At 39.9% G+C, this 72089-nt stretch overlaps 1 protein-coding gene across 3 annotated transcripts; it reads left to right on the forward strand.

Moving 5' to 3' along the window:
- Positions 1-997: 997 nt before the first annotated feature.
- Positions 998-25600, forward strand: LOC103882906 (neuropeptide S receptor-like). Of its 3 annotated transcripts, XR_644879.4 has the most exons (3): positions 18265-18331; positions 20755-20873; positions 25294-25600. XR_644879.4 is itself a non-coding variant. In XM_021935902.2 (2 exons), the coding sequence occupies exons 1-2, from the start codon at positions 1500-1502 to the stop codon at positions 25444-25446; spliced, it is 300 nt and encodes a 99-aa protein (XP_021791594.1). In that variant the 5' UTR covers positions 998-1499; the 3' UTR covers positions 25447-25600. The 3 variants fall into 3 exon arrangements, 1 of the variants encoding a protein (XP_021791594.1); XM_021935902.2 differs by lacking the exons at positions 18265-18331; positions 20755-20873 and adding an exon at positions 998-1646; XR_002520975.2 differs by lacking the exons at positions 18265-18331; positions 20755-20873; positions 25294-25600 and adding exons at positions 1557-1646; positions 3214-4116.
- Positions 25601-72089: the final 46489 nt, after the last annotated feature.

Consider the following 72089-nt stretch of genomic DNA (forward strand, 5'->3'; position numbering starts at 1 on the left):
TTAATATGGTCGAGCCTATTTTCATGCTTATTTGTTGGTTGGAATATGCTGCGCCTGTTTTGCTATTGAGTTGTTGTCCTGTTTTGATGCTTTCCTTAAGAGCTCACAGCTTATCCAGTTTTCTGCACAACTCACTTCTGTTTGCTGCCCTTCATTATAGACTTAATGTCTTCTCATCGTTAGAGCACTGTGCCCTCCTTGGGGCTGGATGGTTTATAATAAAGCTTTCCCAGGAGATCTCAGGGGGGCCATGTTCTTTAGTGGTGGCCACTAAAGCCCCTACCTCTTATTCCCAGTGTCATAAACCAGTGGCTGGACCTGTTTGGTTCACAGAGTGTTTTCAGCGTGAGGAATCAGGTATCATGCTTGGTTGCCATATAAGCAGCTTAGTTCCTATTGTTTTACACCCAGCCTGCTACCCTCATTCATGTTACCTTCATGCCCCATAGATATTTGAGATTTGATGCAAACCAATCTCAGTAAAAGCACCACTGTCTAGGAAGTGGTGGAGACGGGTTATCAGCTCATTTACATCAGCAGCTGTGGGATCTTGAGCAAGTCATTTCACCTATTGGAGCCACTCTCTGCTAGCATAAAGGAGAACATAAAGCTACCGTCCTTGCCTATCTCACAAGGTTGTTTGGGAAACTGAGTGAAAGAACATGTAAAGTACTTTGTGGGTTTTCCGTGAAACAGGAGCAGCTCTTAATATTCTTGCCTAGCCCTGTCTGTGGAGCCCGGGATGCTGCATTACCTCCTTTCTACCCTCGCCCTGAGTATTGGTCCTAGGTAGAAACTGAGGTGAATATACTGAAGGCACTAAGAATCTTCACCAGGCTGCTCCCAGTCATATCACAAGGTGTTGTGGCTTATTGACAAACACAGACCTCGTGTTTTTCAGAGAGCTGCCTTGTGAACACCTAGATAGAACTACGGGTGTGAAACACAAATGTACTTACTATTTGCCTACGCTTACAGAAATAAGAGCACACGACAGAGTAGATGGCAAGGTGAGGCTTTAAGTCAGAAAGCAACCTCAGCTGAAACAAATGTATAATTATAATTTGATTTCAGAAGTGGAAACATGACCTGAATCCATGTACCTACTGATTAGTCCAAATTCCTGTATTGTTGAAGCTGGAGCAGAAGTGGGGGTCCACTGTGGAAGTAACAAAAAGCACAACAGAACAGGGGTCCCATCCAGGGAGCTATGTTGATGGCTATGGGGAGCTCCCCCTTGCTCTTGGGGTGGGGCCTTGGCCCTGGGTGGGACTGTGGGGTGATGAGGGTTGTGCTGTGCTGGTGGTAATTGCCAAGGAGAGAGCAGCACGTAGATCCTCCCTGTCATCAGGCAGAGCTCTTCAGTGAGGTGGGCTCAGGGAGGGCTCTGTGCCTCTGTTCAGCAGAGCTGCAGCTGCTGCCCAGCTCTCAGGAGGCGAGCTGGACTCCCTCACTCAGCTGCAGGAGCAGGGACCGCGAGGCTCAACCCCGCCTGAGCCATGCCAGCCAACTTCACAGAGGGCAGCTTCGATTCCAATGGGACCGGGCAGATGCTGGATTCTTCCCCAGTGGCTTGCACTGAAACAGTGACTTTTACTGAAGTGGTGGAAGGAAAGGAATGGGGCTCCTTCTACTACTCCTTTAAGGTAAGTTTCCTGCCTGCGACTCTGCACACTGACATAATAATGAGACTGGTGGAACTTAAGAGTGTCAATTAAAGGATCATAGCCAGTATTGTGAATGAGTGTTGTTTATTTTCTTTACTAAAAAGGATTTTTAAAAGTCTGAAGTGCTAAAGCAACAAGCTTTAGTATGCAGAGACCTAGATTGTAGTTTCTTAGGAATACAGGTGGCGTTTTTCTTTCTGATGCTGCTGGAAATGAGTGAATCATGAGTAACATTTATGAGTGGATGATTTTTACTTTCCCCTTTTCCTAAGGTGAAAGCACTTTTAATTAATCCTATAGCAGTACTTGAAATGTCTGTTTCTAGTAGGGGTTACAGCTATGAGTTTTTTGCTAGCAACACCAGAGGTGTGGAAAGCTCACAATCCCCTGGACAGTGACTGATGTGATGAGAAACAGCATTGAATAAGGCAGGAAGGACGACACTTTCTTTGATGATCCTTTTCATTAAACATACTGAGAAATAGATTTCTTTGAGGGTAGTTGATGATGCCACCATTTGCAATAAATTCCCTCCTAGAACAAACGAAAGACAGAGAGTTTGGTGAGTTTCACCTTCAAAGTATCCAAGGGCCACACTGAGGAAGGATCTTCATTAAGCTAATCCTGTATTGTTTCTTATTCCGCAACAAGATCTTGTGGACAGAAATGAACCACACATTTGGGAAAACAACAGTTTCCTGTTTCTTGCCTCAGAATGCTGGCTTGTCAGATTATTTCACACCCTGCCTAACAATATGTTTAGTCATTGCAATCATTGCAATCATTCACAGGTCTCAAACTGGTCCTTTCCACCAAAGGAAAAAATACTTCAAAAAGATTCTAGTTGTTGCTTTGTTGGGTTTTGCTGTTGTTGTTACTCCTCTGTATGTTCTTGAAATGATTTGGTTCTTACACAATGAGGTAACATTACTGTAATATCCACCTCCCTACTGGAAGTTCATTTCTTTTGCAAGTATTCAGAATAAAACTTTCAGCAGGGTGCTGTCCCAGGAGTCAGACTTAAACTTCCAGGGCCCTAATGACTATGCAGCAAAGCAGAGCCTGATCAAACCACTCCTCCACTGGCTTCAGCGAAACCCTGGTCTCCAAATCACCTCCTAATGCAAGCACATACACAGCTCAGCTGCACAGCTCCACGATGTAGCAGGGAAAGTAAAATTAGAGTTTGTTGCTACTTAATGTTGACTGAATAATCCCCTTTACGAAATCAGCCTGCAGACCCAGAGAGTCTATCTTGGCAGGCTTTGTGCACCCAGGAAGCACAGGACTCCACTTAGTATTGCTGCCTGTGCAGCCTCTTTGATATTCTCAGAATATGACAGCAAGCAGAATGAAGAGAGGTCCTCCATGGCAAAGGGAATAATAATCAGCAATAAGGTGGTTATTCTGAGACTCAGGCAAGAATCAATCTCAGCTGAAATCTCATTTGCCATTTTTTGAATACAGCACCTACAGGGATATTTGGAATATGCGAAGAAACAAATCCCACCCTGCTCTCTCTGAGTGTTTGTCCTCTCTATCCTAGCAACATCATCGCCAGACGCTAAAGAGAATCACAGCATCTCTAGTTGATTCCTATTGATAAGTTTGCAGCAAAACGGCTGGACCACTGGACAAGGAGAAAAGCAGAAAGAGAGGAATTATGTCTGGCCAGGAGCTTAGAGTGCTCAGATTCATTATTACAGAGATACGTGTATTGACTAAAACCCTGTGATTTTTAGTTACACAGTGATCAGTGGTGTTATTTGTGAGAACTTAGCTTACATTTCTTAGTGTAACTTTTTTTCTATGATCCCGTTTGACCACAAGCAATTTTAATGCATTGTTGACACAGAAATAGTTCTGATGCAAGCCTTTGTTCACTGCGATTCATTTTATCTGACATACTAGAGAAGAAATTCAAAACCGTGCCCCCTTTACTGTCTCCCAAATGTATCCCTTTAATCCCCATTGCCTTTATCAAAAGCAGTAAAAAATAGCATAAAAATAAAAACAGCAACAGCAGTAAATGTCACAGAAATAACAGCAACAACCATACATCTCATTTACTTTGGGTATTCTTGGTGCCAAGAGTCATAGCAAGACTCACTTAGCAAGTGACCTCTGTGAAGTATCTCATTTAATTCTCACAATCCATGGTGTATCTTTCCATCCAGACCTGCCTTCCATCTTCATCTGTTTATCACAATTTTACCCACTCTATAAAGCTCAGCTTGGGTTGCTTCCTCCATGAAGCCCTCCGTGACTCATCCCTCCCCGAGCTTCATTAGTGTCACGGACTGTACCTCTCTTCTTGCCACTTAGTGCAGCTCTGTCTTAAACTGCTGTTTCCATATATGTTGGGTGAATGTGTTACAGTCCTCAAGCTCCTTGAGTAAAAGGAATGCCTTATATTTGTTTCATATTTTCTCCCAGGACCTACCATTATGCTGGTCATACTCAATAAACATTGACTGTATAAACAAATTGTGATACGTTTTTTTCTTCCAATTATAACATTTTGTCAAATAAGCAACAGAAAGCATGTATTCCCTATGACAGAGGTGGGTGGGGGCTCTCATTAACCAAGTTTCCACCCATCAGCCCCTACCCTGCCTGGTCTCTATACTCACCCAGGTCCCTTTCTGCAAGCATGTTCAGCTTGTCTCTAATCCATTTCTAAGCCAATGAGACCAAGATCAGTTCTAGATTCCAGTGGGTGGGGTATGGAATTAGCTGAGGCACCATAAGCTGGTACCAAGTATCTGGTCCAGCCCTGGGGAATCCATCTCTACCGCATGGCAGCCTTACCTAGTCTCAGCTGTCTTGCTCAGTCCACTTACCTGGGCTTCTGACTTAGTTTCTGGGAAACTAAGAACATTCTAGTTCTTATCCTCTGAACCCCAAAGCTCTTTCGGGAGTAGACAAAACACCCCGTCTAGATCTTACTGGCACTTCCTTCACAGGTTTAGTGTCTGTTCCTTCCCCTGACCTCCACCCTTGAATTCTAGCTTCTGCTCCCACCACTCTAACCTGCTCCACCTTCCTAAGCATGTGAGGCTCTTGGAAATGAGCAGGGAGGTCTGGGGTGGGTTCACCCATCCCATCTTCTACCATGGGCCTTGTGTAACTAACCCTACATGGTCTTGGGTTCAGGATTCTCAGCTCAGATGCTGGGTCCCTTCACAGTTTCCAGTTTTGTGTACTTTTAAGATCACATCCAGCTCACCTCTTCAAGACCTAGTTCTTGGCATTAAGGAATTATATGCGCTTCAAGAATCTACCAGAAGTTTTCAAGGGGAAATGGGAACTAGCTCATCAGAAAATAAATGAGGTATCTGCATATAAGGCTGTCCAAATGCAAAACAAATACAAAACTCTTCACACAGAAAGCCCTTAATTTTGCTGGTGAATTCACCAGCAATGTTTCCTGAATCTCTGATACTTAATGAGAAACCTAATTAGAAGTAACTGGGAGGGAGACCTGTCTCAATTAATGAATTTACCTAAATTATAAAATAATGTAAATGAAACTTAGTTTTATTACTCATAGGTGAGTGGAGAAATATGAACTAAGACTGCTAAATATCACTTAACAACAATCTTTTATTGCGCCTCCTTCAGTGGATAGTTACAAGTGATACGCGATTAGTCTAACTATCGTTTATATGTAAATGGTTGCTTCTAAGTGCTTGAGGGTGATTGGACACAGTTTATTCCCTTTGTTTGTACACCCTCCCTGCCACACTGCCTTACTGTTAATTTTCTTAACACACTCTTCCTCCATTAATGTAACAAAAGCAAATTTCACCTCAACGCATTATCTCACACTATGCTTTTGCAAGGGAGCTCAAATTAAGAAGCTTAAGTAGACCATGCTTGTTTTCACTACATTTCGGTTCATAACTCATTTCTAAGACCTTCTTCTACCTATCAAGTACTGGCATTTTCACCTGTGACTGTCACCTCAACGGCTCACAACTTTCCAGGGCTTGCTGTTCTCCCTTCCTGCCCTGGTCCCAGGACAGTGTCAGTGATGTCCTTCCTGGAATCCAGAATTCCTCATGTTCCAACCCCCAAATGTATCTCCTGCAATTTGTAACCAGGGATCTTGCATTTACATCATGCATTTTTTATTATTTTCTAATTAGTCTCGCTCAGTATGTTCAATTTGAGTTTCTACAGTTGAATACTGTGGCTGCTCCTAAGGGAACTACTACTAGTTTTGCTCAGTTAAATCATTATTAAATACATTATTCCTTCCAGCCAGTTCTGCTACCCAGATCTAGCGCTCTGCTTTCTAATCCCTGACCCGGGGTAAACTCTACCATGCAGTGTGTCCAATTTCACTTCACGCAAATGAGAAAGGCTAAGGATGGCATGCAATTTCCAAACTATAGAGGCTAGTATTTGAAAAGGAAATCTTCCTCGGCTAAATTTCTCTTTGTGTTACTAATACATCTGATGGCAGGAAGCATAATCTTAGCTAATTCAGAATAAACCCAGTCATTGCAGAGCTTTTCAGCCCAGGAAGAGTTTTCACATTTTCTGGCTTTGGGAAGGCATCTAACTCCAGGGGCAGTGCTTCTGTAGTGCATTTCTCTCTCTCTCTCTCTCTCTCTCTCTCTCTCTCTCTGTGTGTGGGGGGGGGGGGCAGGGGGGGGGGGGGTGGTAAGGGATGGAAGGTGAAGAGAGTCTGATCTAGTGAGGGATCTGAGCAAGTTGGCATCAGTTGAAGCAAGACCTGTCTGTCCCTCAGATGTGGTCATCCTCATTCTGGACTTTCATCTGGGTTCCCATCCGACCTGTGTCAGGCCCACACTGCTTTCTGGGGTAATGTCCCTTGGCCACATTATCTCCTGGTACAGGGTGCTTGAATCCCTGTCTCTCAATCTCGGCTATAATTTCTGCCTCCTTCCTAGAAATAGAAAGTTTGACTGCTCCCAACTTTGGGCTGCAGAAAACACAATGGAGTGTCTCTGGCCCTCTCTCATCTCACATAGCCACCTACACTGTACAACTTCCACCTCTTGATAGATAGGAAGGTCTGGGAGACTGTCCTTCCCTGGTCCCTACACAGTAAGTGGACCTTAGCACCCTTCCAATCCTGTGCTCCCCAAATGTAGCAAATGTTCTCTCTTCCTCCCCTTTTTCCTGCTAACCCTTGGAGGGGGACAATCCAATACCCTTTTGTCATTGTCTCAGTTGCCTCACATCTCCCCTGGCATCTGACACCACTACTGCGCCATCAAATCCTTCCATCGCCCTGAGCGACCCCCCTATCATGGGGAAATTGACGACACAGTGTTCCTCCAAAATTATTATTCCAGGCTCTCTGTTCTAAATGCTCAGAAGTCACACCCTCTTGCAACAGAAAAACCCCTTTCTCTTCCAGCTGTTTAACATATCCTCGATGAGGTATTTTGAAAGCCCAGTGCTGACTTGTTTCTGTCTGCACTGATGGAGTCAAGAGTGCACTCTGAGGGCAGTGGGGCTGCCTGAGCTGGGGGACAGTGTATCAAAGAAGTGGAAAGAAGCACATCCATTCATGCTTCACAATGCCATTCTGCCATCCTTGAAATAATTTCCTGTTGATGAAGTAAGAATGTTTCAAGCCATGCACTCAGGTAGATAAGAAATCTAAACCTATTTTTCTTAAGTAAACTGAGCTTCTCTCTGGACCTCTAAACCTCCCAAGTAAACTCAGGCTTTTGAGCTTTCTCCAGCGTTTCAGTGAGGCAGTGTGGTTCAGAGAGCAGGCTTTAGAGCCAGACTTCTGGGGTCAAATCCCAGTGCCACACCATCTAGCCGAGTGACTTTGGACACTTTTCTTCCACCGGTGTCTCAGTTTCCTCACCCAACAAATAAAGCTAATAATTGCATGTCCTGTAGAGAGTTGTTGTGAATGGGAGAGAATGCTTGTATAGCCTTAAAGAACAGCAAGTGGCCCCCAGTAGTGTTCATTATTCATAATTAGAGTTCCAGGAGTTCGTCATTCCACTCTTTTCTCAAGACAACTACTGAGAGGTGAGGAGGCAGCATTATCTGTAAGGAAGAAGTTTTAACTGACAGAGACCACTGCAGGTGGAAGCACTTCAGGACAGTTTTGATATGCAGGTGGTCCTCAAACAATGGTGGTGAATTAAGCTGTTTCTTTTCTTTAAAAAAAAAAAAAAGAAAGAAAAGAAAAGAGAGACCATGAAAATGTAGAATAAGATACAGAGGGAAAAATTCTATTTCTTACTTTGTCATCCTGATATTATGTCTAGCTATTATCTAAGCAAACTTAATGGCCCACTACATGAAAGGCTATTTGCAGAAACAGCAAATTATGCCCTATCTGGAGAAAGAAAGAAATGGCTTCTTCTCTGGTATAAAGATTTTCCAGGCCACAGATGGCAAAATCACCCAAGGTCATGAGGAAGTTGTAAGGAATAATCAAGATTCTTGTTTTCTCACTTAGGCAATATTGATGGCTGCCTAAAAATGATAGATCTATTGCTAATGTCAGCACTTTACAGTTTGCAATATGATTTCACAGTATCACCTTTGAACCACCCATCAGTTCTAGGGGGATTTAAAATAGCATTCTTTTTATTTGAGCAGATATGAAACTGAAGTCTGAGAGAAGTTAAAGGTGTAAACTTCCTAAAAGTTAAGATAAGGTAAAAATAAAACAAGAAAGAAAAGAAAGAGGATTCTGAGCTGATTTTGGTCTGGATAGGTTAAGCTCTGAAATAGTAGAAACCGAACCCTGAATCTCCGTGGTTTAACGCACCAGAGGTTTATTGTTCCCTCACATCACAGTAGCAAACAGGTCAACTTGTAGCTACACCTTCTAGAACAAGTGGCTTCCAGGGCAGATGGCAAACTTTGTCTTGTTGGCTTTGGTCTGAAATGACACATGACTTTGACTGAGTTTCATTGGCAAGAATTAGTTACCTTGATGGGCAAGAGAAATGCCCCCAGGGTCGGGGGTATAATGCATGGCTTTAAAGATTTGATCCTTACCTCTGGTAGATAAAACCCAAATCCTTGGGCCTGGCCTACTGGCCTTTCACTGACCCAATCACCTTCTCTACTCCTTTCTTCACATCCTGGACTGCGTTGTATTGAATGTCTTACCATAGTCTGAGGATCCAAGGTCCTGTTTCCCTTTTCTGGAAATGCCTTTCTCATACCTTTTTCTTCTGATATCACTCTAAGCTCAGTTGCCTCCTCTTCCGGGAAGGCTTCAGAATCATTCAGTAGACCAGCATCATCACATCACTACCCTTGTGCTCCCAAAGCACTTAGAATCTCTGTGCAACACGGTTCCTCTCTTGACATGTATGTTCACCTACATACACACATATGCACACACGCATACACACACAGCCATGAGCACATACACATGGACACATACAAATACACAACGACAGACACACATGCCCACACACACGCAGACGAGATGTCAGTTATTTAGGGACACCTTTAGATCCTACTATCCCTAGTACCGTGACTGACACATAGCAGATACAAGGTCAATAAATATTTTGTTGAATGAAAGAGTATATCAAGAAATAATCTGTAAAACAAGTTTACTGCTAATATCTCAGTAAGTTCATGTGAATGAATTTGGGTAGATACAGTCTTAATCCTTTTTCACCAACCATTTGGGTTGAATTTATAGGCGTCATAATTTGGGAGGGATTCGTGACATCATAGTAAGCCATGTTATGTATTATTTAGTAGTGACGAGGAATAATGATGATACTATCGGGTTTTGGGAAACATCAATAGGATTGGTGAGTAGAGGCACTACACGAGCCTGGAGGAGGGACAGGGAAAGAGAACAGGTTTCTGTAACCCAGGATGCCATTTGGTTGAAACAATACTTAGTTTCAACCTCCTTCTCACCGTCCCAGCTAAGTACTCACTCTCCTAGTCTCCCTTGCAGTTAAAGGTAGCACAGTTTGGGAAGCTTAATTGGAAGTCTCTGAGATTTCTAATAAAGGTTTTTCCTTTTCTGATCAAAGTAGAAAGATATGGCTGGCATTCTGACGTCCCCCCGACTTGAATTCAGACCCAGGGCATAGAGCCGCAGCAGCCATTTTGTGACCACAGGAAAAAGAAGCCAAGGGAATCTTAGTGAATTGAGTTCAGCAGTAACATATCTTCAGATTTCTTATTATATGAAAAAAAAAATTAAATCTTTGTTTAAGCCACTGCTAAGCTGAATACTTTCCTAATAGATATAAATACTAAGTATAATATGACATTGACAGTCTTGAAGCCAAGGTCTCAAAACGTGGTCCACAGAGAGTCAAGCAGACATTGCATTATTACACATTTGGAGGGTACAGAGGCTGGCTCTGCCCATGGATTTTGTCCTGTTATTATCTAGATTACAAAGAGGTTGAATAGATTCTTATAAAAACTGATTCACATTAGATTGTACAGTTTTGAGTAACCAAGAAAGTAAAAGTTTCTACCCCTCCTCATAGAAAAGGGTCTTACATTTTTCAAATGATTCTCTGCATTCCAGATAATAACAATGCCATTCACTTGTGCAATTTTATGAAAAAATACTAAAACCATTCTAAAAACATCAGCTCAAAAAACTACCCAAGACATCTGCTCATTTTTTCATGATGGCTCAATAAGAAGATTTTTTTATTCTCCTCCAAAAAGCATAAGGAATGACATCCTTTCCTGACAGCTTAAAACATCCAAGCAAAATGTAAGCTGGAGCCACGGGCTCTGCACCTGGCAGCCAGTTTTATGTTGTGGGATCCTGCACACATCACAGGGCTACTCTAGCCCCAGGTATCTCTGCCCTGGGTGCGGAACAATAACCACCATCCCTGCCTGGATGGTGAAGTAGGAATGGAGCTAGTTCTCATGTGGGAGGAACAGTTTTGAGAGACAGGAGAAGGGAGGTAGTCGTGGAGGACTTCTGCTTACTAACCTGTGACAATCCTCTCCAAGCCCAGAGAAGGTGGGAAGTGGGGGAGGACTGATGCTTTTCCCCCTCAAAGACCAGCCTCCTGGACCCTCCATTCATCCAGCTTCTTCACCCTCCTGGCCTCTCCACATTCCCTGCCTCTCCATTTTCTCAGGTTCTCCACCTTTCCAGGCACTCCACCCTCAAAGACTCTCCACCCACCCAGCCTAGTCATGCATTGCTAAAGATAAATAAAAAAGAAACTTCCTGGGACTCTTTCCTCCTTCTAAAGGCAGGAGTAGGTGGTTGAAAAGGAATCAGATGCAATCATAACTTTGACAAGACTCACAAGAACCCTCATGAAGATTCCCTGCCCTCTGAAAAGCCTCTCTTTTCCCAGCCTTATCTGTCTGCCCTCATCCTTACCAGGGCATTCAGCTTGGACTTTGCATGCTCAGTTTTTAAAAAGCATTTATTTCTTCCCCTTTTCCACCATCCCTCTTTTATCTCATCAAAACTTCTTTCTTCAATAAACTGACTCCAAGTATTAGCAGAAAAACCATTCTGAGTAAAAGAGTGCTGAGTTCCATCCCTCAAATGTCTCTTCTCATAACCCCCCTAACCTGCCATGGCTGTTTGCATTTTAGAGAAGCCTTTGCTTAATGTAAAATAAACTCCTACTCCCCATCCCCTCTGGACAGAGTCTAAAGGATTCTTGGAGTTCCTTACAGAAGCCAAAACTCCTCTGCTGGGCTACAGCCATGACTCACCCAGGCCTCTGAATCAGACCCAAGGTATCCCCACAGCACTCAGAATTCCATTCATATACAGATATTGAACCCAAGTGTGCACACAAGGAGCATTATTCACAAGTCATAATTTAATAAAAAATGAAAGGGAATATTGCAAGTGCTCAAATGCAGGTTTCTCTTCTTTCACCTATTATTGTAGACTCTAACCCTTGGCAACCCAGAACAATCCATGAAGATAGAAGATATTCTTTTGGCTAAGAATAAATTTATTCCCTTTCCAATGTATTTAGTCCCTTTTCAGGATTTTTGGTCTAGGTTGAGATAAAAATGCAGAGTATTCAAGAACACAGAAACTATCAGCCTAAAATAAAACTTAGAATAATGTAATGAATGCAACTCTATTAGGCATTCAGTCTTTTCTATCGATTATTTCATTCATTAATCAGGTTAAGCTAGCTTATGCTGAGGAAACAAATAACTGGATATTCTCATTGGGTTAAAACCATAATATATTAATATTTGTTTTCTACTCATGTCCCATGTCCATCACAGGTTAACAAGGGGCTCCATGTATTGTAATCTCTCAGGGAACCAGCTGATGGAAGCCCCATGTCAACACAGGCTTCCATAATACTGAAGTCAGGAGAGCAAGAGCTAGAGAGATACAGAGTAATGATCCTTGCCCTGCTCTCATAAGCTGCTGCCCAGAAATAACACATATGACTTCCACTCACTATTCATTGGCCAATGTAAGTTCACGGTCACATCTGATATCAGAGGAGCAGAGAAACATAATCCTCCTACTGGGAAAGGCAGGAAATCTTGGTGCTCAGTAATGTCTAAGGCAACTCCTAAAGCTCTGAGACAGGCATTGTCCTCTTTGATTTAGAGAAAATAAAAGTGAGGCTCGGAGAAGATAAGTTCACACAGTAGTTAATAATCCAAAAATTTTAACCCAGATATGGGTTAAAATTATGACCCAGATAAGGTGCATGCTCTTTCCACCATATCAGGAATTCCCAAAGGTTGTTCCACAGAATTCTTATGATGAGAGTTCTTAAGCAGTTGTCAGGGGAATGTGGAATAAAGAACTTGGGAAGCACCACATACTATACACCATTATATACTTAGAGGATGCATTCACCTATTCAACTCTCTGGGAAGTCTTACAGTAAAGAAACTTGTTTACGGTGGCTCAAGCCTGTAATCCCAGCACTTTGGGAGGTCGAGGCAGGTGGATCATTTGAGGTCAGGAGTTGGAGACCAGTCTGGCCAACATGGTGAAACCCCATCTCTACTAAAAATACAAAAATTAGCTGGGCATGGTGGCGGGTGCCTGTAGTCCCAGCTACTCAGGAGGCTGAAGCAGGAGAATTGCTTGAACCCTGGAGGCGGAGGTTGCAGTGAGCCAAGATCGCACCACTGCGCTCCAGCCTGGGCGACAGAGCAAGACTCCGTTTCAAAAAAATAAAAAGAAAAAGAAAGAAAGAAAAGAAACTTGTTTAATTCTTTAACATGCATTTCCCAAATCTATTTGACCACAGAGCATTATGATATTACCTCTAATAATGACCACTGGTACACACTTCAGAAAACACTCTGTTACAGTATGTGCTTTCCCGAAAGAACTTAGCAGATAACCGAACAGAACTAGCTCTGAGTAAATGAGGCCCAGAGAGGTAAAGTGACCTTTCCAAGGTTACATAACTGGTAGACGTTAGAGTCAGGACAAGAACTGCAGTCTCTAAATATCCAAGTTGGAGCTTCTGCTCAGCTGCTGAGAGGATTGTGAAAAAATGAGAATGTTTTATAAACTGGAAAACACTATTCGAATTTAAGATAGCATGAATTCTCTAGGCAAAGCATTACTGAAATATATAGAATACATGGAAAGACATGTGGTGCTTCAAGATAGGAAGATTAAATTTCGTGAAGATGTCAATTCTCCCCAAATTAGCATATAATGTTTGAAATAATTTTAATCAAAACCTCAATGTGATTGTTTTAAATTGATTAGATAATTGAAAGTTTTATTTAAAAAATAGGTGAGAAAAGTTCAGAAATTTGAACACAACTATGGGGAAGAAATATGTTTCCCTATTAGTTATTAATAAATGTGTAACCACAGTAAGCAAAACATTACAGAACTAGCAAAATAACTGATAGATGGATCAATAATAACAAATAGTTTGCCCTGAAAATAAAGTCCTAGTACATATATGAACTTAATGTTACAAAGAAACAACCAAAATTAGTACAAAAGGAACTAATATTTTGGCAATAAAAGTAGTGGGTGAGTAATAGCCCTTATATAAAGTTATAAGGTAAATCTCAGCTGGATTGTGGAACTAAATTTTTACAAAATAGCTAGAAAAATTATATAATGATGACACTAATTTTAGGATTAGCAAGCACTATTCAAGCCTAAAAACAAAAATTTATAGGGAAACAACAAATTAAGAAATTTATTTACAATAAAAATAAACATATAATATTATAGCTAATAGTATATACATTAATTATATTAAAAAACATGGTTAAAGTCCTTAATATATAAAGAGCCCTAGAGGGAAAATAAATAATATTTCTAATGGAAAAAGGGCATGGGAAATAAGAACAATTTTAGATTAAATACAGAGTTAAAAGAATATGTGAAAAATATTGTTTATAGTGGTTTGAACAATACAGACTCAATAATTCATCATAATATGAGACAAATCAAATAAAGATGAAAGGAAAATAATATATAAAGCCAGAACAGTTCTGTAAAACCGTTTGTGAGAGAGTAAATCAGAACAACTTAACCCAATTTTTCTGGAAAGCAATTTGGTAATATACAGCAAACTTACACGATGTATTCAGACTTTGCCTAGTAATTCTATTTGTAGGATTATAGCATAAGTATACTAAAGAAACATTCGAAGACAGAAACAAAGACTGCATTGTTTTTATTAAAAAGCAAGTTTCTAACAATGGAACAATAAAATTGTGATACAACCATAGAATGGAATAGTAAGGAATATTATGCACCTATAATAACCATTTCTGTTTGTGCAATGTCAAAGGTTTTTAAAAGCACAATACATATAATATATTTCAAGTTTTATATATACTCATAAAATATAAAAGAAACAAATACCAAGATGGAAAAGTAAGAAATTCTCTCTGAAAATCACTTTGCAGATGATTTTTATTTTATCTTTATGTAAAACCTTACTGTATTTTCTAGAGTGAGCACATATTACATTTATTATTCTAAACAACAAATAACCACGTAAGATACACCATGCAACCTCTCAAATAAATTTTGTGCATTGTATTTCCATGAGAGTAAATGGGAAGAATCTATTTATTCTGCAGAAGCCCAGAAATGAACCCAAGCAAGTGAGGCTTGCATGACACAGAGAGCACATTAAGGGATCCAGAAATGCAGGCAAGGGAAGAAGACAGCAAATGAAAACCAAGGCAGATGACTGGCTGTATGAATTGAGTGCACACCAACTCATTAGCCTTTTACATTTTGCTACCCAAACACCCAACTTAGCTGCACAGAAAACAAAGCTTGCAAGAGTAGCAATTCCAGACTCTGTAGCAGGAATCCTCCTGCTGAGCCTCTCTCATGCCCGCTCTCCTACTGTTCTCATCTCCCAGGATGTTCAACTCCATTCCCTGGTCCTTACGTCTGCTTCTGCCCATCCATGTGTTCGCTCCTCCTGGTTTCTTTTAGCTACTTGATTTTGAGCCTCCCAGATGGATTTTAAATATCAGGTCCAAGCCAAGGTGCGCTCCCAGGGGAAAGTTTCTCAGACACTTTCCCTTTTTATTAGCACCTCCAGAACAGAAAATAAATTCCTGAAGGTTTATTATTTTAATTATGTGGATCATCAGGAATAATACATTCTGGGTATTTCTATCATGTAGTAATTACTTTGGTTTCTACCACATTGTAGAGATTTTACTTAATTTACTTAAATGTTAGTTTTCCATATTTCAAGAGTCTAGAGCTTAAATAGCAATTTAAATGTTAATCTCAGTTCTTGTTATATAGCCGACATTTCATTCGTTTATTCAGCAAATATTAATTACTATATAGACTTGAAGCCCAGTGGGTTTCCAAATGATTTCTAACATTTGTGGTTTGCTACATTATGGGAATTCAGATGGAATCCCAGAATTTAATTGTTTCAAAGCTTTCAATACATGCTATTAGTGGTTAATTTGCAAGTCCTCTTGTGATCCAAGAACAAATTGCAAGAAGAGATTCACATTAAAATGATTGCAGAACATTGGCATTTCTGTTTCTGGTGAAATTCAAGAATTCACCAGTAACCAGAAAACTGAATTTGAAAGTAACGCAAATGTGGTCCCACATGCCAAGCCCTGATCGAAATGAGAATGTTTAGGATGTGGGAGATTAACATTGTTAACAAAACATGATCTACGATCCACGGTACTGATGATAAAAACTCCAAACCAGTAACTATGTCTTTCTGGTCAGAGGAGAAATGACTAATGCAGTTATTCAACATGTCCTGAAGACTAAACTAAGAAATCAATGTCAGGCAGTAATCCAGAGTCTGCTGAATCGCTTTCCGGTACAGTCCCAGTCTGAAGGCGTTAGTATTACATTCTGTCACTTGTAATGATGGTGTTGAGAGGTAAGGCAAAGGCAATTCAGACGAAGACAACTGAGGAAGATCGCAGATGGACAAGCATCTCTCCTCTTGAGGGCACGTTCTTCTAACTCAGGACAATGACACAGGCCCTGGACCTTGTTCCATTATTAAAATAATTGGCTTTCGGACAGAGCTCCAGCTTCTCATCGTAAACCTTTCTCTGCTGTTACTACCTCAAAAGTGCCTGAATGGCCACTGTCTGTCCTCACTAACCTGCAGTTCTCACTCTCTGCCTTCACTTACGCTGTTGCCAGGCACTCTACTTCTTAGCTTGGCTACTTCTACTCATTGTTTCAGACTCAGCTCGCATAACAATCTCTGTAGGCTATACCTGTTGACCAGCCATGACCAGCCCCTCCCTAGGTTCTATTACATGTTCCTTATTTGGGTTTCTACAACATCTTTATCATAGAAGTTCACACTGAAAATTCTGGTTGACACACCTGCCTCCACCATCAGACTAGAAGCTCCTTGTCTTAGCCTCCCTTATATCCCCAAAGTACGTTGAACTTTGGTATTAGATTCTCAGAAATGTTTATGGAATTTGACTGTACAGTTTACAAACCAGTATAATCACGTCTCCAGCTCCGTGATTTTCAGGAGAGATTCCCACTTCTGGCCTGAGTGTCATTTCTACACCAACATGTAAGCAAGGCTCTCTCCTTGGGGTAAATGCCTTTCCCTCTGCTATACTACACGGGAGTTCACAGAATGACTCTCAGTTCACAACTACTTGGAATAATCGTGGTCCACAGTCCCACTCTCCAATTCAACGGGCCTAGGCTTCAACTGCACCTCCCATCCCATCCACTTTCTCTATTCTTCATGAAGAAGGTCTCTGTCAGCTTGTCTTACCAGTCTCCAGACAGGTCTGGAGGCATTGCAGAGGGTGCAATCTCTCCCTGTTCTAGACCCCTGTTAAAGTGATATGAAAAGCCTTACAAAAGTATTAAAACTTGAGCTAACAACCAAATTCATATGTAGCTTTTTACAGGTTTCTTACTTTTTTGTGAATGTTTAAAAAATCTTGTTATACATATTTTCATAATTGAGTGTTATAACTGATGACAATCCTGGGTAATCCGGGACAGAATCCCCATAGTTCATGGTAAAACAGTTAGAAAATGTGAATGCCAACAGGAGGTCGTGATGACCATAATTCAACTGTATTTGCAAGCATGCCTCCCAGCTGGGTTGCTCAGGGGTTGGTGGCAGGGGAGGGGAGGAGAGACAGATTTTAAAAAGAGGCATCATCAGAAGGAGATGGCTGTCAGGGAGAAAAATGGCAGGCCCTCCTGAACTAGCCCAGTCCTACCTTCAGGCCTCCTTGTTGACCTTGACTGGTTATTGACCACCTGTCATTGCTTCTGTAGCAGCAGGTGGGGTGAGATGTGGGAAGAAGTTGGGATGACCTCCCAAATAACAGATTACCAACTGTCCAGTTACTGCCCGGGGTCACCACATCCTCACATTGTGTCTTATTCTCCAAGTCTAATTAAGCAGCTTCAGGAACACAGAACTTTGCTATCTGCTCCTGCCTGTTTCACTTAAAATCAGGTGCCCATGTATGTCTCTGTGTTACACTGTGACTGATCCCTAATAAAATTAGAGATTTTCTATCTTTGCACTTGATATTGCCAACTCACCTAAGCAAATTAATGAGGCTTTGAGTAGGCCTCAGAGCCTGCTGCTGTGAATGACGGAAGCCACACAAGTCTCAGTGACAGAGAAGTAGAATTTCATTGTCTTCTCACTGAGAAGTGACACCAAATCATTGAAACCTTTTTTCTGATACTTTCTTTCCTATCTTGGAAAATAGCAAATATTTGCTCCTTCCTGTGTTGGAGATACTCATCTTCAACATCACGTACATAACAACCTTCCTAAAACAAACCCTGAAAACACGAGGGGCACGGAAAGCTTTGTGACTCCCAGGACAGCTGATGTAGCTACATCTTCTGTGACATTTATCACTACTGTTGTGTGGGCGCCACATGTTGCCATAGAGTCCCTCCATTCCTCCAAGGAATGGACCTTACGCTCAGTCCTGGGGGAGACAGTCATGAATCCAACCCAGCCCCGGAAACTCAGCTTCAGGCAAGTTTTGGCTCAGAAAGAAAATGAAGAATTGTCTCTCCCTTGAAAATTGAAAGTAAATGAGGCAACTTCACTATCCTCAAGCCAAATCCTCAAGCCAAACTTCACTATCCTCAAGCCAAAAACTACTAGAGTAAGCAGGGCATGGTCTTTCCAATTAAGCAAAGCTACATTCAAATCCCAGCTGCATCACCCAATGAGCCAGTAACCCAGGTAAGTAACTTCTCTGAACCTCATTCCCTTACCAAAAGATTGAGGACAGTGATAACTCGTTGGTCAAGTTGTGATGGTTAAGTGAGCAATATGTAAGGCTTATCAAATGATCCTTGGCACATGACAATCAATCAAAAACATGTACTGTGCACCTACTACATACATTACAAACTCAGTAAGCCATGTACTGGATTAATGTGATTCACTCAAATTATTTCATTCCCTTTCACCCTACTATTGTTAAAGATACTTAGGCTTTTTGTCTTCCAGTTTTCAGCACCTAACTGAAAAAGGAGATCATTATTCCTTGGATCTGGATAAATCCAGACTAGCCTGACAGATCCAGAATCGACTAGAGTAACTAATGTCCTATATTTCCTGAGATAATTCCCATTTCAAATGACCTTTTCTGTGATTCTTGTAAGTAGCCTTGCACTTGTCATCAACCATGTTTCCATCCAACAGATATTTATTAAGCACCTTCTATGGGCCAGACAGATGCCAGGGGTGGAGTTGTGAACCAGGCTTAGTGCCTGCCAGCATGGACATCCTTTTGGCTCTGGAAGCATGGCTCATGGAGCCACATCCCAGCTATCAGCCCTGTGGAAGCATCACCATCATCAAAGGAACCCTGCAATTCATCTTTCTAAATCCCAATTTGCAATTATCCAGGTCTGCAGAGAACTGATGTCACTGTGTAGCCTGATTAACTTGAGGTTAAAAGCCAATCAGTCATGTACCAGCAACCATGTAATTGAGCTGAGAACAGGCCAATCTTTAGTTACTGAAACATTTTAAATACATTTCTTATTTCCACTCAGTATTTGACCATCTGGCTGGAATTTTGCCTCACATCACCACTAGGGGGCATTTTATGCCCAACTATATTCTGCAATAGTTTGGGGATGGTGTTGGGACACCATCAGTACACTGTGGTGGGGGGTGGGTAGGGAGAATGCTTCTTAGGCTTAGTGAAATTCCAATAGACTAGTACCAAAAATAGGATGAACACGGTGAATTCAAGCATCACTCTGAAAAGGTAGTGAGTTATCACCCCTCAAATGTACGTATGTAGTCCACAAACCTCAGGGAGGAGATAAACCAATTTTTATTGCATATCTACTATGTAGCAGGCACTGAGCTAAAAACCTCCATCTTCATCATCTTATCCACCCATCACAACTATTCTGAGATAGGTTTCGTCTTCATCCTCATTTTACAAATAAGAAGGTCAGAGAGGTTATCACTTACAACCTATCACACATCCAACAAGTAGCAGAGACCGAGTCCAGGTCAGGTTGGTTTCAAAGCCTATCAACTTTTCTTCCACGAGGTTCACCTGGTTGTGATATTCTCACTCCTCTGAAATTGTTTCCTCAATCCCCATTACCGTGACTCTCCAGATTATCCTGGGATTTGTGTGTGTCTCTGTGTGCCTGTGGGTGGGGAGGGGGACATGCACGCGTAATATGGCTGTGAATAAAGGAGCAAGCAGTTGAGTATTTTCATACTTAATGACCCTTGTACTAGTCAGTGAAACAGGATTTAAACTTGACTGAGTATAACTTATACACTCAACCTATTTTATTGTCTTGTAGCACCAACACCTTACACTATGTCTGGCATAGAGTAGGCAATTAATAGATGTTAGATGAATTAATAAACAGATAAATCAACATGGCTCTTAGGAAGACCCCAGAAGCATTTGGCCAGGGAGGCTTCCTACATCTAGAAGTGTCTTGAAGCCTATGAAGTAAGGGGAGATTATCTGCCAATAGAAAATTCTAAAAGATGTGGAGGTGGGGAGGGTTTCACTTATAGGATTTGTTCAGCCTGCCCTAGAGACATCAGCCAATCAAAGGAAAATAGACCCCAACCTGTTTACAGAGCTCCTTGGACTTACCGTCCCAAAGCACAGCCCAAGAACAAAAACCCAGTCCAAGCAATCACTGACTCACCAGTCCCAGGGAATGATTTCCAATTCACTGATACATCAAACCAGGGTGATTTGATATGTAGTGCTTGTCACTCTGAACTTTCAACAATGCAGATCTGAGCCCCGGGACTACTTTGAAAAGACTGGATCCCTTGGCTTGGATTGCACTCTACAAAGATGAAGAAAGCAGTCATTTACTGCCCACTGGGGACCAGAAGTTTCTTCCATTAGACAGAAACTTCATTTCTGGAAATGTGAACTTTGCTGCCAGGGTCATAAATGCCAACTCTGTATGTGAAAAGCAGACCATTTACTCACTTCAGCATTTATTTTTCTGGAAACTCATGTAAGTAAGGCCTGCCTGTACTTACATGAGGAAAGGAAAATATGAAAGAGAGATATAGTCTGAAAATGTAATGTTGACTTCCGATGCAAAACTCCCCTGAATTCACTTATTCTCTTCCTCTTTCCAATTCTCATCCAATAGGCTATCAGAAAGTAATTTCAGTTGAAAAGGCTTCCATATCAGAAGTAGAAAAGAGGGAAGGTCCCTATTCCCTTCCACCTGCTGGAAAACTGGAGGAATGTCCACAACGTGTAGAGTAGGTAAGACGTTCTGAGGGAGGGGTCGACAGACTCCTCTGCTCTCTGACAGGAAGTAAAGGCCTTCCTGGGGGGTCAGCAGAGAAGAGATCAGCCCCAGGGCATTCCACTACTCAGAGTCCATCCACTGAGGCTGGGGCCACCTCCAGTGAGCAAATTTCTGTGGGAGGTTCACTGAATGCTGCAGACCTCACAGAAGAGGATTGTGGTCAGTGCCTTCTCCCAGCTAAAGGAGTGTGGACGGCTGGCTGAGTAAAACTTGGGCGAGGCTATGGATGGTGGCAGTGAAGACAGAGCCTCAGTAAGGAAAACATTCCTGTATCTACTATCTTCCTCACATCCCACCCTTGCCTCCTTCTTTGGCTGCTTCCAGACATTGTTCTCACCTCTCCCACCATGGAGACCTGGCTTTCTGATCTGGCAAAGAAACATCCTAAGTGCTTTAGCTTTTCTCTTCCTTCTTCTTTCTCCATTCAAGAATGAAAGAGTTCAACAGAGACCAATACAGTACTGGACAAGTGCAGAAATAAACCATCCCCTTGCACCGTCTAGGCTTTTCAATTCTTTTCAATTCTTTTTTGTTGTTGTTGTTGTTGACAGAGTCTCACTCTGTCTCCAGACTAGAGTGCAGTGGCGCCATCTCAGCTCACTGCAACCTCCGCCTCCTAGGTTCAAGTGATTCTCCTGCCTCAGCCTCCCGAGTAGCTAGGACTACAGGCACGTGCCACCACGACCAGCTAATTGCAATTTTTAAAGAAGAAATTGCTTTAAGGCATCAACATGCTTCTCTTTACGAAACGGATTCCCTACAAGAAACGGGAGTAAATCTTGGAAAATCTCTTATTTGTATTCTCAGCAGAGCTTGAAAGGACATTGCATTAAGAAAAGGGACACAGTGGCTGGGCGAGGTGGCTCACACCTGTAATCCCAGCACTTTGGGAGGCCGAGGCGGGCGGATCATGAGGTCAGGAGATGAAGACCATCCTGGCTAACACAGTGAAACCCTGTCTCTACTAAAAATACAAAAAATTAGCTGGGCGTGGTGGTGGGCGCCTGTAATCCCAGTTACTCGGGAGGCTGCGGTAGGAGAATGGCGTGAACCCAGGAGGCGGAGCTTGCAGTGAGCCAAGATGGCACCACTGTACTCCAGCCTGGGGGACAGCACTAGGCTCCGTCTCTAAAAAAACAACAGAAAAAAAATTCTTACAAACTTCACTGTAAACAATGGAAAGCAGAATATGATGGGGAAGAGAGAGAGAGAGAAGAGAAATGCAGGGAAGTCTCATACAGTAAAAATCAAGCAACTACAAACTAAGTAGAGGTATGCAGTGCCTTGTGGATTCAGTTTCTTCTCCCACATGGAGAACAGCAGCAGCGGAAGAGATAGCACCTCTTTTCCAGCCAGCCAGTGTGCTGTAACACTTCCTCGGTCTCCTGGCAGTGCCAAAGACATGTATGGCGGCCTTAGCCAGAGAGAGGAGGCCATCCCAGCCTCCAGCATGGGGCTGTGAAAGTAGACGTAGGTGACCCACTAGAGCTGTGAACTCCTTCAACTCTAGGGCCGAAGTGCCATATTCAATGAGCACAGTTCTTGAAAGGTCTCCAGGGAACCCATATCATATCTTGAACTAACCCAAACCTCTAAATCCCCTAAATCTTTCAAAGCTGAGAGAGAGAGAGTAATTCATCTTTAGGGATTGATACAGACTAGGCTATGATATTTGGAGCCCACCCACTGGGAACCATGGATAGGATGATTATATAATTGACTATCCAACCAAAGACACTTTTTGAGAGAGAAAGGGAAATTTAAATAATTATCTTGGGACAGCAGTTGACAACTAGGACTGTCCTAGGCAAACCAGGTTTCATAATTACCCTAGCCATGGACCACACTTTGAGAAGCACTTTCCAAAGGCCTCCGCCACGTGCAGCTGCTCATAGCCAAGCTCATGCTACACAGGTGGAAAAGCTTCTGGAAAACTGGGGCGCTTCCCTAGAAGACTCAGAATGTTAACAAGGAATAGGGAAGAAAGAGAACTAAGAGCTTGGCACAGGAGGGCTGGCCCAAAACCTGTGTCACAGCGCTGCCCTGGGCATTCACACCAAAGCTCATTCTAGAGACCAAAAGTATTTGATGGCCTTCTGTCATACTTTACCTGCCAGGCCACCTGCTTGATGGGCTCTTTCCTGAACCTAGACACCCCCAGGGCACCATCATCCTCCCTGATAGAATATTATATTAGAACAATTTGAGGAACATAGACACATTATCCCCAACCCTGTCCCTCAACTGTTCCATCTGTCAGCACCATGGTGTCGGTGAGACCTTATGATGGAGACTTCCAAGCCACCTGGCTGCTTATGTTAGTCTGCAAGTTGTTCCATTGTTTTTCAAAAGAGAGGTCCTCCAAATTCAAATCACTTGTTTATGTCCCACTGCTGACACATCACCTGAATGGGAAGTGTCAGTCTACGACATCAAAGGCCTCTCCTGTTGTATCTGCTACTGACAGCACTGTTGTCTATCTATCTCAATGGGGAGAATTCTCTTACAAAAATTCACTCCCTCAACTCAGTACAGTACTTTGCATAATAATTAGTTTTCATTCCTGATGCTTTATCACCCATTTAAAGACTGCTAGAGAAATGAGTTATCCAGGATATGACCCCTCTAGTCGTCAAAGAACCAGAGAAAAAGTGTGTGGCTTGAAGCTGAGCAAAGATGGTGCCCTCCAAGTGGGATGTGACATACGTATGCTGGACATGATATATCTGCAGAGCTCTCCAACCCTGTCATCCTCCCACTCTAGTTGTGCAGCCCTCATCCTCCCCCCACATCACCACAATGCCTATCCTCATTTCCACAGTTCTGCAGTTCCAAGGCCCTGACCTCCACCTAGGATCTCAGAAACTGATCTGTAAATCCAGGATGGAGAGCCTAAATATCAGATTGATAAAGTATAGGACTCATGAAAATGCTCATAAAAAAATTCTTAGAAGGCCAGGCATGGTGGCTCATGCCTATAATCCTAGAAGTTTTTGGGAGGCTGAGGCGGGCGGATCACTAGGTCAGGAGGAAAAGAGACCATCCTGGCTAACACGGTGAAACCCCGTCTCTACTAAAAAATCAAAAAGTATTAGCCAGGCGTGGTGGTGGGTGCCTGTAGTCCCAGTTACTTGGGAGGCTGAGGCAGGAGAATGGCATGAACCCGGGAGGCAGAGCTTGCAGTGAGCTGAGATCATTTCACTGCACTCCAGCCTGGGTGGCAGAGCAAGACCCTGTCTCAAAAAAATGAAACAAAACAAAACAAAACAAATTTCTTAGAAGGACTGTTAGATTAATAGCATTCCTGTTTTTTTTCTTTTTACTAATCAATCATTTATCTTAATCTGTTTTATGCTGCTATAACAGAGTATCAAAGACTGAGTAATTTATAAAGAAAAGTAATTTATTTCTACAGTGTGAGGGTCTGGGAAGGTGCTGGTATCTGGTGAGGGCTTTCTTGCTGCATCATTCCATGGCAGAAAGCAAGAGGGTGAGAGAGAGACAAGGGAAGAGAACTGAGCTCATTCCTTTATCAGTTACCCACTCCTGCAATAACTAACCAGTCCCACAATAATGACATTAATCCATTCATGAGGGCAGAGCCTTCAAGACCTAGTCACTTCTTAAACGTTCTACCTTAACTCCACTGCTTTGGGGATTAAATTTCAACATATGAACCTTGGAGGACACATTCAAACCACAGAAATATTCTTCAGTAGAACTTTAATATTACTGTCTTATAAAATTCTGTCAAATGAACAAAAGATAACCCATAATTATACTGTCCTAATATGACTGCTTTTAACATTTTACTGTACTTCAGCCTTTTTGCTATGTATATAATTTTACAGAGTTGTAATCATACCCAGTACATGATTTTATCATGTTTTCCCACTTACCATTATATTATAGGTATTTTTAATATTACTACATGGTCTTCGTGGTTGTCATTGTTAATAGCTATGCTGTAATAGTTCACTGAATTGAAGTGCTTTATTTACTTAGCTACCCTATTATCTTTAAACAATTTCTAATTTCTTTTTACAATAAATATGGACATCTTTGTGACAGTGGTGTTCTTTTTCACATCTTGACCTACTTTTCACACAGTGTTACAATTACTTGACCAAAGAGTACAAACTTTTTGTCTCTTGACATATATTTCCAAAAGATTTTTAAAAGGTGTATTAATCTACTCTGCAGCTGGCCTAAATGAAGACCATTTTGTCATTGTTTTCCTGAGAGCAGAGCTTCCAAAGGTAGGGATATGGGGCCAGGAGGAAGAAATCCAGCACCAAAGCCCGGGCCATGCATTCTGTAAGGAACGCCGGTTCTCACTGGTACACTGGTCTTATTTTTCTCTGTTTCTTGCAGACTGAGCAACTGATAACTCTATGGGTCCTCTTTGTTTTTACCATTGTTGGAAACTCCGTTGTGCTTTTTTCCACATGGAGGAGAAAGAGGAAGTCAAGAATGACCTTCTTTGTGACTCAGCTGGCCATCACAGGTAGGTCACTATGCAAGTGAGAGGAGGAAGCTGTATGTGAAGTCCCTATGGCTTCCTGCTTTTAATGAATTTTATCAAAAAAAAAAAAAAGTAACACATCGGTAAATTTGGGAATAATTTCTGAAACAATATAAAACCCATGTTTGAATATTTCCTCTGGCATACTTAACACATATGAATGCCTCTAAGATTTCATTATAAAAGTAACTCACTACACTAATGGAAATACCATTATCAGTGCCACCAAATGGTTCTGTAGGGTTTCCCTGTTTTTATACACAATAGCCTCCATAGTTTACTAAGGTGATATTACCATATCATCCTGCATTATGAGCTTAAGGAATACATCCCAGAAAATGTACCAGCACTATCTCTATTCAATTATTAATGTTAAGTCTTGAGTACTTTGCAGATTAAAGCCTGTGGACATTGCTTTTGAAATGCAAATGATGTGCAACAGCACTACTGGGGGTAGTATAATGAAGTAGTATAATCTCAAGGATCGGGATGCTTAAGTGTAGACTTTGGAAATGACTGTTCAGTAGAAGAGTGAGCACAGCACACCTAGTAGAGGAATGGTGCAATATTCTCAAAGAAGAAAATGATCTGTGAAAGTAAGAGCCCCACAGACATGAGTAGAGCTCATGTTCAAAAGGAAAAGAAAAACACAACCAGGGAAAGAGTCTTGTTCTACAGGCCAGAGAAGAAAGTGAGAAAATGGGATTCACAGAAGGTCCAGCAAAAGCCATGCTTGGAGTCCTGAGCTCTGGGAGCAAGACGGCTATTATATTAGCTTAATTTGGATCAGACTATAGAAAAAAAATGCAAAAAGGAAAATGTAAATATTAAGTGCTTACAAGGAGTGATGGTAAATGACTTTCAGAAAGGGCTGTTTGGTACATTTCAACCTGTACTGTTATCTCAGCTGTAATAATGGTAGTGGAGCTCTTTGGAATTTACTATTGAGCCAAAAATATATGACACTGTAACTTACAAGAGAACCTTAGCCATACATTGTTGGTAACCTGAAATACCCCTTTTTCTTTCTAACAAATTATAACAAGCCCATCTGCTTGAGCTAGGCTGCAGTGGCCAGGGTAAACATCCAAGGCACCACTGAAAAATATAGAGAAGGTAAAAGGAGCAAGAGTTCTGAAGATGGAACCTGGGATGGGGGAAAGTTTCTTCAATCTTTCCTACCAACAGGAATTCTAATTTTTCACTCCTATGATTGCAGAAGTGAGGTAATTAGGATCATCCAGCAAATGCTTAGAGGCAAATATCCCTGGATGAGGATGCCACAACTTATTTTCATTATATTTCTTTCATTACAGTGTGGTAATGCATGTTGTATGGAACTACGTACTCTTTTAGAATGAAAGGATTTAGAGGTGGCAAGAATATCAGCTTGAAATTTAAAGTTTTTTCATAAACAATAAACACATAATAATTGAAAATTCACTACATATTATCAAAGAGAAAAGTTGTATGTTCTATTCTAATTCACAGTCGTTGTATTAATCTGGGCTTAATTTCATATACATCTCCTAGACGGTTTTTATTTGTTAATTGTTTCTAGAAAAACTCTGTCAGGTCAGAAGCATTTTAAATGAAGAATTTCTGAGGTGAAAAACAACTGCCAAAGGTCTAAGATTGAAGCTCAATAGACTGAGATTAAATTTATGTGTTATTGAAATTTCCTTCATACACTTTCACCATGATCACAGATCCTTTGGTAAAGGAGGTGAGCATACATATAAAAGTTACCCAGGCATCAACTGAGGGGCCCTGTGCTTTGAGACATATATAAAAATGTGGTTTGAGTCCCCCATCGTATGTCAATGTCCTCCTTTAAGATTTCTTCAAATTCTGTGGAATTTATATTTTTACTTCTCTCTTTTGCTTCTTGCTTCCTCCTTCCACTAAATTCTTGCTCTGTCTCACCAGTATCTCATCTTTCTGAGCTCCTCTTTTTTTGTGGTTGTTTCATGCTGTCCCTAACAAGGCACTCAAGGCACGCTCCTTTCCTTTATTTTCTTTAAAATCATTCACAAAAGTATGACTTTCTATGTTTAAAGGACTTTTCTGAATATTTCAGGTAATATAAGGATATTGCATCATAGAAAAGTAAATACCTTAAGAGCAAATATTTCATTTTCTCAGAACATTCAGCTGCCATCAGAAATGTTTCGGTTTGATCATGCCACTGCACTTCAGTCTGGGCGACAGAGTGAGACTCTGTCTCAAAAAAAAAAAAAAAAAAAAAAGAAATGTCTCAGTTTTACTTTGCTTCAGCCTCACTATTCTACTCTCTCTTCCAAATGTCTAGTATCTTGTGCCAAGAAATTTTAATACTTTCCTCTATTTTTTGTTTTGCTTTGTTCTTACTGCTACCAAACCATGATCTCAGAGATCCCTCAACTTCCAAAAACCAAGTATCAGGCCAAAAAGCAAGTATGAGGCTTTTTTTTTTTTTTAAAACAAAGGAAGTTGCTCCCTAAAAAAGAACCCTGGAACTAGTTACAATGATAAAGAGACAAAGAAAAATACACATTCATATTTATAGTTACATATGTCATGGCTAAAAATAAATTATTCTGAATTGTATAAAACTGTAAGATATAGAGTGATAACTCAATAGTATATTGTATTAGTCTGTTCTCACACTGCTATGAAGAAATACCCGAGACTGGGTAATTTATAAAGGAAAGAGGTTTAGTTGACTCAGAGTTCTGCATTGCTAGGGAGACCTGAGGAAAGTTATTAATACAATCATGGCAGAAGGCAAAGGAGAAGCAGGTACCTTCTTCACAAGGCAGCAAGGTGGAGTGAGTGCGAGCAGGGAGAACGCCAGATGCTTATAAAACCATCAGATCTTGTGAGACTCACTCATTATCACAACAACAGCATAGGGAAACTGCCCTCATGATCCAATTACCTTCTCCTGGTCCTGCCCTTGACACATGGGGGTTATTACAATTCAAGGTGAGTTTTGGGTGGGGACACAGAGTCAAACCATACCATAAATTATGTGCTGTGCGTGCAAAAATTTCGAACTGGTTTTAGGCCAATACTCCTACCTACAATAATTAGAAAAGCTGGACAAAATCTAAACATTCGTTAGAAGGTATCATATAGCTGCCAAAGACAACTAAGACTTGAGGGGCCAAGATTTCACAGAGCAGAAAATTTTGTGAGATAAATACGTTATTTGACACCACTATCCCCTTAAAGTATTAGCTGATTTAAAAGCAGAAACTGGGGCTGAAAACCTGAGTAGAGCTTTCGGCAGTTTCATTGGACTGATGGGGCAAAAATTAATCTGCCAAAGCATAGAGGCTTTGATAAATATTCCAGGGTTTCTACTGGTACTGCTGAAAGACACAACCTACAAGTAAGAGTAAACTAAAAGTGGATCAGCCCTCATCAAAAAATGAAATACAACCCCAAACCCTAATGAAATCAGATGACCTACCTCTGTATGCACACAAACCATCTGCTAGTGCAAAAATAAATCTTCTTTGGGGGAAGAAAGCATTATCCCATATCAAATTAACTACAATTTTCCATGCACAATGTTCAGCACTTGATTAAAAAACAACCAGGAATGCAAAAATACAAGAATTATGAAAAACAAGGAGAAAAATAGATTATGAAGAGTTGCAGAAGAGATCCATCTATTGGCATTATCAAGATACAGAATTTATAACTGTTGCTTATCTGTTTAGAAACTACAAAATAAGATTAAAGGTTGAATATCCTATCTCCAGGCTTTTGATGCACCTGCCCCCTTAAAATTGGAGCTTGAGCACACAAAGAACTCCCTTTCCACACAAAGAACTTGGTGTAGTGGCACTTCCTCCACTCCACACCTGGATGTAATTCCAGCCATTTAACACACCTGCCCTAATGGACTAGGCGTTTGAGCCACCTCTTCCTCCCATGCAAAGACCTTGTTATGGCTGCAGTTTCTCTGCTCTTTCCCCAGACATATCACCCAACTCGAGGTGCACCTGCTCCCCCAGATTAGGAGCTTGAGCTACCCCTATGTTCACCAGGAAAACTTTGTGGCAGCAGTGGTTTCTCTCCACCTTGCCGGGGCGTATTTCCAGGCATCTGGCACACTTGATTTTCTAAATTAGAAGCCTGACCTGCTCCTCCCTGCAGAGATCTTGGTAGAGCAAAGCTCTCTTCACTCAATGCCCAGACATATTTCCAGGCATTTGAAGAACCAACTCTTTTAGATTAGGAATTTAAGCTTCCCCCACTTCCTGTGCAGAGAACTTGGGACAGTGGAGGTTTCCAGACTCTATGCCTAGGCACATCTCCAGGCACTTGGCAGCTGCCCACCAGACCCTGCCTCAGAGCTAATACTTCTGCCTGCCATTGGGAGAACTGTAGGAGAGCTTGCTTAGTCTATCCCACCCATCTTGGCCCCCACTCCAGAACTAAGCACAGAGCTCAGACCACTGTGCATTCCACAGATCGGCCCATTGCCCGAGTCAACAGAACTTCTCCCAGTAAACAAGAATCAAGTATATACCCGTTTGAGTCAGCTGCAGCTGAACTTTATGCATAAGCATCACCTACTGACCTGGAGGTTGAACTGCACAATACAGTAAGAAATCTGGGGCCAGGCACAGTGGCTCACGCCTGTAATCCCAACACTTTGGGAGGCCAAGGCCGGCAGATCACGAGGTCAGGAGATGGAGACCATCCTGGCTAACAGAGTGAAACCCTGTTTCTACTAAAAATACAAAAAAATTAACTGAACGTGGTGGTAGACGCCTGTAGTCCCAGCTACTCGGGAGGCTGAGGCAGGGGAATGGCATGAACCTGGGAGGCGGAGCTTGCAGTGAGCTGAGATCGCGCCACTGCACTCCAGCCTGGGCAACAAAGCGAGACTCCATCTCAAAAAAAAGAGAAAAAAGAGAAAATGCTTAGCTATCAAACCTAAGAAATTGGAAAACAGAGAATCCTATTCATTAAGACTAAATTAAGCCTTCTGGCTAGTGTGATTTTGTAAGTTACTCTAAATTCCTATTTATAGAAATTGCTGGCCTGGTGCGGTGGCTCAAGCCTGTAATCCCAGCACTTTGGGATGCCAAGGCAGGCAGATCACAAGGTCAGGAGTTCAAGACCAGCCTAACGAACATGGTAAAACCCCGTCTCTACTAAAAATACAAAAACTAGCTGGGTGTGGTGGCACATGCCTGTAATCCCAGCTACTTGGGAGGCTGAAGCAGGAGAATCACTTGAACCCGGGAGGCGGAGGTTGCAGTGAGCTAAGATCCGCCACTGCACTCCAGCCTAGGCGACAGAGCGAGAATCCATCTCAAAAAAAAAAAAAAAAGAATTAGCTGGCCCAGCAAGGTGGCTCACGCCTGTAATCCCAGCACTTTGAAAGGCTGAGGCAGACGGATCACTTGAGGTCAGGAGTTTGAGACCAGCCTGACCAACATGGAGAAACCCTGTCTCTACGAAAAATACAAAACTAGCCAGGAGTGGTAACGCATGCCTGTAAATCCCAGCTATTCGGGAGGCTGAGGCAGGAGAATCGCTTGAACCTGGGAGGCGGAGGTTGAGGTGAACCAATATTGTACCATTGCACTCCAATCTGGGCAACATCTTAACAACAACAACAACAACAACAACAACAACAACAGAAAAAACGGCCGGGCATGGTGGCTCAGCTTGTAATCCCAGCAAGCGTGGGTTTTGGAGGCTGAGCCACTGCACTCCAGCCTGGGCCACAGAGCAAAGCTCTGTCTCAAAAAAAAAAAAAAAAAAGAAAGAAAGAAATCTGGGCAGGGCTTGGTGATTTATGCCTGTAGTCCCAACACTTTGGGAGGCTAAGGCCGGCTGATCACTTGAGCTTAGGAGTTCGAAACCAACCTGGGCAACATAGTGAGACCCCCGTATCTACAAAAAAATTTTTAAATTAGCCAGGCATGGTGGTGCACACCTGTAGTCCCAGTTGCCAGGGAGGCTGAGGTGGGAGAATTATTGGTGCCCAGAAAGTCAAGGCAGCAGTGAGCCAAGATCATGCCACTGCACTCCCATCTGGGTAACAAAGTTAGACCTTGTCTCAAAAAAAAAAAAAAAAAAAAGGAAATGAAAAGAAATCTGATAACATAAGTGCCCAGCAGTGGAAAATGTAATAAGCCTCCTAAGACCTCTACCACTCCAGCCTCATAGGAGGCAGTGAGCCTGCTCACATACTCAGTACACAGCTACTACAACCAGCATTTGGGAAAGCCACCGTACAAAGGCTACCCATTACCAAGAAATGCTTATACAGACTCGTTGCTGCTGAAAGCACCCAGAACCAAATCCAAATGACCTTACACAACATAAACTAAAGATATCTCCTCAGAAGAGGAAAAAAGTCACATCCAAATAAAAGCAAATTAAAAAAAAAAAAAAAAAAGGAGAGATAGTTTATCTGGATGAGAAGGAACCAGAGAAATAACTCTGAAAGTATGAATTAAATAGAGTGTTACAACACCCCCAAAGGATCACACTAACTCTCCAGTAATGGATTCTAACCAAGATGAAATCTTTGAAATATCGGGTAAAGAATTCGAAACATTGATTTTTAAAAAGCTCAATGAGATCCAAGAGAAAATTGAAAACCAACACAAAGAAAACAGAAAAAACAATTCAGGACATGCAAGAAGAGATAGTTATCACTAAAATAAGAGAACTGGAAATGTAAAAATTATTGAAGGAATAACAAAATAAAAATGAAAGCTTCAACAATAGGCTAGACCAAGAGGAAGAAAGAATTTCAGAACTAAAAGACATCTTTTGAATTAAACCAGTAAGAAAAAAATACAGAAAAATGAATTTTAAGAAATGACCAGTGCCTTTGAGAAATATGGGATTATGTAAAGCATCCAAACCTACAATTTATAGGTATTCCAAAGGGTGAAAAAGAAAAAGTATAGAAAACCTATTTGAGGAAATAATTCAGGAAAGCTTCTTTGGTCTTGGGAGAGATTTAGAAACCCAGATACAAGGAGCTCAAAGAACTCCTGGAAGACATATCATGAGAATAACATCACCAAGACATAGAGTCACCAGACTATCCAAAGTCAACATGAAGGAAAAAATCCTAAGAGTGCCCAGAGAGAAGTGTCTAATCACCTATAAAGGAAATTTCGTAAGACTAACAGTGGACTTCTCAACAGAAACTCTACATGCCAGAAGAGATCAGGGGCCTATTTTTAGCCTCCTTAAAGAAAAACTTTGCTAGCCAAGATTTTCACATCCTGCCACGGTAAGCTTTATAAATGAAGAAGAAATAAAGTCTTAACCAGACAAAGAAATGCTAAGGGAATTTGTCAATTCTAGACCAGACTTACAAGATATGCTCAAAGGAGTTCTAAACATGGAAACAAAACAACAACACTCATCATCACAAAAGGACATATAAATACAAAGCTCACAGATCCTGTAAACCAACAGCACAGTTGAAACTCCAAGAGAAGTAACAACACTGTGACAGGAACGCAACCTCACATATTAATATTAATCTTGAATGTAAATGGCCTAAATATTCCACTTAAAATATAGAGTGGAAAATTGGATTAAAAAGAGACTCAACTATCTGCTACCTACAAGATACCCACTTACTGACTAAAGACAGCTATAGACTCAAAGTAAAGGGGTGGGAAAATATATATCATGTAAATGGGAAAAGAAAGCAAGCAGGAGTAGTCATTTTTATATTAGATAAAAGAGACATCAAACCAACAGCATTAAAAAACAAGACAAAGAAGGGCATCATATAATGATAAAAGGTTCAATACAATAAGAAGATTGAACTATCCTAAAGTATACATGACCAACACTGGAGAGCCCAGATTCATAAAAATTATGACTACACATAAGAACAAAGATTAAGAGAAAAAAAATATAGTGGTCTTCAATACTCCACTGACATCAGGAGACAGATCATCAATGGCAGGAAATACATGAAAAATCTCTAGACTTAGTCTGGGTACAGCAACTGACTCTTGTAATCCCAGTGCTTTGGGGGACTGAAGTGGTAGGATTATTTGAGGCCAGTAGTTCAAGACCAGCTTGGGCAATATACTGAGACCCAATCCCACAAAATAAATAAATGAATAAATAAATAAAAATTAAGCATGGTAGTGCATGCCTGTAGTCTAAGCTACTTGCGAGACTGAGCTGGAAGGATTGTGTGAGTACAGGAGTTTGAGGTTACAGTAAGCACCACTGCAATCCAGCCTGGGCAAAAGAGTGAGACCCTGTCTCCTAAAAAAACAAGACAAAATGAAACAAAACAAAAAGAAAGAAAGAAACTCTGGACTTAAACTGTATATAGACCAAATGGACCTAATAGGTATTTACAGAACATTTCATTTAATAACTGCAAAATATACATTCTTCTCATCTGTGCATGGAACGTTCTCCCAAATTGACTATATTCTTAGCCATAAAGCAATTCTCAATGAATTCAAAAAAATGAAATCATATCAAGTATTTTCTTAAACCACTGTGGAATAAAATTATAAATCAAACTAAGAGGCACCTTCGAAAACACACAAGAACATGAAAACTAAACAACTTGCTCCTAAATGACCTTTGGGTAAACAATAAAATTAAGGCAAAAATTAAAAAAATTTCAAAATGAATGAAAGTAGAGATACAACATACCAAAACCTCTGGGATACAGTAAAAGCAGTTCTAAGAGAAAAGTTTATCGAATTCAATGCTTACATTAAAGATAGAAAGAGCTCAAATTAACAACCTAACATTACACCTCTAAGGAACAAGGAAAGCAAGAACAAGCTAAATACAAAGTTAGCAGAAAAACAAATAAATATAATAACAAATATCAGAGCACAATGACATGAGATTGAGATTAAAAAAAAGATACAAAAGTCAACAAAACAAAATGTTGAATCTTTGAAAAGGTAAATGAAATTAGCAGCCTTCTAGTTAGATGAAACAAGAAACAGGAGAGACGATTCAATTAAGTACAATCAGAAATGATAAAGGTGATTGATATAGTTTGGATGTGTGTCCCAGACCAAATCTCATGTTGAAATACAATTCCCAGTGTTGGAGGTAGGGCCTAGTGGAAGGTGATTATATCATGGGGGCAGATTTCTCATTAATGGTTTAGGACCATTCCCCTTGGGCAACCTACTGCCCTCATGAGAGCGAGTAAGTTTTTGTGAGATCTGGTCATTTAAAATTGTGTAGCACTCCCCTGCTCTCTCTCTCGATTCTTCTCTGGCCATGTGATGGGCCTGCTCCCTCTTCACTTTGCCTTCCATTATGATTGTAAGTTTCCTGAGGCCTTCCAAGAAGCCAAGCAGATACCAGCATCATACTTCCTGTACAGCCTGCAGAACCAACAGCCAATTAAACCTCTTTTCTTTATAAATTACCCAGTCTCTGTTATTTCTTTATAGCATTGTGAGAATGGACTAATACAGTGAAATCACAACTGATACTATAGAAATAAAAAAATATCGTCAGAGACTACTATGAACACCTCTGTGCACGCAAACTAGAAAACCTGGAGAAAATAGATAAATCCCAGAAACATACAACCCCCCAAGATTGAACCGGAAGAAGTTGAAATCCTGAATAGACCAATAGCAAGTAATGAAATTACATCAGTAATAAAAAAACTTCCAACAAAAAAATCTCAAGACCAGACAGATTCACAGCTGAATTTTATCAGATGTACAAAGAAGAGCTGGCACCAATCTTACTGAATCTATTCCAAAACATGAATGTGAAGCAATTCCTATAAAATTCCTGTTTCTCTAAAACCAATATCACCCTGATACCAAAATCATACAAGGACACAACAACAACAACAACAACAACAACAACAAACTACAGGCCAATAACCCTGATGGACATAGTTGTAAAATTCCTCACCAAGATACCAGCAAATCAAATTCAACAGCACATCAAAAAGATAATACATCACAATCAAGTGAGTTTTATTCCAGGGATGCCAGGATGACTCAACATACGCAAATCAATAAAATCAATAGACATGATTCACCACATTAACAAAACTAAAAACAAAAACCATGTGATCATCTCAATACAATAAGGCTTCAATAAAATCCAATATCTTTTGATAATAAAAACCCTCAACAAATTAGGCATCTAAGAAACATACCTCAAAATAAGAGCCATCTATTACAAACCTACAGCCAACATTTACTGAATGAGGAAAAATTGAAAGCATTATCCCTAAAAACTGGAACACAGTGAGGATGTCTACATTCACCACTCCTACTCAACATAGCACTAGAAGTCCTAGCCAGAGCAATCAGGCAAGAAAAAGAAATGAAAGGAATTCACACTGGAAAAAAAAAGTCAAATTACCAAATTATCTCTGTTCAGTAATGACATGATTGTACACCTAGAAAACACTCTACAGACTCCAAAAGACTCCTAGACTTAACAAAACTCTTCAGTAAACTTTCAGGATACAAAAATCAACATATAAAAATCAGTAGCATGTCTATACACCAATAGTCTTCAGGCTGAGAACCAAATCAAGAACTTGATCTTCTTAACAATAGCCCCCCAAAATAAAATAAAATAAAATAAAATAAAATAAAATAAAATAAAAAAGCAACTAGGAATACTTTAAATCAAGGAGATGAAATATCTATACAAGGAGAATTACAAAAAGTGATGAAAGAAATTGTAGATAACACACATGACTGGGGAAACATCCCATGTTCATGGATTGGAAAATTCAATATCATTAAAATGACCATACTTCCCAAAGCAATCTACAGATTCAACACAATCCATACCATATTACAAATGTCATTTTTCAGAGAATTAGAAAAACAATATTAAAGTTTATGTAGAATTTTAAAAGACCCTGAATAGCCAAAGCAATTCTTTTTTTTTTTTTTTTGAAATGGAATCTTGCTCTGTCACCAGGCTGGAGTGCAGTGGCATGATCTTGGCTCACTGCAACCTACACCTCCTGGGTTCAAGCGATTCTCCTGCTTCAGCCTCCCAAGTAGCTGGGACTACAGGTGTGCATCACCATGCCCAGCTAATTTTTGTATTTTTAGTACAGATGGGTTTCACCATGTTGGCCAGGATGGTCTCGATCCCTTGACCTTGTGATCTGCCAGCCTCGGTCTCTCAAAGTGCTGGGATTACAGGTGTGAGCCACTAGGCCTAGCATAGCCAAAGAAATTCTAAGCAAAAGAAAAAAATCCGGAGGCATCACATTGCCTGACTTTATACTACAAGGCTATAGTAGCTAAAACAGCATGGTACTGGTACAAAATTAGACACATAGATCAATGAAACAGAATAGAGAAAGCAGTTATAATGCCACATACCTGCAACCAACTGATCTTTAACAAAGCTGACAAAAATAAACAATATGGAAAGGACACCTTATTCAATAAATGGTGCTGGGAAAATTGGCTAGCCATATGCACAAGAATGAAACTCTACCTATGACAATATACAAACATTAACTCAAGATAGATTGAAGACTTAAATGTAAGATCTGAAACTAAAAATCTTAGGAAAAAATCCTGGGAAAAACTCTACTGGACATTAGCCTAGGCAAAGAATTTATAACAAAGACCCCCAAAACAAATGGAACAGAAACAAAAATAGCCAAGTGGAACTTATTTAAATTAAAAAGCTTCTGTACAACAAAAGAAATCATCAACAAATAGACAGCCTATCTGGAGAGGAAGTATTTGCAGATTATGACTAATGACTAATATCCAACAAATGACTAGTATTCAAAATATACAAGGAACTAAGACAAATCAACAAGAAAGAACAAAAAACCCCATTAAAAACTGGGCAAAAGACATGAACACGGCCAGGCATGGTGGCTCATGACTGTAATCCCAGCACTTTGGGAGGCCAAGCTGGGCAGATCACAAGGTCAGGAGATTGAGACCATCCTGGCTAACACGGTGAAACCCCATCTATACTAAAAAAAAAAAAAAAATTAGCCAGGTGCGGTGGCGGGCGCCTGTAGTTCCAACTACTTGGGAGGCTGAGGGAGGAGAATGGCGTGAACCCAGGAGGTGGAGCTTGCAGTGAGCCGAGACAGCACCACTGAAGTCTGGCCTGGGCGAAAGAGTGAGACTCTGTCTCAAAAAAAAAAAAAAAAAAAAGAAGACATGAACAGACATTTCTCAAAATTAGAAATACTAGCAACCAACAAACACATGAAAAAAATGCTCAATATCACTAATCATCAGAGAAATTAAAAGTAATACCACAATGAGATATCATCTTACACCAGTCAGAATGGCTATTATCAAAAAATCAAGAAACAATATACACTGGCAGGCAAGGCTGTGAGGAAAAGGGTAGACTTATACACTTTTGGTGGGAATGTAAATTAGTTCAACCACTATAGAAAACAGAATAGAGATTTCTCAGAAGACTTAAGACAGAACTTCCATTTCACCAAGCAATCTCACTACTGAATATCTACCCAAAGGAAATGAAATCACTATATGAAAAAGACATTTGCACTCATATGTTCATTGCAGGACTATTCACACTAGCAAACTCAGAATCAAGTTCAGTCTCCAGCAATACATGACTGGATAAAAAAACTGTGGTATATATACACCATAGAATACTATGCAGCTATAAAAAAGAATGAAATCATGTCCTTTACAGCAACATAGATAAAGCTGGAAGTCATTATACTAAGTAAAATAACTCAGAAACAAATAAAATAACATATGTTCTCTTTTATAAGGGGGAGCTAAACAATGGGTACACATAGATAAAAAGATGGAAATAATAGACACTAGGAACTCCAAAAGGGAGAAGGGTGGGAGGTGCATAAGGGTTGAAAAATTACCTATTGGTTACAATGTTCACTATTTAGGTAATGGGTACACTGGAATCACAATCTCCACTAGTTACAATATGTTACAATACACATGTGTATTACAATATGCCTGTGTAAAAAACTGCACACCTATGCCTGGAATCTAAAATTTAAAAGTAATGAAGATTGAATGTCCTAGAAAGGAATAAAACAAAACACTTAGGAACAGACAATTACAACTGAAGCTTAAAATACAATAGTTAAATTTAGCAGCAAATTAAATGTAGCCAAAGAAGAAATCATTGAACTGGAATATAGGTCAGAAGAAAATAATTAGATTGAAGCATGAAAAAAGAAAGGATAAAAAATACCAAAAGAAAATAAAAAGCATATGGAAGTAGTGAAAAGGACTTCCAGAAAGAGATAAAGCCCAGACTGGATAGAAACAACACTTAAAGATATAATGGCCAATAATTTTCCCAAACTCTTTAAAGACATCAAAACACAAATGCATAAAGCACCATACAGGACAACAGAATTAACAAGCAAACAAACAAATATAAAGAGAATTAAAACACATGAAATGATAAGACTAAATAAAAGCCCCATAATCTTGAATTTGAAATGAAAGTATTTATGTTAGCTCATGATATATTTTATGCTTAAGAGGAGTTTTTAAGGATACATACCAAAATGTTTACAGGTAAACTGATAACACATCTGGGATTTACTTCAAAATAATTTGAGGGTGGGGGTGAGTTGAGATGTACAGATGTGACAAAATTGATATTGATAACTGTTGGAGGTTGGTAGTGAGTACATTGGATTCTTTATATTTTTTATACGATTCTCTCTACTTTTATATAAGTTTAAGATTTTTCCATAATAAAATTCAAAACAAAAAATATACATGATTACAATGAAACAAAATAAAGAGATTTGGGTAATTAAAGACATTAAAGTCTTTGGATTGCCTGGATGTAGTAAAAGTACTAATTTCTATTAGATTTTAATGTCAAGGAGGTGTGTTAAAATCTCTAAAGTAATCATCCCAAATTATAAAAATTGACATTACTAGCAAGCTAAAGAAGGCAAAAATGCAGTATTTGAATATGCAAATATTTATGTTTTTATATACAGTTGTTCCCCAGTATCCATGGAAGATTGGTTCCAGAATCCCCTGCCAATACAAAAATTTGAGGATGCTTAAGTTCCTTATATAAAATGGGTAGTATTTGCATAAAACCTACATACATCCTCCTGTATACTTTGTCATCTCTAAATTATTTATAATTTCTAATGCAATTTAAATTCTATATAAAAATTATTATACTATATTCTTAAAATTTGTATCATTTTATTATTATATTGTTATTTTATACTTTCTTAATATTTTTAATCTGCAGTTGATAGAATCCAAGGATGTGGAACTCACAGATACAAAGGGCCAATTATAATACATACATAATATATATAATCAATCTAAGGAAAGTTAAGACAGGATAGAAAAAATATTAGAATTATTAGAACAAGTAAGACAAATAGGCCAGTACACTTAACCTCAAATATATCAGTAATTGCATTAATTGTAAATGGACTAAATATTCCCATTAAGATAACAAGATTGTCAGAGTAGATTTTTAAATTACCTATTTTAATTTGTTTATAAAAGGTTTACACCATAAATAAAATGATGCAGGTTAAAATTAAAAGGAAAAGGATAGTAAAGTAAAATGGTAAAAAAATAATGAAACAAAACAAAACACAAAGTAAATGTAAGCCAATGCAGCTACATATGTGTATCAAAAATTTATATATTTGCTGTGATTCTTGGAATCACTTGTAGCTTTATCTGTGTCTTAGAATTTGCTTTGAAAGGAATACAAAGACAGGAAGGCTTCTAAAGCTAGTAATGTTCTATTTCTTGACCTTGCTTGTAGTTACGTGGGTGTGTTCCCCTTCACCAAATTATATACTTATGATTTTGTGTACTTTTATTTATGTATTTTATTTCAATAAAAAGTTTATTTACAAAATATATCACATTAATCCAGAGCAGGGGTTGCAATCTCAGATAGCTTTAGGAATCAAGCAGGTAATGTAAACATGTAAAAGAGCCAAGGGGAAGAGACAAAATGAAAACAGAGATAAAACCAGAGAATGAATGCCCTGTCTAAAGACATTAAAATCAAGTTTTGTCAAACACTGTGCAGATCAAACAAATCACACATGCAGGCCATATTTGACCTAAGGGTGACTTTCTTACAACAACTGATATACCAAATTTAAACATCAGAATTTGAAAAGTGAGCCACTATTAAATTCTAGCCCACCTCTGAAGTATGAACCCCACCTTCAATTTGTGAGGTAGAGTATCAATCTTTACTGGTGGATTGTGAGAAATGAGGCCAAGAAGTTGGGGAGGTTAACATTTACAGTGGTTTGGAGAAATCATATGTTTGACAAGGCTTAAAATCCCTTCTGTTCAAAAAATATCTTACATTAGGATTATCTTTTCCTAATGTGTTTATTATTGTTTTTATTATTATAATTTTTAAAGAAATCTGAACTATTACATGCCTCAGAGACCACAACAGTGAGAACAAAACTATAAAGGAAAATTTTCAAATGATGGGAAGTCCAACCCATATAACCTGAAATCTTCATGATTTTCAGATGACCATCTGATTAAGAAGAAAAGTCAAGATAAGCACATATTCATATCTGCTTATTTCTAGAATTGTTCTATCAGAAGACCACAAATTGGTCATATGAGGGGAAGAAACACTGACACAATACTGGCTGTATTAGGATGATATTAAAAGAGGCTGCTGGTTTAAACTTAGCATGGATGAGTTGTTCTCACATAAAGACACTGCTGTTGGCCAGGTGTGGTGGCTCACGCCTGTAATCCCAGCGCTTCGGAAGGCCTAGGTGAGTAGATTCCTTGTGTCCAAGTGTTAAAGACCAGCCTTAGCAACATAGTGAGACCCCATCTCTACTAAAATTTTTTAAATTAAAAGTTTAAAAAAATATTAAATGGTGCTGTTATTATTAGTGCATTCCTGCAATGCTAATATACTTGCATAAATATAGTTATGATTTTATAAGTGTTTTCCTCTTAGCTTCAAGAAGGGACATGTTTTAGTCTAGGGACTGTCATAACAAAATAATACAAACTGTGTGGCTCAAACAACAGAAATTTATTCCCTCACAGCCCTGCAGGGTTGAAGTTCAACATTAGGATGCCAGCATGGTGGGGCTGTCTTCCTGGGTTGCAGATGTCACCATCTCGCTGCATCCTCACGTGTCCTTTGTGCAATGCCTCTCCACAAAGAGAAAGAAACAGCAAGTTATGTGGTGTCTCTTCTTGTAAGCTCACTAATCCTATGGAATCAGGGCCACACCCTTGTTAACCTTGATTATTTTGACAGAGGTCGTATGTTCAAATACAGTCACATTGGGAGTTAGAGATTCAACATATAAATTTTAGGGGAACACAAACATTCTGTCTGTAACAGTTGGAAAGAGACAGGTTGGGCAAAACACAGTTGAGGGAACAGAGGTGCTAGAAGAAATGTAGTAGTAGCAAAAGGTGAGGGTGGGGAGATAATAGGAGCTTCATATGTCTTGCTAAGAAGTTCAGGCTTTGCTTTTAGTACAGACCCTCTTCTGCTAGCTTTGTACAAGCCACCATCACCTTTGATGCAGATTACTACAAAAGCCACCCAAGGTGTATAAAGTGAGAAAACACATACTTAAATTAATACATGGCCAGGTTTTGCTGGTAACTTGGGAACACAGTAAGGGAAGGAAAATAACCTTGTTGTGAAGAGGGCAAACCAAGGAAGGTCAGAAAGATATAGAGACAGTGGAAGTTCAAGGAACCGGAGGTCATCCCAAAGTCATAAGGTGGATGTAACGAGAGCACCTAACAACAGAGCTGGAAGGAAGGAAGGAAGGACCTGTTTAGGAAGCAAGATATTCCCAGATGAATATTGCAGAGGTGGTATAACTCAGCGCAACGATTGTATGGGTAGCCAAGGTAGGGTGGCAGGGAGAGTCACTAGCAAACATGGCCACAATAATGGAAACTACACTTTGTAAGTGTTTACCATGCACCAGGCTCTGTGCTACATGCTTTCTGCAGATTGTCTCATTTAATCCTCACACAGGGATTTAAGCCTCAAATTTTTTTCAGAGAAGACGTACAAATTACCACCAGTAAGAGCATGAAAAGATGTTCATTAGCATTAGTCATTAGAGGAAATGCAAATCCAAAGATCAGGGAGATACAACTTTACACCCACCAGATTGGCTATTCCCCTATAAAACAATATACTAAATCACTCTTTAAAACATAACATTTTCCACAAACTCACCTCTCTGAATCCATTTTGCTTTGCCAGTGTTTTATGTTATTCAGACATGAGTTTGAATTTTAGCAATTCTACTTCCCAGCCCTATGACCTAGGAAAAGTGACAATTTCTCTGAATATCAATTTCCCAATCCAAAAAAATGGGAATACCTCTTGGAGTTGTGGTGAAGATTGAATAAGATAATGAATATAAAGTGCCTAGTACAGTAAGAGGCATATTATTGTTCAATAAATGCTAGCTGTGAATGCTGCTGCTATAGTTATTTCATTTACTGTAGAAATGATTAATTTAAACTCCTTCAAGTAACTTACTAAAGAGCGAAAGTTCTCCAAAAGGCCTGAATTTCATTGCAAACCTCTTTCCTTGTTTTGCTCTTTTAGTCAGGACAATAAACTTTGCTCAGGTGTGTCTTTGGCTCTCAAGTATTGCTTTAAAGAATGACCAGACTTTGTCATAAAACATTCTTAAAGGAGTTCAGGACATGCCACCCCAAAATATGCTGCTTTCATATATTGATTATTTTGAGCTGATGCCACTTCAATAGCAAAAGCAAAAGAGGCTTTCTCTGAACTCACCTGTCTAAAAGCAGACCCTCCAAAAGAAATTCAATTGCCATATATCCTCTCCCTGAGAGTTTTATTAATCAGGAAAGATAGACTTTTATCACAAAAGAGGAAACTGGAAGTCAACACCACCTACAGAAAAACTTTTTCATAAACTGTTATATCTCCCATTGATTCTTCTAAAAACCCATTCATCTTTCCCCAAAATCATTTACTCCACCCTAAGTGGCTTACATCACTCCTCCTCATCCCCTGTTAACACAGTATGTAAGCTCTCAAATCTCATCTATTTTAGGAGTATTCATTTTTTTTTCCTGTGGCACCCCATGAACATAATATGAAAATGAATATGCCTTCTCTCTTATTAATCTGCCTGCTGTCAGTTTATTTCATAGACACAGCTATCCAACCTAGGAGAGTACAGGGAAATTCTTTCCTCCCCTATATCCTTAAATCATAAGAGGGGAACATCATACACCGGGGCCTATCATGGGGAGGGGGGAGGGGGGAGGGATTGCATTGGGAGTTATACCTGATTTAAATGACGAGTTGATGGGTGCTGACGAGTTGATGGGTGCAGCACACCAACATGGCACAAGTATACATATGTAACAAACCTGCACGTTATGCACATGTACCCTAGAACTTAAAGTATAATAATAATAAAAAATAAAAAATAAATTAAAAAAATAAAAAAAAAGATTCAACTGACATCATCAATGAAACAAACATTCAGAAAACTAAATTCAGAGACATTATAGATGGCTTTTCTGAGGGAGAAAAATAAGAATAGGCATTGTCGGGTAAGGCAATACAGATGTTTTCCATTAAATGATGTTTTTCCCCATGACCCACATCTTGAAAACACCTTCCTAATTAAAGACCAATAGTCTTGAGTAATTATTTGAAGAACGTTTTTACTTCTGTTTGGTCTTTTCTTTATTGAGTTGATGAATCTGCTGGAATTAGATTCAGCGCACATAACATAAATTCAAATAATGCTGGCTTAAGTTTACAAGGATTTATTTTTATCTTATGTAAAGAAGTCCAGAGGTAGGTAACCCAGGGCTCATGCTGCATTTTCTTATCATTGGGAACCCAGGCTCCTCTGTTTTTCTACTGTATTAAAGGGCTGTCACCCTCCCAGTTCAGCTTATGGTACAGACGGCTGTTGGTTCAAGATGACTGCTAGAACATCTGTCATTATGCCCAAATTCTAGCCAGCAGGAAGGAAGAAGGGAGGAAGGACAGAGGGGCCTGTATCAGCTCTTCGTCCTCCTCTTAATTGGCATTGCTAGAATTCCCACCCATTAGTTTTTCCTTGCATCTCAATGGTAATGTCTAAGAGAAAGAAAGCCTGGGAAATATTTTCACTTATTATTATTTTTTTAACCCAGGTCCATTGGCCAGAATAAAACCAGCTTCCTTTTCCTAAGGAAGAAGGAGAAAATAGAATTAAGGAGCAGTCTCTGGCATAGCTTGTTCTCCATACTTTTACTTCCATCCAGAACTGAGAGGTTTAGAAAACAAATCTCTTTTTGTCTCCTCATCCCCTGCTTTGAGAATGCTTCTTCCAGAGTGTTAACTCTCTTCTAACGACCTATTATCTTGGCAGGCTGCACTTTTCACACCCTCCATAGGCTGCAGTGATCCATTGGACGATTGTCCCATTATGTAGATAAGTTCCTATTGCTGGCTGTTTATGCTTTTCTCTCATTTTTAGGCTATTAGCAATCCTGCAATAAACATTCTCATAATTAAATTTGTATGAGAATTCTATATTATTTATTTAGAAAAAGTTTATAGAAATGGACTTACTGCATCAAAGAAAGGCACTTTGTGGCTTTTGAATTGTCTAATATCTTTTTTGGTTACCCAAGTTAAAAGATGATGGAAAATGTCAGGGAATAAGTGCTCTAGAAGCTGCCAGCATAGAACTACACTAAGTCTTGTTTAAAAAGGTCCCCGTAAACAAAACCCTCGTTGACTTGCAATAGCTACAGAATCATAACTGGTTTTTTGAGAGCAGAGATTATCTCTGTCCCTCCCTTAGTAATTCTTAGCCACCTACTGGTAATTTGCTTATTATCAAAAGGAGTGGCCGGGCAAGGTGGCTCACGCCTGTAATCCCAGCACTTTGGGAAGCTGAGGAGGGCGGATCACGAGGTCAGGAGATCAAGACCATCCTGGCTAACGCGGTGAAACTCTGTCTCTACTAAAAATACAAAAAAAATTAGCCGGGCGTGGTGGCGGGCGCCTGTAGTCCCAGCTACTCCAGAGGCTCAGGCAGGAGAATGGCGTGAACCCGGGAGGCGGAGCTTGCAGTGAGTCGAGATGGTGCCACTGCACTCAAGCCTGGGCGACAGAGCGAGACTAGTCTCAAAAAAAAAAAAAGGAACTTTTTTTTTTCACTTTAGCCAGCGCATCAGAGAAGAATCCACACCTGATTGTCTTATTTCCTCCCTCCCCCGCTCCCCCGCCCATGCCCAGAGCAGTATTCACACATTCATGAAAAGAAAACACATCACTTAGAACATTTGAATGGAGGACGTGTTTTTATTTTGCTCTTCTATGTTTTACCTCCACTTCTCCACAATTTTGACCCCTTCAAAATAAATCTTAACTAATTGTTCTCTATATACTATATTAGGAATCTTGGCTGTAGACTTAATCTTGAGGTTAGCAAGAAAATAAATCTTGAAGCCACTATTTTGACACATTCTGTGAATCTTAGAATTTCCATTCTAACAATTTTCTGGATGAATTTAATGACTGTTTATATTTTATGAGCTAAAGTGCCAATTAAAATTTATTATTCATTTATCATCTTTAAGACTTACTTGTCTGTTTTATTCAAATGCAATAAAAAAGGGGAACTAATGAGAGTAACTCCCGTTGAGAGTTCAACAAAAAAAAGAGAGAAAACGTATTTTTTGGCACACATTCAAATCATTTCCTTTTTCTGGTAGGGCCAAATCTTCTCATATTGGGAAAGGAAATTAGCTTTGCTTCAAAGCACTTTCTGAAGAGCAATTTACTAATGAACTTAGGAATACTCTGCCCTCAAAACCCTCATGCAGAGAAACTTGAGACGTTCAGCAAGGGAGGTGAGGCCAGGAGTGTTGAAGGGTCCAGGTCCATCTGCGGAGTTCACTGCCACTTTCCTGTGTGGATTTCAGTCCTTATTTTCCTGGATTTTGAGTTGCATTCTCAATATATTATTTTTATTTTTATTCATAGTGAAAATATTGAAGACTGAATTTTTTCTGAATTCATACATTTTATATGACATGTTTTTATTTTCTGTTGAATATTTTACTGTTGAAGTAGTTCCTCTTTCACACAAAAAACTAATAGTTTTTGCTGTCTTTGTTTAATTTCTAGAGGACCTTTTCTTTAATATTTTGTAATTCACATTTGATTTTATTGCCTTGTAGTCAAGGACTATTTCTGAAAGGACTTCTGCTCTTTGGAACTTATTAAGAGTGTCTTTGAGGTTTAATATGTAATTATTATCTTAAAAATATTTAATGTATACTAAAATGTAAGACATAATTTATGCTGTGGAATTAAGCAAAGACCATTCAAATGAGAAGAAGCTATGGCTATTTACTCAGTTTGGGAGTCAGCCCACAGTTTCTTGTGTTGACAGAGACTCAAAAGGCAGGCTGAGTGGGAAAATTTCACAAGGGGGAAAAAAAGGCGGGGCCTCAGCTGTGCCCTGATTGGAGGCTGCTGGCCTGGGGAAGTTGACCTGAAGCACAGCATCTTACTTGATTGCTTAAGGTTGCATATTTACCTTTCTCCTATTGGTCCTAAATCAGAAGCAAGGGAAACAATTAAAGGAGCTATCAGTTATGAATCAAGTTCTGGGTTTGTTGGGCTAATTGCTATTGTGGTATTGTTTGGCTTCCTGAGCTGGTTGCTGAAGGTTGTGGATAAGAGTTCTATTTTATGTATATGGTCTGGCCATTGTCTATATGTTCAGTCTCTCAATGCATTATTTGTACTTATTCTTTTGAATTTGCCTTTACTAATTATGGTCTCTATATTGTCTTTTTTAAATATATTTTTTGCCTGTTTAACTAAAAGTGCTATTAAAAACTTTCACAGTTTTGGTTGGACGTGGTGGCTCATGCTTGTAATCCCAGCACTTTGGGAGGCTGAGGTGGGCAGATCACTGGAGGTCAGGAGTTCAAGACCAGCCTGGCCAATATGGTGAAACCCCATCTCTGTTAAAAACATAAAAATCAGCTGGGCATGATGGTGCACACCTGTAATAGCAGCTACTCGGGAGGCTGAGGTGGGAGGATCACTTGAACCCAAGCGGTGGAGGTTGCAGTGAGCAGGGATCATGCCACTGCACTCCTGCACTCCAGCCTAGGCAGCAGAACGAGACTCCATGTCAAAAAAAAGAAAAAGAAAAAAAAGAAAAAAAAAAACCTTTCACACTTTCTCTCATCTTTTAGTATTTTTTATCAATGTTTGTCTTACACATTTCAGTGGTTTATTATTTGGTTCCTAAAGGCTCCTGATTAGCATATCTTTAATGCATGTTTGTGTTTGTATGTTGATCTTTCTCTCTCTCATATGCACACATAAGTCTTTTCATTTATTAGTTTTGCTTTAAATTTTGCTAATGTGATATTAATATTGTGTTTGTCTATCTTCTTTTTATTGCAGTTGTTTGCCAAGCACTAAACTAAGCATTTTAAATAATATCTCATTTTTGTAACTGTTTTGGCATTTATCTTCTTCATTGTGACTTTACCTGAAATAATTATCACTATGTATTTCTATATTTGAGTGTTTCAATAGTTATCAAGAGTTTGTTTCCCCATTCTTGGTTCCTGTGTTTTGACACAGCTTTCAATTTTCTGTGGTACTTTGGGTAGTATTTTTTTTTTTTTTTTCAAGAAGTCACCTGGATAAGATTCTAAACACCTGGCATTTCTGTAAGAGCCTTTTTCTTCATTCCACAACAATAATGATATAGATGGGTATAGAAATCTTGAATTCATAATTCAAATTTCCATAGATGTTGCTCCATTTAATTCTGGTATTTTATGTTACCAAAAAAAAAAAAAAAATTCTAAAGTCAGTCCGAGATTTCTTTCTTGATAGGTTATCGGATTTTGTCTTTTGTTTCCGACTTTTTTTTTAGATTTCATGCTTTCACCAAGTTATGTCTATTTATTGGTCATCTGTTATATGAGTTCTCTGAGCTGTCATATGCTCTTTTGATCTGCCGATTAATGTGAATTCGTAGATTATTTTCTTTATGTCTTTGAATACAAATTGCCTTCCATTTATTCTAATCTTATCTACAGAACTCTAACTGTTCAATGTTAGTAATTTTGGCCTTTCTGTCATCATTTAAATATCTTGGTCCTATTCTTCTACATGGGAAGAATAATTTATACTTTATTAATCAATAATTTGATTTTGATTCAATGATTAGCAGTGTTAATTCTACTTTTTATTGTTTCTAAAGTATCTTAAAGTTTGCTTTGTCTATGAAAAGTTTTAAAACATTATTTCTTTGTATTATCTGGTGCCTTTTTATTTCTGTCAGCTTCTCGGTGTTTTCCCTCTCACAACCTATCTAATGTCTTATTATCTCATCTTTCACCTTTTATTCCATACCGTCAAATGTCCCCAAAATGCAAAAAGAATGCAAAACATGCACTGTGTAAAATTTCAGTGTTTCTTGAGCTACAGTTTTTTTTAATGTATATTCTTTTTCTGATATTTTCGTGCTCTTTTTTAACTCAATGCTAGGAAATCTCTCTCTCATATGTTTCACTCATCTACTGAAAGTTTTTAATTGGCTAACATCTGAATAAATGCACATATCTTTTATTTGGATTATTCCTACACTAGTTACACAATGCCATCATTGTTTCCTTCTCCAGGAAGAGCTGGGTCCTGTTCATAGAGAAAATCCGTTTCTCTCAATCAGGAGAAAAACGGCATTGTCCTATCACTATGTGAATAATTCAACTAAGAAGAATAACTTTTATCCCAGTAAAGCTTTTTCTTTCTTAGAAAAATTGAATTTCTTTATATTCAATGCCTTTGCTTCAGAGCACAACATGTGACCTGGGAAAGGCATTTACCCTTGTTAAACCTTCGTTTTCTCATTTCTAAAACGATAAGGGTTATCTCCATGATCTTTAGGAAGCCGGAACCGATCTGGTTCTAATGGTCCTTTGATTCTAATTAGAAATTTCCAACTGCAAAAGTTGAGGGGAATTCTTACATCTTCAGAAGCCTACTAATTAAACAACTTTTGCTGTAATGAGTGTCAGTCACCTTTATGAATCAGCTTGTCACTTAATAATAGAAATATCTGGCTTCTGGCCCATGCAGAAGGAATGTAGACAATAGACCATAGTAACAAGCTGACTTCCGTTCTCCTGTTGTTCCCCTACCTCTCTCAGTTTCCAGAGTCAACTTAGGACAATTCCATACTGTGATTATTTACTCCTTCTTTGCTTTCTTATTTCAACAAACAGTATTAACCACTTACTATGATGAGGCATGGTTCCAGGTGCTAAGGACCCACAGTGTACTTGATTACAAATTACAGCTAAAATAATAAAGCAATAAAAAGGATAATTTTGCTTTCATCATTAAAAGCTCAGTGATAGAGTAAGCCTTAGACTTGATTTGCCTCACAATGCCGCAGTGGTAGAGAGCAGAGGAGAAGTCTCATCCTAAGCCTTACTCCCAAGGCTGGTTATAGGATGCTGTATTAGTTTGCTAGGACTGCTGTAACAAATACCAAAGACTGGGTGGCTTAAACAACAGAAGTTTACTTTCTCACAGTTCTAGAAGCTAGAAGTCCTCTATCAAGGTGTTGGTGATTTTTATTTTGAGGCCTTTCCCATTGGATTGCAGATGGCTGTCTTGTCCATTTTTTTTTTCACATGGCTTTTTCTCTGTCCGTGTCTGTCCTAATCTTCTCTTCTTATGAGGATACCACCAGTTATACTGGATTAGGGCCCACCCAGAATTACCTCATCTTTTTTTCTTCATTATCTCTTTAAAGTCTCTATCTCTAAGTATGTCACATTCTGAAGGACTGGAGGTCAGGACTTTAGCATGTGAATTTAGGGGAGACGCAATTCAGCCCATAACAAATGCCTGCTAGTAACTCATGGGAACTCTCATCCACATGCAAAGAGATAGAATGTGACTTCTACAAGTTTTATTAGAAGTATAGGAAGGAACCCTTCCCAGCAGGGCTTGACAAGCCTGTGCATGTGCCTCACTGACATAACTAAGTTACATGGTCATATTTGAACTAATCCATGGAACAAGACATGCAATTACACTGATGCGCTTAGGTTGAAGTCAAATATCTCACTCCTGAAAATTCAGACTTCCCCAAAACACATGGGCTAAGCAGATAAGACGGATACTTCAACTGAAAGCCAGGGTGCTTAACAAAAGCAGGAGAAATAGATGTTGCGGAGGTAATCCCAGCGTGCAATGCAAATGCTATGAGGGAAAATGAGAGAGTCCCAAACATGCTGGAGCTTGTAGTTAGAGGAAGGAAAAGTAAGATTTTTCTCAGGGCTTTGGGATTGGGGCACCTGGCAGTCAGTGCCTAGATTCCAAAGCAGGTCAGAAGATGCCTCTTTCCGAGAGTTGGAAACCTTTTGAATATCTTTGAGTATTGAAAACATTTTAACACTGCCTGAGAAAAGTAGTATTTGTGAAGTTATACATTTAGCCTATCCCATTCAACTCAGGGGAATGTACACAGATCAAATAAATCGCAATTGTGTTTCCCTCCCTGATATTCACATAGAAAGGTCAGTGGTGAGCACTAACCTTCAGGACCTTTACAGGCATCATTGCTTTCACCTTTGCACCAGCCTTTTGGGGTAAATATTTCCATTTTCTAGAAGAGGATAATGAGGCTCAGAGAGGGTAAGTGGCCTCCCCAAGGTCTTCTAGCTGAATTGTAACCAGCTTGATCTGCCTTTTGAATTCTACCATCCTGCCTGTGAGGGAAGAAGGAATAAGGAGTTGCAGGGTCATTTTTCCCCCAAGGGGCTAGAGAGTAACAAATATCTGTTCGAGACACTTTTGAGAATTTGATGGCCCTTTTACCTTCTCAGGAGTCCCTGGGGGAGGTTACACTTTTAGGATCCCCAGGAATAGAGTGACAAAATACAGCTACCACAATGTGGTCCTGTGCAACTGTGCCCTTGCTCAGCAATGACTGACTCCATTCTGACTGAACTCTGCCAAAAACTCTTAACATTAATAATTATTACCTGTTCCCAATTTTAATAATTAAGAGTTTTACAACTTCCAGTGACTCTTAATTCAGGTTTCTTTGGCTTGCTGTTCTTGGACAATAACAGTATGATCACTGTTACACACACAGAAGCTAGACATAGTCTATGATAAACTGCTTCCTCCACAATAATCTCACTGCATCTTCCTTAATTCCCAAAGCTTTTGTACAATTTAGTCATTGTTTCAAAATTTGAGGAATCAACATTTGTGTTAAAATGTGTTCTTATAACATACTTTTGTTGCAGAGCCAATTCATGATACTCCAAACTCATATACCCAACTGCTTACCCAACACGTCAAAAATTCCCCTTCTTATGCACTTGCTTCTTCCATCTCAGTTGATGCCAACACATCACAACTTTGTGGTTGCTTAGGACAAACATAAAGTCATCCCAGATCCCTCACTTTCTCTCACACCACACATTCAATTCGTCAAGGAATCAACTGACCTTAAGAAATTCCTCTGAAACCCAAAGACTCCTTGCCATCTCTATTGTTTCTACTCTAGTCTAAGTGATCATCCTCTCTTGCTTGGATGACTCAGATATCCTCCTAACAGGTCTTTCTCCTGCTATATTTGTCTACTTACAGTCTAAGCAAGAGTAGCAAACTATGACTCACAAGCCAAATCTGGTCAGCTGCCTGTTTTTGTAAATAAAGTTTTATTGGAATAGCAGGCTCATTTGTTTATGTATTGTATATAGCTGCTTTCGTGCTAACATGGCAGAATTGAATTTATGTGGCATAGATTTTATGGCCTGCAAGACCTAGAATATTTACTGTCTGACCCTTTAAAGAAAAAGTTTGCTGGCAGGGGGCGGTGGCTCTCACTTGTAATGCTAGCACTGTGGGAGGCTGAAGAGGGTGGATCACTTGAGGTCAGCAGCTCAAGACCAGCCAGGCCAACATGGTGAAATCCCATCTCTAAAAATGTAAAAAAGTTAGCCAAGGGTGGTGACAGGCACCTGTAGTCCCAGCTACTCAAGAGGCTGAGGCTTGAACTGGGGAGGCTGAGATTGCAGTGAGCCACGATCGCACCACTGCACTCTAGTCTGGGTTACAGAGCGAGACTCCATCTAAAAAAGAAAAGAAAAGAAAAGTTTGCTAACCTATGGACGATTCTCAACTCAGCAACTTGATAGGTCCTTTCAAGGTGAAAATCAGATCAGGTCATGTCTCTGCCCACATTCCTCCTATGACTCTTCATTCTAGTCAGAGTAAAATCCAAAGGCTTGCCAAGGCCTTCAAGGCTACATGATCTGGCTTTGCTTTTGCCTCTTCTGCTATGCTCCCCGTCATGCACTCTGTTCCCGTCCAATGGATTCCTCACCGTTCTTCCCACATGCCAAGCACATTTCTACTCAGGGCCTTTGCATGTGCTGTTCCTTCTGCCTGGAGAGCTCTTTCTCCAGATAATCTGTATGGCTAACTCCCGCATGTCCTTCAAATCTTTCTTCAAATGTCAGTTTCTTATGGAGCTTTCTGTGACCAACCTGATGAATACAGCCCACCAGTCCCAGACCACAGTGTTCCTGACTTCCTTTACTCTGCTTCACTTTTCCCTTTTTCACAGCAATTGTCACATTCTATTCTACTATAACTTACTTATTTATTGAGTTTACCATTGATTGTTTGCCTAGCCTCCCTATAAGACAGGGATCTTTGTTTTGTTCTCCAAGAACTTAGAACAGTAGTTATTCAATTAATATTTGCTGAAGCAATGAATGAACCAAATTAATGAATGAAAGATGAATATAAAATATTTATATGTCCTAACACTCTATGAAGCAGTATAAGAGAATATCCACCAAAAAAAAAAAAAAGGTGACATGTTCCTTTACACCAAGATTTTTTATCACATACACAGTTAAAGGAATTCGGGAACAGTATATTGACATATAATTAGGATTAAAGCATATATAGAATGTACAAAGCAGATTTCAGTAAAAGACAGCAAAGGAGAACAGAGTGGTTCAGGAAGACTTTATGAAACACCATGAATCCTTCCCAGAAAAATGAAAAGAATGAAGCAGATAGGAAGTTAAATCTTCTAAATACAGAATATAGGATATAGTAAATGTAATATACATATTCTATGATATATAATATGTGAAAATATAATGTTATATAATGATATACATGTGTTTATCTGTATCTCATCTGTATGTATAACATAATATATAGATATATAGTATATATATTTTATAATATATACATATTTTATACAGATACCTATATATGCACATATAGAGACACAGATATATAAAATTCAAAGGTGTTAACACTCTGAATTTTTTTTATAAAAAGAAAAATGTTATGAAATTAGGTAGCTACTACTGGCCAATAGAGAGGCACTTAATCAGGTCACTAATGTGATATTCTGTCCTGTGAGCCAATTATACGTCATCTGGCCTCACCATGATCATATATTCATTCACTCAACAGCAAAAACTCCGAGCATCTTCTATGCATCAAGCTTGTGCTAAGTGCCAGAGATCCCCTGGTAAGCAGAAACAAAAGTTCTCCTGCCCTATGGAGCCTAAGTCTATTGGGGATAACAGAGATTAAACCCACACTGGTCAAAGAGGGTGCAAGGGGTCTCCAAGACCAGTCACATCTTCTTGCTCTGATTCTATAATCATGAAGCAATCTTCCAATGATGACTGCAGTCTCTCAAACACACTGTTATCAGGAAACTGTGGGTTTTGGGAAATGGGGGTAGATAGGAGGGCCTAATTAGAAACTAGTTTCTACACCTGCTGTGCTGGGCCAAGAACTAAGCCATGGGCCCTGGCAGATTCCCCATGGGAAAGCCACTCTGTAGGTCTCGACATAGTTTGTCCCCAGCCCAGCACAGCAGGTATAGAAAGCCAATCTGTAGGTCTTCTACAGTCCCAGTTGGAGTCTGCCAGTGACCGGTACAGACATGAGATTTGGAAGATAGATGAGAAGGAGAAACCATTATTCTCCTGTAGCAGGGATAATAGAACATGAGCAGATGGCAAACATGAGATTATCAGCACCTTCTGGGCTAGTTCCTGGAAATAAGCTGATTTCCTGCTGCTTCTAAAAATTCTTAAAGCTTTCAGACTCCTGGGCAAGCTCCTGCAAAACACTGGTTTTGGTGCTGCAAGCACCTGCAGTAGCTCTCTAGCCATCCAGGTACTTGTTGACCTTAGGAACTCAAGCCATAGCTTCCATGATTTTCACTCCCTGATCCCTCTTCAGTCTCAAATTGCTATATCCAAACCCTTCCTGCTTGCAATACCTTAGAAAGGCCAGCTTCTGACCAAATCTGACAAGTTGGGTAGGTTTGTAGAGGAAGAGTTATTGGATTATTCCCAATTCTTTTAATCCTCACTCAAAGCTCCTAAGACCAAAGCTACAGTGGCCTCCCTTTAGGGAAGAAAGCAGAGGAAAGGAGCAGAGGAATTATTTTCTGTGAATTACCTGTTTCTAAATTCTACTATTAGTGACTAAACTGCCATTTGCACTTCCTGTATTCCTGTTTTAGCAAGAGCTAAAAGAGTTTCAAAGAACTTAAATTGTATTCTAAGAAGAGAATTTAGAAAGGCCTTTCCAGAATAGATGAATCTTAAATGATGGGTAGGTTTCCCAAAGAGATAGGTGGAGAAGCCATTCTAACCTAGAAAACAGGATGCCTAGAAGTATGCGGTGTTTTCAGAAAACAGCAGACACAGGCTTCCTTGGCTAGAGAACAAAGACTTCATACAGGAGCAGGTTCATAAATATAAGCACAAGAGCGCTTTATAGCATTCGAGTCTAGTGATTTTCAATTATTCTGCCTATAAGCATCAACTGCAAGAATAGTTAAAATTCTGTTGAGGAGAAGAAATAAGTTTCCTGCTGTGCCAGAAACCCTTAAGAAAAAGCAAAGGAATTTCACAGAGCTGAAGATCAAGCACCTGAGAAACAAGTTTGCCTCAAGAGATGCTTCCAAAGGCAAGGAGGAAGCTTACTGATGAAAAAGCGAAACACTATCCCAAGGAGTACAGGCAGATGGACAGAACTGAAATTCAAATGGCTACGATGGCAAAAAAAAAAAAAAAAAAAAAGCTGACCACTTCTATGTACCTGCAGAACCCAGATTGGCATTTGTCATCAGGATCAGAGATATCAATGGTGTGAGCCCAAAGGTCCAAAAGGTGCTGTAGCTTCTTCGCCTTTGTCAGATCTTCAATGGAAGCTTTGTTAAGCTCAACAAGGTTTCGATTAGCATGCTGAGGATTATAGAACCCTATATTGCAAGAAGGTACCCAAACCTGAAGTCATTAAATGAACTAATCTACAAGCATTGTTATGGCAACATCAATAAGAAGCGAACTGCCCTGACAGACACCACTTTGATTGCTTGATCTGGCTTCATCTGCATGGAGGATCTGATTCATGAAATTTGTACTGCTGGAAAACACTTCAAAGAAGCAAATAACTTCCCGTACTCCTTCAAATTATCCTCTCCATCAGATGGAATGAAGAGAAAGACCACTCATTTTGTAGAGGTGGAGATGTTGGCAACAGAGAAGACCAGATTAATGGGCTCATTAGAAGGATAAAATAAGGTGTCTGCCATGACTATTTTTGTTATCCTGTCAGTTAATAAACAGTGACTGCTTTCAATTTGTAAAAAAAAAAAAAAAAAAAAAATAGTTAAAATACACCTACACACTCACACCAAAGGTTCTGATTTAATTGGTATGAAGCCAAACCAAGACATTAGTACGTTTCCAGAGCTTCCCAGGTGATCGTAATTTGCAGCCAGTGCTGAGAAACACTGAGATGATACACATAAAATGCCTAGCCCAGAGCCTGATCAAGAAATGTTAGCTGTTGCTCTCTGCTGTCATTGCTCGGGTGGTTGAGACTTGGGCCCAGGCTTCCTGGGGGAGTGTTCCTCCCATTGCCCCATAGTCCCCTGGAAGTGGTGGAAAAGGAGACACTATAGCAGCACTTCTCAGCACTGGCTACACATTTGAATCAACAGAGGAGCTTTGCAAAGGTTTGCAAAAGATGTCTGGATCTGTCTCTCACCAATTAGAATCTCTGGAGGTGGGACCCAGGTATCCCCATTATTTACTTTCCCCATTAATTATTCCACAAATATCCTCATATGATCTGATCCCTATTTCCCCATAATTATTTATTAGCATTTCTCTTTGCCATTTCGGTGTTCACAATCTGCTTTGTATTAAAGCTGCTTGTTTATGTTCTCTCTCCCACTGTGAACCACTGCAGGTCAAGGACTGGGTTTGTTTTGTTTTGTTTTAGTTTTTATACAATCGCTTTCCCCTTGCACTCAGCATATAGCAGAGCTCTAATACATGGTATATACTTACATAATATTCATTTAGTTAATCGTCAGAGACCACAGATACTCAACTATAAGACTTTCTTGCCTTCTCCACTCTACTTTTCCATTTTTCATGTTTTCTTTGTTGTTGTGCTTTTTTATGCCTTCTTCTCACTGTAGCCAAAGTTATTTTATTCAAAATTCAAATTAATTTAATTATGGAAGCTGGGTAATTGGCTTAATAATATAGACACAGTGGTGCAATGAGCATGCATTTAGTTATAATGTTCCATCTACTTTTCTGTTGTTTGAAGGCATCCACAATTTATAAAGTACCTGGTGATTCAAAAATCAAGAACCACTGTTCTAGGAGTAGGTTGAGGCCAGTCTATGGAATCTTCTAACACCCAGGAGCAGGAGTTGGAATGGAATAAATTAGAGCACTGGGTCAGCCCTGATATCTTTGACCAGAGGAACAACCTAAACAGAGAGGTATTTAAGCTTATAAGTCTAAATAAAAGTTGGGTATTTAAAAAAGGATACTTAATTACTTCTGAGAAAAAAAAATCCTTTATTCATTTCTCAATGGGCTTCTAATAATCATCTTAGCTCTGTCTGCAGTTTCCTTTCTTCCATAATTATTTTTCTCTCCATTTTCTTGCCATGGTAGCCACGTGCTCATTTGAGTATCTGTCAAAAGGCTTCATTTCATTATGTTAATTCTCTCACTGAATGGTACAGCTTGAATTTCCTTCTGCTAGTTTTATTAAAATCTAAATGGGGGGAAAAAAGCCCTCTACATTATCTAGGCGATCCATGTGAGCTGTCCAGCTCCATTAGCTGTTGTCTGTTAGAGGTGGATTACAAGCAGGTGTAATCTTAAGGACACCGCCCTTCCGTGGTTGTTGAGAAGGAACACAGACTGGGCAAAACAGGTAGTGTTCTGATAAGGAGCCACCATCCCTGGTTCCTACAGCAAACAGAATTTCAATTGTCAGATCTGTCCTGGAGGAACAATAGAATACAACTGTGAATTAAATAATTTAGAAACCAAGGACATAATCTCACTTTTCTAAATGAGTTTGCCTCTTTTAGTTTTGCCAGCACAGTCCTATGATGTAGGGGGAAAATGCCCAAAAATATTCTAGAAAAAAACATTGAGAATTCAAGTTAAAATGTCAGATGGAGCAGCCTCTAGAATTTCTCCTTTGTAGACCATCAGTAACCTCACTCAAAATTAGAAATTTATTATTTATAAATAGTAATATTATTATGTATATTTTAAATATTAATGGTTTAGGTCAAAGGCAGAAGGTGAAATTTCTAGGTGTCAGAAATGAAGGGCAAATCTTTAGTGGGAAGGCTGTGGGAGCTGAAGCTCTGCAGAGCACAGTGGGGATCCAGATGTAATATTTAGAGGCTGGTGTTTTCACTCTCCTGTGCAGAAGTCAAGGCTCCAACTCCAAAGCATGGAACCAGGCTTCCCAAATAAGCCTATTGCTGGCAAAGCTCTGCACAGTCCATGGCTGGGAGATGGGAAATCTGGAAAACTAACCATCTGACCTAAGCCCATCCCAGGCCTGTCCTGGGTCCCTCCAGAAATTTCAAGAAACAGGATCTCAAACCCACAGGGCATTATGTGCCAGGCACCATGTCCACTGGACACATCCAGGGAACATTATTAACATGAACATGTGTCCCTGTTCCGGTCGTTGATTGCTGTGTAACAAACCATCCCAAATATTAGTGGCTTAAAACATCAGTTTATTGCCTCTCATGTTTCTGAAGGTCAAGAATTCAAGTGGGATACAGTGAGGCAGCTCATCTTTTCTCCATGCTGTCTGAGACTCAGCCAGAAATGGCTTGACTGGCACTGCTGGCACGTTGGTGCCAGCTGTCTGCTGGAAGTCTGGCAAAGATCGCCAAGTAAGTTCCCCAGTTCCTCCTCACTTGAGCCTCTCCAGAACTCCCTGGTTGGTGCTACCTAGGTTCCAAGAGGACCAGGTGAAAACTGCAAGGATTCCTATGACCCCAGTTCTGAAATTATGAAATGTCCATTTGCCGCATTCCATTGGTCAAGCATGAGTCCCAGCTCCAGCCAGGGTTCAAGGAGAGGGGACCACACAAGAGTGTGAATAATATGAAACATGGCTCACTGGGGGCCATCTTTGGAGACTAGTGACCACATGTCTGGAATTGTGCAATGGGCCAGTACTTGGCTGTGGTTGTAGAAATCCCACTGTAAAGCCTAAATAGAAACACAAGTTAAGAATAAGTCAACCCAATGGTGCACTTAAGAAGTGACCATAAAACTCTCCTGTAGAAGGACTTTCACATATTAGAGCATCTACAAGGCTCCCTCGGTTTCCAAAGATGATAGATCTCCTGGAAGATGAACTTGAGGAGAAGGTAAGTGCCCACTACCAGAGCTGGGCTGTGAGCTCCAAGCTGGGCTCACGTACCTAGTGAGGGTCCATAGGTTACTCATCCTAGACCCAGTCAATTGCCCCTGAGCCACCTCAGAAGTGAAGCAGAGCCAGGGTCAGGGCTAGGTGGGTAGGTGGGCTGCCCCGGACTTTAGCTGTGCATTGAGAAGTGCCATAGAAACCAGGAACCAAATGAATGAAGATTTGCTGTTATTTGGAAGGATGTAAGATCACAAGCATATCTATAAGAAATTGTACTAGGATTATAAATCTCCCATCTCAGCCCTGCAGCAGTAATCTCTGGAAAGAAACACCACCCCACATCCCAGGCCAGTACACTTCACAGTAATGATGTGTGCCCAGATTAACACAAAAGACAAGTTCCATTATACTCCCTCTATCTGAAGGAGGATTAATTGAGCACACCTAATGTGAGAAAGAGCATGAGAGGAGCCCGGCTGTCGGAGCAGGCATTCTGCACTGTGGCAGGTTCTGCTCTGTCTGGCTGAGGCTTCTGAATACAGCAGAGATAGGATGGCCTCATAATTTGGGTTGCTTGAAAGGCAGAGAAAGAAAAGTGACCTAGTTTAGTAAAATCAGAAAACTCAAATATGGAAAGGCTATGCTATCCCAAGCCAGCATTGCTCTTGAACTAAGCAGATGAGAATATGAGTCCAGAAAGTTTTTCTCCCAAAGAAATTCTCTTTTTGACAGCCAATGAGGCCCAAGTGGTTTACAAGGTAGCCCAAGTGGCAAAACATTTGAGTTAGAAAACCCTCACATGCTTGGCACCTCTACCAAGGAATTGTCAGTCAGTCCTACAGAACCTTCTGTCTGGCCTTATCTTAAACTTGTGGCAGAAGTAATGTCACATGTTCACAATATCCCATGGATGGGGTCATGTGATGTGTTCAGGCCAATGAAATGTGAGTTGAAGGGACTATGTCACCCCCAGACTGAGACTGTGAAAAGCCCCTATTAGATAGTTGTCTCTCTGCTTTGAGCTGTATGGAGACCACGTGTTGAGATGGTAGAGTCCTCAGACCAAAGCAGCCCTGAATACAAAATAGCTGCATTTGGAGCTTGTGTGCTACTGCAGGTATCATAAGTCTCATCTATTTTGTTACTCCAAAGATGTGCTGGGTTCATCTTTGTAGCTAGCCCAGGGACACCATGATGCTCAGGCTACCACATGGGAGGGTAATCCGTGAAGAGCAGCACCTGGATGGTGAATAGCACTTGGGAAGCTGAACCTCTATGTTCAGCTTGGAAGTAGTTAGCAGATGGAGTTCTAGGATGTACTACTATGGGAAGAAAGTCAAGGGAAGATGAAAGTCGGAATGAGGGAGATGGTATTGGTTACATTCAAAGAAGGAAGGATAAAAGGCTTGGGGAAAGAGTGGAAAGAGGGTGGCCTCAAGAGCTGAGACCACCAGAATGTACAATAAATTATGCTTGGGATGAGCCCAGGACTCAGTATGCAAATGGGCAATCTATGCCTCCGTGCCCACTTATTGGAAAACACATCTAAGATGAAAAGCATGCTCTAAACTCTGTCGCTGGAGAGTCTTGCCTCTTGGACCACGAGATGACTGTAACAAAAGCACTGCCATTCATCTTCCAAAAGAGGAAATGGACAGACATATAATTATTAGCCCATAAAATGATAGCAAATAACACAGCCCTCCAGACACTATACTTGGTACCAGGGAAAAATTTGAGCATTATTGGGAAATCACTGCCTTCCAACTTCAACTTTGACTTAAGAAGAGCAGAAGAGTGTACATATTGGGAGCAGGATCAAGACACAGACTTTCTGGTTCAAATCCCCGCTCTCCTGCTTTTTATTGGGAGATCTTGCAAGTTAATTGCTTGACTTCTTTTTGCTTCAATTATTTCATCTGTCAAATAGAGACAAAAGCAATTCCTTTTTCATGAGGTCAGTATGAAAATTACAGTGGATCATGAAGAAAGTTCTTAGCACTGTGTCTGATATGTGAGTCCTCAATGAATGATGAATTCATTGAATATGATGATTTTATCAGGACTTTTTAAACCTCTGGCCAGGTATCCCCTCACAATCCTTTATCTCTCCTCCTCCCTAAATGTCCAACACAGGCCACTTCTCCCCTTTCTACACCTGCTGTGCAATTCCTGCCACTTTGGAATGCGAGCATCACAGCTGAAGGGTCCTAATTCCTTTCTCAGCCTCTGGGTATCCCAAGTCTCTAACTTGCCACGGCCATTGTTTGCTTTGCACCAAGACTAGAGTGTCAAGGGTAGATTACACGGAGTCCTACAGTCACTGCTCTGCTAATGAGTGCTTCCCTCAGAGGTGAAGAAGCGAGGCAGTCCCTGCCTTGGAATGATTTAATAAACACCAGGACATTTTACTCACTTTCTAATGTCTAAAATTCTAGAAGATAGGACACATTCATTTGCTAAAATACAAAATTTCCAGGGAGAAGATGTATGAGTCTTTTTTGTTTGATTGTTTTTTGAGACAGAGTTTCGCTCTTGTTGCCCAGGCTGGAGTGCAACTGGGCGAACTCGGTTCACCGCAACCTCCGCCTCCCGGGTTTAAGCGATTCTCCTGCCTCAGCCTCCAAAGTAGCTTGGATTACAGGCATATGCCACCACACTCAGCTAGTTTTGTATTTTTAATAGCGACAGGGTTTCTCCATGTTGGTCAGGCTGGTCTCAAACTCCTGACCTCAGGTGATCCGCCTGCCTCAGCCTTCCAAAGTGCTGGGATTACAGGCGTGAGCCACTACGCCCGGCCATATAACAAGTCTTATCTGTCAGTATACCTCAGTTTAAATTAATTTCTCAGGTTCCTTTTCTAAAGGGTGAGGGGGAAATGTAAGATGGTGAAAGACTTGGGCATTTGAGAAGCAATTGAGAGGGAAAATGATCCAAATGAGAACCCTGGGACCCCCAGAAACAGTCACTAAAGAGTTACCAGTTGGCACAGAACTTCTACTCCTGCTCCCAACTGGCCATGCTCAACATGAAGCCCAGTAGGGTCTTCAGGGTCTCACCTAGGAAGAGGACAGCTTCCAAGCCTAGGATTGCAGAGTGTTTAATGGTCATTTGAGTGCTGCTCATCAGTGAACGATAGCTAATCAGTGTGCAAATTCAGCAGGCCTGAGCTCCATCAGCAAAGGCATTTTCATGAGGACACATCCTGCTTGGAGAATTTTGAGTACCATCAGACAAGTCAAATGGCTGCCCTCCTCTTTACTCAAAGGATCTGGAATCCCCTGAACCAGTAAAAATGCCATTGTCACCCTCCTGGGTGTATAAGCACAGGAATAAACACAATAGATGGGAAATCCAACTGTACCTTACCCTGATGACATATTTCAGGACAGTAGTTTTTAACTTTCTAGTTTATGCTGTTAAAAATAATATTGAGAACCCCAAAGAATTTTTGAGGATGTGGATTAACTGATCTCTACAGATATTTATCATTTTAAGTTAAAGTTGAAACTTCTTTAAAAATATTAGTTATAAATTCATTGTAAATAACAATAATAAAATGTTAACATAAATGTAATACGTTATGATAAATAATTCACATTTTCCAAAATGACAAAAACGCAGCTTGCATTGTTCACATTTTTGCAAATCTCTTTGCTGTTTGTTTCCATTCAGCTGTGATATCACTCACCATGCAGCCTCTGGAAAACTCCACTCTACACACAAGAGAGAATGAGAGTGAAAAAGACAAAGGACAGCTCAGGATTGTTGTAAAAATAGTTTTGACTTTGCAGACCCCATGAAGGGGTCCCAGAGACCCACAGGAGGCCCTGACAAAGACCTCTGTTTTCGAGGAGTGTTTTAGGTGATTGGGCTGTTCTGATATGATCCATTCCTAGGCTTCTAACCACCTCAGGCAAGTCTCCAGGGCCCAACAGGAAGGTCAATACATCCTCTTCCTGGTTAAGGGTAGGCCTACATTAAAGATCAAGGAGTCTTGATGTTTGCAGAATAATTATGGACTAGCAAAGGAGGAAGCAGTTGCGGGTTTCTTTGCTGTACCTCTGTGTTTGTGAATCTGGAACCCAAAGGGGCAGCAGCTGAGGGGCAGGGACCGAGAAGTAGCAGGATCTGTCTCTTAATAGCTGCACCAAAAGGGAAAGTCATGACATTTTTCTGAGACTTCCTTTGTAAAACTGAAATAAAGTCCAAGCACTTCATGGAGAGGACCTTATTTAATTCAAACACATAACATAGAAAGATTGGGAGATAATCATCTTACTCTGTTTTACAGATGAGAAATCACATACTCAGCAAAGTGTCCAATAGACAGGAAGTGACAGAGTCCTAATTTGAAGCAGTGTTTGTTTGATCTTAAAGCCCAGGCTTTTCCCCGTCCTGCTGGCTTGGTGAGAAGGTGTCCAGGGTTGGCAGGAAGCTGAGAGAAGTGGAGGATGGACTTTTTTCTGGAAGTTTATCCGGAGCTAATGGCGTGTGGTGACTATGCCAGGGGTGTGTGAGCACTCCATACCTAATAACTGCCTGCAGGAGGATTAATAGAAAGTAGAAAAATGGAACAGCAACCTGGCCAGTTATCAAAGCAACCTAAGGGACAGTAAATGCCCTCACAGTATATGCTGTGCATGCATATGTGGACCCTGCACTTCTCAACAGCGGGAAGGAGGGAGGCTTTTTCGTTTTTTCATTTAGACACACGGATGCCTGGCATAATTTCCTGCAAAGCATTTTTCTCTCTCAGGACTTAGGAAAATGGAGTCACAGGTTAGCAAGCTAGATTGGTCAGAGCTTTAGTGAAGCAGCAGGTGACCTAGAAAAGATCTTCCCTAGGAAAAATGCAATAACACAGTGTCCCTAGATAATGATGACATGCTGTCTCTATGCACTGCTAAGACGTTTCAGAAACATTATGGGAAATAAGAAATGGATTTTTCCTACAGCTGGCACCTTACTAAACAAATACATATTTCATACGTGTTTTGTTAATGAGGATTCAAAATGTATTCCCATATTGCTGCCAGAGTATGTCCCTAAATCACAGACAGATTGTTTCCATTCTCTTATGCAAAACATCTAGATGGACTTCCAGTTCGAGATTGTGTCTGGCTAACAGCCCTCAGTGCAACCTGTCCCATTTTCTCACTTCTAAAAGATGGGGGAAAATGAAAACTCATTACTATGGAAAACCACCAGTGACAGTCTAATGTCAGAATCAGAGAGGAACCGACACTAATTGTAAGGCAGATGGAGTTGCATTAGGAAACACCAAGCCAAGGAGCCCTCCATACCCATGCCACACTTAGACTAGTTTCAAAAAAAAAAAAAAAGGGGGAGCCAAGGCTGGGCATGGTGGTGCACACCTGTAATCCCAGCACTTTGGGAGGCCGAGGTGGGTAGACCATGAGGTCAAGAGTTCGAGACCAGCCTGACCAACTGGTGAAGCCCTGTCTCTACTGAAAATACAACAATTAGCCAGGTGTGGTGGTGCGTGCCTGTAATCCCAGCTACTCAAGAGGCTGAGGGAGGAGAATTGCTTAAACCCGGGAGGCGGAGGTTGCAGTGAAGCGAGATTGCACAACTGCACTCCAGCCTGGGCAACAGAACAAGAGTTCATTAAAACAAACAAAAAAAAAGGAGCCAGACAAAGGCAAGGCAGAAGCATGGAGCCCTGTGTGCTGGGATCTGGCCCACCAGAGTAGGGGGTGCTAAGCTGTAGATGCTACCAGACTGTGAGGCAAGCAGAATGTCGACTCTATACCAGTCTCCACTTTCTGGAAGGGAAAAAAGTCCCAGGAGGAAACATGGGCAGGATGTAGGGGCAGACACAATATATGATCCAATGTGTAGTTCCCCAGATAAAGCCCTTAATATGTGAGTTGGGAGAAGTCCTCTGATAACAGCACCATGTTGAGAGTTATGTGTGATGTATGGGGTTTGGTGTGTGTGATGGGGGATGTGGAGTGAGTGTACGTGTACTTAACTGCAGGATTTAAGAGTCCTGAAGAGTCAGGCAATTGAAGGAGAAGAAACCTTCTGTTGGCTAGAGACCCCAAAAGAACCTTGGAGTTGGCCTGGAGCTTTGACCTGCCTCCAGATGCATGTCAGGAAAAAGTCTTCTTTGTTCACCGTATGAATGAACAGAAAGCAGGGACAAGAGTACTTTATTCACATATCTGCTTCTAATCATCAAGTCGGAAAAGAAATCTGGATACTATTTTTGAGAAAAATAGAGAAGCCATAAATAATTTGGACCTGTATAAGTGCACGTTACACCAAGAAAAAGGAACAACATCTGGAAGATTCAAAAGAAAAGGGTATCTCTGAAAAAAATAAAATAAAAATATATATATATACACACACACATATATTAATACCTCAGTGACTAGAAAAATGTATTTCAAGGAAATGTTTTACTGTCATGCAAAGTTGTAGGAAGACATAAATAGGAACAGCGTCATAAGCAAAAACGCAGGGAAGGTAAAGGAATAGGATAGTAAGAAAGAACAAGAATGATCAGGGAGCAATAGTTGAGGCAATAACGACTAAAACAGGCGTAATTCGTGACGCATAAAATCCAATCCATTCCTGGAAAGACAAATTTGAGACACATTTCCAGAATGTCAAAGGAAAAGATAAGGAAATGAAAACAGCGAAATAGGAATGGAAGATAGCAACGAGTGTTCCTGGAAGAGAAACAGGAATAAATGGAAGAGAAGCAGAATCAAACCTACAATAGAAGAAACACTTCCTGAGCTTAATAAAAGAGCGGGGAGGAGTCTTATGTGAGCAAATTTCCAGGGCTCACCATTTTCAAGCACAGTAATTAGAATGAGACCCCACCTCTCACCTTCACCATCACATCTTGCCAAAGCACTTTCATTCATTCTCACAACTAACACTTATATTATTCCTATTGCATGCCAGTCCCTGCAACTACAAAGGTTAAAGAAAAAGGCCCCCAGGTTTCAGGTAGCACAAAATTATGTATTTATAATATGCATAGTGACTTTAGATTTCTTTGTAAAAACAAATATTTCAAAACATTGTGGAACAACATCTATAGTTCTAAAAGAATAGTTTGTGGCTCAGGAATTTCATATGCTGCCAAATTTATGCAAGAAAGCAACAGTTTTTAACAAGATGACATTAATATTAAATGCTTAAAAATAGTTAAAGGTATTCCAGAACCAATGGAAAGCTGGAACAGAATTAAAGTCCTAGGACTAAAGAAATAATGGTATAGAAATTCTGAAATTATTAAAATATAGATAAGCATAATTGGTACAATGTAGCTTAAACTGAAATGATATTACAAACATTATACCAGGAAAAGAATATATATAAATGTATACATCCTTAACTCAACATTCCTTTTATTTTATTTTATTTTATTTTATTTTATTTTATTTTTTAGAGAAAAGGAGGGGGAAGAGGAGGGGAAGGAGAAGGGAGCGAAAGAAAAAGATGGAACGGTTTTATTAGTAAAAAAAATTCCCAATTAATTATTTAAGGATGGGTATAATAGTTTCTAAATGAGGGTGTAATTTACAATATTCATTACAAAGTGAAAAACGTTAAAGAATATAAGGATAAAACAATGATGTTGTTGCTTATGTGGACAAAACATACCTATGATGAAACACAATAGAATAACGTGGATAAAATCCATCCATAGGGTAATAAACTGTAATATGTGGTATATGCAAAAAAAAAAGGAAGTTATAACCCAATGCTATAGTACAATTCTACTTTGGAAAAATATGTCTATATGTGTATAAATAGAAAATAAGGTATAGAAATCTCTGCAGCTAAATGTTAACAGTTGTTATATCTGGAGGAAAAGATTTTGCATGCTTATTATGTTCTGTTTTATTTTAATTTGTTTGGGGCTCATCTGGATTTTTAGTTTTTCTGGAAGTTACATGTCAAGGATTTAAACAAGGCTATGACATATTTAGATTTGTAAGGGTAGAGACAGAATTGCAAGGGCCAGTATGAGAGAGAAGGTAATTGAAGCAAACCAAGTGAGAGGTGATGGCAGTCTAAATCCAGACAATGGCAATAAGATGGACAAAAGTGGGCAGACCTGAGCTATTCTAGGATGAGGAGCTGATGGGGTTGGAGATCCATGAGATATGGGAGTGTGGCTGCAGATAATGACAGTTCCATATGTCAGTGTCGACGTGGATGGAAGCGTCTTGAGCCACTGGAAGATCAGTCTGGGAGGAGTTGGCAAGGCCTCTTAGAAGAAATCATACCTCCTTTGAGTTTTAAAGGATAACGAAGAGTCAGCCAGCTGGAGAGGTGAGGAAGGCCATTTTAGCCTGAAGTGAGTGTCCCATTATTTGACCTGTCTCCCAGTGGCCTTTCCCAGTCAAATTGTAGAGTCACCAAATTTGAACAAACATTTTTAAAGGGAGAGAAAAGCACTGCTCCATCTGGAACCTGTGAACAAATTAAGCCAGAGCAAATCCGTCCATCCTGACTGCAGCAATCCCCAGATAATGCTGCTCAGTGCTAGGCTGCTTGGCAGAAAGGGGTTATTCTCTGTTATGTGCCTCATTTACTCATGAATGGAGAACTTCTGGGAATGCAGGATCAGCCAAGCACAGCACAGTTACTATTTCTAGGAAGATTTCATTTGACACCAATTACTTATAAAAGCAGAGCGATGTCCCATTTTCCAATAATAATCACCATGACCTTCACTGGGTCTAGGTGTCCCTTCCCCAAAGACCTGCTTCAAAATATCATCTAACAGATTGGAGCTCCTGTCAAAACAAGAAGAGTCATCACGCTGACAGGATCTCCCTGAGGACACCAAGTACCTAAGAATTTGAACAAAGCATCCTTTCTGTGCCAGAGGAAGGGGGCACAAGATTTCTAAATAGCAAAAATAAATAAATAAATAAATAAATAAATAAATAAATAAATAAATAAATAAAGATGAATTGTAATTATCTGTGTTTAGCAGATTCATTTGAAGTAGAAATAGGTCACTGGGATTTCCATTTCAAATCTCCACTGAAATTCTTTACCAAAAAATTTATTTTGCACTTGCTCTATCCAGCCTTTTTTTGAGAGAGGGATGTTTCCCAGGCTAGACTTGAACTCCTGTGCTTGAGCAATCCCTCCATCTCAGCTTCTGGAGCACCGGGAGCTATGGGTGTGCACCCCCACTGCACCCGGCTCAGCACTTTTTATCAGCTATAATTTATAACAATAATAGTGATAATAATTATAATAAAATAATATGAATGTTTGTTACTGTTTGCCAGGCTCTGTTATTAATATATATCTCTATCTTTATAACAATCACATGAAGAAGCTGACTCAATTTCTACAGATGTCAGAGAGAAAAATTATCCATTTGGTTGAACCGAAACCTGTCTACCTTCCACACTGAGTTAGTCTTTTATTTTAAATAAATATGTTGTTATCAAGAAAGGAAATCATCCATTATACTTTCACTTTCACCTTTGCTTTCAAAATCACCCAAACCTGAATTACTAGCTCGTTTCTCCAAAAGCATAATTAATATTGACTTTCTTTTTATTATCTCCTATAACTAGATCTTGAAAAATGGTATAGCTAGCATAAAGGAAAACTTCTGAACAGTGTAGCCATATTGCCACAGAAACAGATTCAAAAAAATAAACCTGAGAACTCTAGAGAAAAATGCATGTTACATAACTTTCTCCCTAGAGTTTGGCAGCCTTTGTTCATAGTCGGATGTAAACTTATTCATTTCTACCCATAAGCCCACATAGCTTTACTTCCTGACATCTGTTTTCTCCTCCCAGGATCTGGAAGGTTTCTTCCTTCTGATAAAGTGTGAAACATTTGTGGGGAAAAGGTAGGTTCAGAGGGGGAGAGAAAGACGACAGCCTGATTCCTAGATCTGAGGTGGGACCCAGGAAGATGGATTTGTTTTAATTCCCCCTTCAAAGTTATTCCTCCTCATGTGCTTTTGGGACAATGCTTTGGGAATCTCTGGAGTGGAGTATCTGGTGGTCTGTGCATTGTGGTGAAGAGCCTGGAGTCAGAGAGTCTGGGGTCAAATCCCAGTTCTATGTCTAATCAGCTGGGTGAACTTTGCAGGTCAATTCACCGGCGAAGCCTCAACTTACCTGCTCTTAAAATGGAGAGTGGTGATATAAGAAAAGTGTTTATCATAGTATCTAGGTTACAGGAGGTGACCAATAAATAGGAGTGATAACTGTCATCATTATATTACATGTAAAGTACAAAACAAGTAGTATCACAGAATGTAGCAAAGTCCTCAATTTGTTGGAAAAAGTGATTAAATAAAACCCCAAATGTCTGCAGCCTGTGGGGTGAGATGAGGGAAAAGTTCAATGGTAATAGACAGCAAAGTGTTACCAAGCTACCCAAATGGATGATCCATTTAATTTCTACATGGAAAAGGAGCAGAAAATGAAAGGGACCTCTGAAACCCTTCTAAATACACACACACACAGAGCTCTCAGAACACTGCTGCCAGAGGGTGAATGCAGATACAACTTTCATAACCACTGCTGGAATCACACATATTCCAAGAGGGGAAAATACTTGTAAAACTAAAACTTATTAATTAAGATACTATAGCCAAAATGGATGTCACGAAGGCATGTCTGAATATCCATAAAAACATTTATGTAAAATTTACTATGTCCCATCAACTGCCCCAAATCCTCTACCAGGATAAGATCACACTATCTTGACAACAATTCTAGCTGGTAAGTGTTGGTTTTAAGACATCTACGATTGAGGATACGGAAAGACGAGATACTAGGTAATCTACCTGGGCTGCACACCTCATAGACAGTGGAACCAAGACTCATATATAAGTTAACACATCCCAGAGCCTGTGCTCCCAAGCACAGCCCTCACACAGAACTGCTCCTGTAGTTAAGAACATGGTGAGGTCCCCAGAACGTGGGCAAAGTCTAATGGAGAGACTGTTTTCTGCCCCATACCAGCTGTTAATCACCAGATTGTTAGTAAAAAGGAAATGGATCCAGAGAATGAGAAGACAAGCCACAGGCTGGGAGAAAATGCTGGCAAAAGACAGACATCTAATAGAGGACTATTGATATGGTTTGGCTGTGTCACCGCCAAAATCTCACCTTGAATTGTAATAATCCCCCTGTGTTAAGGGTGGGACCAGGTAGAGATAATTACATCACAGGGGCAGTTTCCCCCATACTGTTTTCGTAGTAGTGAATAAGTCTCGCGAGATCTGATGGTTTTATAAATGGGAGTTCCCCTGCACAAGCTCTCTTGCCTGCTGCCATGTAAGATGTGACTTTGCTCCTCCTTCACTTTCCACTATGATTGAGAGGCTTCTAACTCATATGTGGAACTGTGAGTCAATTAAACCTCTTTCCTTTATAAATTACACAGTCTCAGATATGTCTTAGCAGTGTGAGAACAGACAAATACAACTATGGTACAAAATATACACAGAATTCCTAAGACTCAACAGTAAGACAACAAATAGCCCAATTAAAAATGGGTAAAAGACCTGAACAGACACCTCACCCATAAAGATACACAGATGGCAAATGAACATATGAAAAGATGCTCCACATCCTATGTCATCAGGGAACGCAAATTAAAGCAACAATGAGATAGCATCACACATCTTTTAGAATGACCACCATCCAGAACACCGGCAACACCAAATGCTGGGGGGGCTGTGGAACAACAGGATTTCTCATTCACTGATGGTGGGAATGCGAAATAGGACTGTCACTTTGGAATACAGTGAGGCTGTTTCTCACAAAACTAAACATACTCTTACCATATAATTCAGCAATCACACTTCTTGGCATTTATCCAAATGAACTGGCAACTCATGCCCACACAAGAACCTGCACATGAATGTTTATAGTAGTTTTATTCGTAACAGCCAAAAAACTTGGAAGCAACCAAAATGTCCTCAGTAGATGAATGGAAAAACAAACTAGAGTACATCCAGACAATGGAATATTATTCAGCACTAAAAACAAATGAGCTATCAAACCCTGAACATATGAAAGAAAATTAAATGCATATTACTGATTGAAAGAAGTCAATCTGGAAAGGCTACATACTATGATTCCCAAGTATATGACATTCTGGAAAAAACAAAACTATGAAGACAGTTAAAAAAAAAAAAAAAATTCAGCAGCTTTCAGGGATTAGGGAGGGGGAGGGATTAATAGGCAGAGCATAGAGGATTTTTAGGGCAGTGAAACAATTTCAGATGTTATTATAAGGGTGTGTATGTGTCATTGTACATTTTTCTAAACTCATAGGATGTATACAACACCAAGAGTGAACCCTAATGTAGACAATGGACTTTGGGTGATGATGATGTGTCAATATAGGTTCATCAATAGTAAGAAATGTACCATTCTGGTAGGGGATATTGATAGCGGGGAGTGGGGGTTGTGCATGCGTGGGAGCAGACAGCATATAGAAATTCTGCACTTAGTCAATTTTGCCATGAACCTAAAACTGCTCTGAAAAATAAGGTTTTTTTTTTTTAATGATGTGTATTTGCCAATTATATTTTAATAAAGCTGGGAGATCAAAAGGAGTGGAGGCTATCTTCACACACTTGTGCAGCCTTTTACAATTCATTTATAAACAGGCTCTCCAGGAGGGTGATCATGTTTATCTTGTTCACTTTTTAAAAAGTCATTTTGTAAAAGCAATACATTCAAAGGAAGTTACAAAAATAGAGGCCTGGTGTATTACTGACCAAGTTTCCCCCAATGGTTTTTGCATAACATTTAACATAACTCTAGTTTGATATCAAAATCAGGACATTGAC

Source organism: Papio anubis, chromosome 4 (genome assembly GCF_008728515.1).
Source record: "Papio anubis isolate 15944 chromosome 4, Panubis1.0, whole genome shotgun sequence".
In the NCBI taxonomy this organism is placed as follows: Eukaryota; Metazoa; Chordata; class Mammalia; order Primates; family Cercopithecidae; genus Papio; species Papio anubis.

Bases quoted from the DNA above. Each gene is read 5' to 3' on its own strand.
- LOC103882906 (XM_021935902.2), top strand. From the start codon at position 1,500: ATGCCAGCCAACTTCACAGAGGGCAGCTTCGATTCCAATGGGACCGGG. The intron at 1,647-25,293 runs GTAAGTTTCCTG...TGTTTCTTGCAG, and splicing joins CCTTCTACTACTCCTTTAAG to ACTGAGCAACTGATAACTCT.